This window comes from Psittacula echo (assembly GCF_963264785.1).
Source record: "Psittacula echo genome assembly, chromosome: 1".
NCBI lineage: Eukaryota > Metazoa > Chordata > Aves > Psittaciformes > Psittacidae > Psittacula > Psittacula echo.
The window spans coordinates 127,307,970-127,380,058 of NC_137735.1; the positions used below are offsets into that span (position 1 = coordinate 127,307,970).

The window sequence follows — 72,089 nt, forward strand, 5'->3', positions numbered from 1 at the left end:
ACAAACCAAGTCCTTACGTCCTTCCTCAGATATAATTTAAATTAGACTCAGTCAAGACTCCCACTGACTTCAGTAAATCTTTTGAGATTTGGCCCTATCACATTAGGACGTTGCAATCAGCTATAAAAGCAGGAACAGAACCGAATCCCACAGAGTAACATCACAGTAACATACATTATTTCCATCCAAGTAAAAAGATCTTCCAGGATTTTCTTTTCTGGCCAAATTTAAAGCTAAACACATTATTCATCTGTGCACAAGTCTGCTTTCCAAGGCAAAACTCCCTAGAAAAACAGGAAATAGTAACACTGTGATATGTAAAACTAGGTTGCCCTGCTCTTTTAATTTGTCGAAGCCACAAAATGTGTTTGCCATTAGCTTTCAAGTATGGGGTGAAATGTTTAGTGCATCTGTCTACCCATCAGTCCATCCATCCATCCATGCACACATCCATCCATGCTTCTTATTTTTCCTGAGAGGGAAAGTTCAGCACAGTTTTCAGCTCTATTTCTTAGAGTCTTTTCTTAGAGAAAGTAAGTGACATCAGAATTGAGACTATGGTTTTTTCTTACTGATGAGATTATCCCTGTGAAAGGGGAGTGAAACAGAATCAGGAACATCATGCTTGAAAGAGCATTCTGCTGGAGCCAGTCTCAGTGGTTCAGCAGGCATAGTCCTTCCTAAGCTCCTTCCTAAGGGTAGCTAAAAGTGAAGGAAAGCTACCAATTTCCAAGTGCACTGCATTAGGCTTGTCTTTGTGTGAGGAAAAAAATACATTTAAATACATGAAGTAGATATTTAAATCATTGTGCCGAATATTTTACTGCCAGTGCCAATGAGCATATGCTATATACACCCTAGCCATGTAATTGCTATTATTATTTCTTATTTTTTGAATAACACTTACAAAAGCGAACCCAAAGTCTGCAGCTGATGTATCTTACTAAATGCCATACACTCCAAAGTGTGTCCAAAAGTCTTAAGCAATTCCGCAGTTCTTCACAGAAGCAAAGTTGCAAGATAGGACCCAGCAGCAAAGCCAAAATATGTCCAAAATTTTACCCGATTTCTGTAGGAGGAACATACTCTTTCAATGGTAATTGAGATGGGCTCAAGTGTGCTATTGTACTTTGGCCTGGATTTTTCCAATCTGAAACATCATATATTGATCACATCTGTTCCTAAGGTTGAAGGACCAGAGCGTCTGAAGGACTTTGGTACCCATAGTGGATTGTGAACACTAGCACCCAAAATTGCTACTTTTCAGACCAGTGCTCAGATACACATCTCAGGCATCTAAAATCATTGACTTTTTGAAGGTCCTGAAGATTCAGCCTCTGGATATGTGCAGAAGCACTTCAGTTTTGACAGGGCTCAGCAAGCTGTTTTCTCTCATGCATGTACTACATGCATATATCTCACCAGAATTCAGAAACCAGAGTTTCTCTGCTGGTGTCTTTGATGGTCTGCTCCAGGAGGAATCAAAGCTTCTCTTTCTCAAGCACCAGCATGACACTCTTGGATGCTACTGATTCCATTTAAATCATGGTGTGGTTGGTGTGGCTCCATCACTCCTTTTTCACAGAACTGCCCCAGAGCTGCAGTTCTCTCCTTTGCCTGGAGCATTAACAACTCCTATTTCACATCTCCCATCTCCTTCTGAGAGTGGCCTAACCACTAATCTGTGAATTACTCCACTTTCCAGTTGAATCTATGCCTCTGTGAAGAAAGGAATCAACAGTTTCTGAGTCCTGGGGGAATACCCAGACAGCTCCTGACTTTGTGGGCAGGATGCTACTGGCCTTCTGGCTGTACATGAGCAATACAGGAGCCATAATAAGGCCAGTATGGGAAGGAAACCTGCCCTAGAGGCGGCTCCTGTGGTGATACTGGAGAGAAACCAATTCCCACCAGCTGCTGTTTCTCCAGACAGTGGCTGAGACTTGCTACTGGCAAGAGCAGGACAGCCAGAGGAAGTTGGGAAGAAGGACACGGCTACCAGCAGCAACTGGAAGCAACTGGAAATGGCTATAAGGAGACAGGTGGCATATCTGAGGGAGGGATGAATATGCCCACCTTCCTCCTCATCCCTCTGCCTCTTGCAGTCTCTGTGACACAGATAACTGTGGCTGGAGGTGCTGGCTAGGGAGGAAGGGCATCAGAGACCTGCATTTCAAGTCAGCATCAGTGAAAGCCACTTACTGTGGCACTGATTAAACCAAAAAGCATCTATTCTGGGAACAGATGCTGTAGCTGAGGTGACTGCCCTGCAACCTGGGCAGTACTCACCTTTCTGCCGGCATTTCTGCTGCCCTTGGACTTGACTGCACTGTTGGGAGCTAAGGGCTTGACTGGTGAGCACACTGTGAACAGACTCACTCTCAGCAGGTGTGCTCCTTAACAAAGGATGTGTCTGCCTATGATGCTGGCTCTGTGATTTACCATTTGCCAGACTGAATACCCTCATCAACAGCCTTGTGTTCTCAGTGAGCTGGGGGAGTAGGAGGATTCAGCAGAATCTTCCTTCCCCATTCTTCATAAGCAGGCAGTCTTTCCTTTCCCCATGCAAAGCAAACATTCAACTATCAGGGGAAGAATGTAACTGCCAGTACAAATTGTAAACTTCTGCAGCAAAAAGCACAGACAATTAAGTCCAGTGACTGGTTCTTTATTATGGGCTTTTCAGTCCAGGTTCATGCATGGGAGGTCTGGATTCATGCAGTGCGTGAAGCTGAGCAAAGGAGCATAGAGAACGAGGGATTAAATCAAAGAGAGGGTGGGGTGATGGAAACCGTGGGAGGGAAGAATGAGTGGGAAGAAATAAGGGAGAAAGGGAGGGGAGATAGGAAGGGTACAGACAGTTGAAGAATGGGAACGGGTTAGTGGGTGATCATGCAGATGGTGTGAATCATCCTTTGCTGATCTCTTCCACTCTGTTGACTGCTGGAGCTATTACTTCACATTGTTTCATGATGTCTTACTGAGAACTGAAGTAATTCTCATGTTTGCAGTGAGTAGAAGGTGAGTGTTAAAGACTAGAAACCAGTAGCTTTTGGAAGAGATGCAGCTCCTCACTAATCTGAAAACAGAGATGAGCTGGAAACTTCATTAAAAACTCCAAGTCCTTGCCACCTGGCAGATTTCCTACTCTTCAAAGGGGTGATTACAGTCCAGCAATGTGTTTTGCTAAATGGTGGGAAATTATTTGGTTTTAATGTGACTTTCCCAAAAGAATTCTTTCAACTGGGTTGTGTTTTTTTCCACCTCATAGTCAGTTTGAGATGTGTAAGTATCAGTGCATGATACCTGCAACTGGAGTAAGTTGCAGATCTTTTCCTGAATTAAACTCACCATCTATGAGACATCTGAGCATTTTTGTCAGAATCAGGAAGACAAGCTTTAAGAGTTTACCTTTCCTTGTGGGCTGCAGGATTTGGCTAGTCCAGTTGTAGAGAGAATATGTCTATTTTGTAGACTTTTCTGGATCTGGGCATGCATCTCTTGTACTTCATCTTCTACCACAAATATCCCCCTTGAGGTTCATTCGCCTGTCCCAGTAGTGTTGCCAAGAAGAATTAATTGCAGTAGCATCTAACAGTCTTGTTGGACACTGTGATTTTAATTTCCAAAGTGAGTACAGTAATTTTCTTCAGCTGGGCCTCGGTGCTCTTCCTGGCAGCCACCTTGTTTGAGAGGATGACTTTCCATTCTCCTCGTCTTTCAGCAGAGTCCTCTGTCACCAGCTGCTCTACTGATGGTAGTTTGAAAGTTTTGAGGCACCCACTGGTTTAGTCTAGAGGGTTTGGATGGAAGCTCTGGGAGTGAGTGGGTATCCAGAGACATCTGGCCCAGCAGAGCACATCCCTTTTGGCCACATGACCCACCCAGAGTCCCTCCAGCTGCGCTCCCCAGGATGGACCACAAATTGTACAGAAGGTGGCTTTGTTTTGCTTCTGCTGCCAGAAGCTGGGCAGCTTTTACTACCTGAGTGTATCATTTCCTACATGTTATCAATTAGAGGAGGTTGTCTAGGCCACACTTTGGCTGATGAACCACCAGTGTCACATCAGGCATTACAGAGGAAAAACCCTGTCAACTACATCACCATGCCCATATCCAAAACACTGCCGTACATTAGAAGAAGCTATATACGCTGTGAGGAGGTCATATAGATCTGGAAAAAGATCTGGAAAAAAAAACTACCATAAAATCTGTAAATGAAAGCAAGAAATATTGCTTACCCCTTTTTGAGCATACCCAGAATGCTAATGACAAAGCTCCTGAACACACAAAACCAAGATAAGCCCACCCAGGTGCTGCTGGTAAGGCACAGCAGAAACAGCCTTCACATCTTTGTGTGTTTGATTTCCTCCATGACTTTGGAATGAATAGCTCTGGAAACCAAAAAGATGTGTGATCACAGAAGCACAAGTTCATGGCATGTTTCCAAATAAAGCAGAAGAATCATCACGCTAAAGGGTTTAAATTATTTATGTCTTTTTCATCAAGTTGGTTTGTCTCAAGTTGCCTTTTATCTGTATCTCATTAAAAAGAGTAAATAACTTATAGTCCTGGCTGGATCATGTTGCATAGGCAGATCTTCCCAAAATTCTAACATCAACATGTGGAACTGCTGTAATCCAGACCTGGAACTCTTCACTAAACAAAAACAGGCCCTCACTTAGTTTCGGTTTTTAAATTTGATTGCAAACACCATACTATTTTTTTTTCTGAAATGCTGCTCAGCGTTCCAATAGGACTGGAAATCTTCAGTAATTTATCAATTATAATTTATTTATTTCCAATGTGACACAGGGAACAGTTCCATCCGTGACTGCTGTCAGAACTTTTCAAACTGGAGATGTATCAACAAAAATTGTAACACGTGTTCCTCATTGCTGTGAATTGTGTGCCTTAAGATAAAAGAGGAAGATTTATCAGGAGAATATTGCCAGATGCTGTCCAGAGATTAGCAGAGGTCCCCAGCTCTGAACTAGGCTGAGTGCTTGTTCCTTACCAAGCCAATAAAGTTCTGGCACTGTCACAAATGCTGCGTATGTATTTGAAGGTTTGAGAGGGAGACAATGGATAATAAAATATCCTAATTGAATGGGGATGGAGTTAGCTTTGAAAGCCAAAACTTTTTTTTTTGCAAATGTCCAAATTAAAGCACATCTCATTGCATATAAAAAAAAAAAATCTTGATAATTCCATTTACGTATTAAAAATGTGAGTCTTTGATAATTTGTGGAGACTGTGACTTTTAGAAAGCTGTCTCCCATTTGTCTTCCTTGTTGCTGCTGCTGCTGGAGTAAACTACAAACTCTGACTTCCAAGATAACAGCTAAGTAGCAATCGGGTAGTGACTGGTAAAAATGGTTCCTAGGAAAGGCTAGGTTTGTTCCTGTGCTGACCAGGCTGTGACCAGGTTTCTGTCTTCCACTGAACACATAGACATTCCAAGAGGAGAAAATAAATTTTCTACTCCCTGTTCCTAAAATAAAAGGCACAAGAGAGAAACCACGGAGAAACCGTAAGTAGGAATAAGAAAAGCTGTACTAGCCTGGAGGATGACCAAGTAAAAGAAAACCTCCAGAGGCAGAGATGATTTAGAGTTTATACAAAGGGCCTTCCTGGGGCTTCATAGTAAAATTACAATTCAGCCACTGTGAAAGGCTCTCCAATCTGGTGGAATTATGGGGTGAAAAAGGAACAAGAAGTCCTTGGAGGCTGCTGGATATTGGGATACGGCTTCAATTAACTGCCAGATATTGGCATATTCAGCAGTATAATGAAGAAGCATGAATACATGCAACAGAAAAAAATGAGATAGAAGAAGGAAAAAGAGAACTGTTTACTTTTCTTGGGCTTGGGGTTTTTTCATGTTTTCATTTGCTGCTTCCGTTTTACATTTGTGGAATAAGAAAAGAAAATGAGAGCTATACACAAAAATGTTCCCAATTGTCAGCAAATTTAAGGCAATTAAAATGAGGGATTCAAGATAAGCAAATCTGAGAGGTATCAAGATAAAAAACAGTTCAGATTTAATGATGGTAGTATTACGATAATCAGTAATGTGTTTTCAAATAAATAGGTGAGTACATGCAGGAATTTGGACGAATGTCTACACTGGCAGCACAGTAATCAGCGGAGAGAAAAGAAAAAGAAGTTGTTTCAAATGAGGACCTGAATAAGCACTGTTGGTACTGAAGTGGTTAAGAGCTCAGAGAATTGTGGGTTCAACATGTGTATTTGGAGATTTGAGAGAATTAATTATATTCTTACTGAAGAGGAATACAGTTGGCTTTGAAAGCCAGAAGTCAGCTCTGTAAGTGTGTGTTTCCAACCGATGTGCTAAAGCCAATTTTTCTGATTACGGAAAGAGGGACTGTTGAATTAAGTCATAAAGTTCATCTTTTGTTATAGAGAAGAGGTGGAAGCAATGGGTAACATACACAAAGTAAAGACTGATAAGCAGAAATCAGAAACTCACCAGAGGAGAGAGAGGTTGCTTATCTTTGTTTTAACTGTGGGGGTTTTTCTGGTTTTATGTGCAAGTGGAAAGGAAAAGATGTAATATTATCAGATTGATTGCTTTAGCTGAACTTAAAAAAGAGAAAAATACTAACAAATTGAGGTAGCATGGAGAAATAGATCCCACTTTAACAACATGTCCATCTCCAAACATGTTAAGCTGTTTCTCTCAGTGAGGATAAATGTACCTCATTTATTAATAGGAGCCATGACAAACAGATCGCTAGTACATAAATAAACAATGTCTGTGTCTGTAACAAAGTATATGCAGGTAGATGGGACTTTGTGGATGGAAAATATTGAGCATTATGAAAAAGAAAAGGTGAATCAGTTAATTATAGAAACGCTTATTATGAGAAAAACTACTTTGAAAGGCTGGTAACATCATCTGTAGTTTTGCAGCATTGAGGTTAGGAAAAAAAGTCACTTTGTGCAGAGCTATATAGGGGATACTTTAAAACGTTTATGGAAGGAAGCTGATGGAAAGCAAATACATGGTCAAAATCAGACGTTTGTCATTTGTGGAGACTGATAGAATCATAGAATAGTTAGGGTTGGAAAGGACCTTAAGATCATCTAGTTCCAATCCCCCCTGCCATGGGCGGGGACACCCCACACTAAACCATGTCACCCAAGGCTCTGTCCAACTCAGCCTTGAACACCGCCAAGGATGGAGCATTCACAACCTCCCTGGGCAACCCATTCCAGTGCCTCACCACCCTCTCAATAAAGAATTTCTTCCTTATATCCAATCTAAGCTTCCCCTGTTTAAGTTTGAACCCGTTACCCCTTGTCCTGTCACTACAGTCCCTGATGAATAGTCCCTCCCCAGCATCCTTGTAGGCCCCCTTCAGATACTGGAAGGCTGCTCTGAGGTCTCCACGCAGCCTTCTCTTCTCCAGGCTGAACAGCTCCAACAGTGTCAAACGCTTTGCAAAAAAACACTTTTTTTTTGTCCAGGTAGATGACATCAACTGCTCTGCCCCTGTCCATCAGTTTCGTAGCCCCATCGTAGGAGGCCACCAAATTGGTCAGGCAGGATTTCCCCTTAGTGAAGCCATGCTGGCTGTCACCAACCACCTCCTTGTTTTTCATGTGCCTTAGCATGCCTTCCAGGAGAATCTGCTCCAAGAGTTTGCCAGGCACAGAGGTGAGACTGACAGGTCTGTAATTCCCCTTTCTCTGTGTGTACATATGCAAGCAATTCAATGAAAAATTGGGTGGTTTTTATTTGCAAAGATCCAACTGGGTAATGTTAGAAATGTACAACTATGTTAAAATAAAGACATGTTGCCTCTGGGGTCACGTAATCTCAAATCCACCTACTCGCTCAGGGTGTAATAACCCAAAATATGTTCTGTTTTAACCTTGCTCTTTATCAGTCAAGACAGATTAGAGCAAGAGAAAACTTTCTAGATGGTTTGACTGTCCACGTATTGTTAGCTTAAATTGCAAATCAGCCTGTGCAAAACATCCATGAAGACCTGCACCTACAGCCATCAGATGATTGCTTATATTTTAAGGTAACTACAGTGAAAGATCATGATTACAATTATGTGATATGCATAGAAATGACCATCAAACTCCATTATGTAAAGGCACTTGTTTGAGAACTTTAAACTAGCGCCGTTAGATACCTGCTAAATTACTGAGGTACATGCTAGAATGCCCTGCCTTTACTGGATTTGTCAGCTAGGTAGCTTTCCAGAAATTACACTCTCTTAAAATAAGGTTACTCACAATGCAGCCATGGTGGAGATCCTTCCTAATGGTGGCTTTCCACAGCTACAAGCATTTTCAAATGGGGCTTTCCCTTTTACAGTTGGCATTTTAATTGTTATAATGATTTTGTTAACTGCGCAAATTGTTTTGGATACAAAAATTAAATGCTTAGCAAAATGAGTAACAGCAATACACCTAAGCTGTGAACTACAGGCTATCCACTGGCCTGTAGCCATCATTACAATGCAGGACCAGGTAGGAAGTAGCATATGACTCCTAGAAGAGCCTTTGCTCAGTCCTAATCAGGAGCTTTTAGATAAAAGAGTGTATCCTTTCTGTTCTGATATGTCCTTTCTGTAAGTGATAGAGCTTGCAGCTTGCACACTATCACAAAGGAAAAGTTTTGGTTGCCAGTAATAACACTGTGTATGTAACGCCCTTTTTAGGAGATTACACTTACAAATACACCTTTTTTTTTGTTAGTTTATACACTGAAGAGATTTAAATACCCAACTGGCCCATTTCTAAACAATCTATCAGGCCACATATAGAAACAGGTTTCATGGGCTGTCCCTAGAGTAGTTTCTTCTGGAGTCAGCTCTTCTTTCAGCTTCCTTGCTTTTCAGAGTAGTAACTTTGTGATGCAACAGATTTTGTAGAAATTTGCCTTCAACTGAAGAAAGATTCTGGGGGCAAATTCCTGTGTACCAGAATGGAAAGGGCATGCTAGTAGGGAACTGCATCACAAAGCATATAGTCAGAGAAATGGAAACAAAAATGCAGTGTCCCAGACCTCAGGACAGTCCAGATATCATCAGTGAAAGGACAAGATTGGCTCAGTGATGTGCATCCCAGAATGGCAGGACAAAAGCCCTACTGTGGCTTAGTTCTGTGAATACAGAGGACTAACACAGTAACAGCCCATACCAGAAGGGAATAGTGATGTGATAGTGGCTTACGGACAATATTAAATCTTTCAGAGCATAGGAAAATACCCTTGCAAAGCAGGGTGATTTTAAAAAGACTGCTAGAGAAGGGAAGGGAGCATGACGTGTGAGTCTTCTCAGGAAACTTGCTCAAAAAAGCATCTAGAGAGACTCATCATTACAAAGATATGCAATACCTAACATCAGTTTGTGTCAGCCACACAAGCCATGACAGAGATGATCATTTACTGATGCAGGACGACTGTTGTGTGACTCTTCACTCAATGAATTTATTATGCAGAATTATTCACACCATAGTTTGCAAAAGCAGCCTTAGTGTCAAGTAACAGTGGATCTAGCAATCTGTTTCCCAGGAAAATTGAAGGGTCACCTTAGCCTGCTGTGTCAGGTTCTAATCGTGTACGATGGTGCTTATAGTCTTCTCAATTGAAACTTTTTGGGAATTGTAACAATATTTTAAATACATAAATCCTCCTGAATAATATGTTCATACATTTTAAATATTCTGTCTGCATTTTTCTTTATTTACCTTAACTTACCTTAACTTGTTGTCTGTGGAGCTACAATAACATCAGCGGACTACAGCATTTATGATAGGATAAAGTGCAGAACACCTGTAAGATAAGACCAAATTAAATATATGGCAGTTTAGGCAAAATAGCGTCATTTTCAGCACTCTGTACAGGGCTATAGTCAGCTTACCCTCTTTTTCTGTTTTTGTTTGCAAGGTGTAACCACAGATTCACTACGTACTTCTTGTAGTTTTTAATTTGGTGCCTGATTTGCCTGATTTTCCCAAAGCGTTGGCCAGATCATTTTGAAATGTCCATAAAAATACATTTTAAGTAAATGGAACGCCAAGTTGCATTTCCGTTTTTTCTTACATGTACAAGCTGAAAGAGCCAAAGGTGAAAATTCTGCTGCAAATTCTCTTCTGTGCCCTGAGGCAATCTTACACCAGCAGGATAAGCAGTTTGCTTGATGATTCAATTTAAAGCTTTTTCTGATTGTAATGAAGTGATTGACAGTATCTTTCTGTAACAGGAGAGTTTGTTATAGGAAGTTTTAGTGAAAGGCTCTTTTGTTCTGCCTCTACTGGTTTTAAAATCACTTTGTATTAAACGTGTTTATGAGCCTTCTGGCCATTTACTTAATGAACAGCCTAAGCTGAAACTAGACATGGAACTAAGGTTCTGAATTTTGAGTCTTTTCAAAGTATGAAGTGTGCGGTTTGTCCTTTTTACAGAGAAAAGGATGAGTCAAGACATACAGTTCCAACACTGGGTTTAGTCTTAAGGTCTGGATTCTGTGACTTTCCAAAAAATGTAGTGTTCTTGCCTTGAGTTTTGATACTCTAACGTTTGTGTTGCGTTAATATTTGAGTATTTTAATTTAAATGTCCTGATAATGTCATTTTTCTGTGTATGAAAGGTTTTATATATTTATGCATTCTAGTATTTAATATGAAAACTTTCTACTTCCAGTATCTTCTTCTTTATGAAACTCATATTTAATCTTCAAATATATATATATGTATAGACTTAATTCAGCTGTTACGTAAGTGGATATCTCTGCCAGGAGCTTGAAGGGGTTTGTATCTATGCAAACCTGAATTTGATCCATTGCTTTCTTTGCAAATAAGGAATAAGGAACTACAAGAAGCTCAGTCGTTAGTCATGAACCATGTCATTATTTATACAAAATTCATTGGACCTATTTATTTGCTGCTGTTACATAAATACATCAAAGCCTTCACATGTATGAATTGCTTGGCAACTCATGCTTTTTGTGTTTTCTTGGTAATACTCTCAGGTGCTCAGATTTTTTGCTGGATGAATGGTGTTGAATCAGAACCTGAACAAAAGGGGAGAATTATATGAGCAAAGAGGAGAAGATGTCAAATTTATGAGAACTCATACGTTGCACTATATAAAAATATGCAGCTCCTTTCAAACTAGATGTTAAAGTTGAGATTAGTAGCTGGCATGACACAGAAAATCAGTGTCATCTATTAGGTCAGCAAGCCAGGGTTCTGAAAAGTCCCAGTATAATTTTTTTTATCCTGAAAACCTGACACAGGGTGGAAATTTTGTGTTTTCCTAATTTCCTTAGTATTTTCCAAATTTCCTTAGTATTTTCCAAAGTAATAAACCCCACAAAGTATTTATTATGCCTTATTGCACTCTCAAAGTCCTATTAGTGGGGCAATAGCAAGTAAAATAGAAATAACAGAGTTGAAAGTCACTAAAGGCTTGAAAGATTGTGGCCGCTGATGATACGAAGGCACAGTGGTGTCTAAGAGAAGAGAAGCAGCTGATCAGTGAATGGTTAGAATGGCTTGGCTTGCTATGACCTAGACTACTTCCTAAATATTTCTGAGAAGGCCATCAGGATTTTTTCCCCTGCGTTAATGGAAAGAAAGTTAAAAAACACTGGTAGCCTGTTAGAACAATCAAAGAGTGCCCTTATGACTTGCTATGTAACTCGTGATTGCTTGGTAATCAGACTGAAGGGGAAAATAAGGCCTATTGAAGATTCTACAGCAAATGGTTTAGTTCCCTTTATTTTTCAGTCTTCAAAGTGTTGTCTTTTCAGATTATTAGGCTTTTAGCAAATATGACAAGATGATAGTCCATGTAACAAAAAGAATAGCAGCTATCAAATACTGTGCCATAATTCATTTGAGCTAATATATAAATCAGGTAGGTAGAACTGGTAGGAAACAAGCAAATTAACTGACTAATGTTATGTACCCTGGAAAAAGACAGCATGTAAGCATTAAAGTGTTGCCCAGATTTACCTAGCATGACAGGCAATAGTTATATTCATTTGGAGGTAGAGGAGACCAGTTTATTTGAATTCTTTGAGTATTCAATTGAATACAATGGTGTGAGTAGAAATGTAAGCCAGGCCTGATGAAAGTGAGAGGATATTTTTCATGTCGTTGTCTGCATAGAAAAGAAGTCACAGTGACAGCTTTGAGGCAGATAAGCACTTTTAGCATTCATGTTTCTTGGTGTCAGCTTCTGTTGGAGGTATGCATTTCTCCTCTATATCCAGAACACAGCTAAAAATCAATCAGTAACTACAGTGGGTGAAAAAATACAGAAGTAATGTAATAGCCTATTTAAGGTAAAGGGAAGCAATCTGGGCCTAGGAATGTCTTTGGTATGTATTGTGACTCTTGCTAGGTAAAGAAAATGGAACTGGAAAAAAAGGCCAAGCACCAGGAGGCATCAGACCGGAAAAAGTAAGAAGCCAGTGTACAGAGGGTATGAGAAGTCAAACTGGGTGAGAGCTGGATGAGGTAAGCTTCTGTGCTCTCCTCAGGGCCAGGAAAAGATTCCTAAGGTTCCCAAATCTTGGCTGGCACCAAATATCTTTGACAGGTGCTGGCACTGTCCCAGGTGTACTTGTTGACACAAGAGATAGTAAGTCATTGCTGGTCTCATTAACTCAACTGGCAGAAAACAAATATAACCTTATTCATGAACCGTATAGAGGATGACATTTCACAGGACTGCATACCTGTTCTATTTGTTTTGGATTTTTCAGGTGGAAGATTAGGTAAGAAGTCTCTTCACTAAAAGAGTATCACTGCTCACTAGAGCATCCATACATCCTTTTCCTGCCTTCTTCATGTGTAGGCCCTGTAACAGACTTACTAAATAACACATGAATTTAGGCTGTAAGTAAGTCATAGCTAAATCTAGTCACATTTGCTGCTGAAGCTGGAAGGGATTGTCTGAGACTATGGAGTGCCAGAAGAAAACATCATTATGTGTTTAAGGGTACAAATACTGTCCAGCTGAACAGGATTATGTCTCAGCCTGTGCTATGAGATGCCACTTCATAAAACTACTTACCAGATGTGCCGTGTTCCTATTTTTTTGGGACCTGACAAATATGGAGGGGCTAAATTTGTCAAAGTCTCCAGTATTTACAGCTGCAGCTGAAGCCAGTGATAGTTTTCTTTTAAGCACAAAGAAAAGAAAATAATGCTAACTATCCTAAAAAATAAAAAATGCTGGTGTTTCAGAATGGCTCCTAAGACTGATGAAAACTTTTGATCCTACTTTTTTATGTGCTCCAGTGCCTCATTTGTAAAATTAGGATAACATCAGTCTTCAGAGAGGCATACGAATATGTGTTAATGCTTGTGAATTATTCTTAATCTGTTTTTATGAACATTACAAAACTAAACCCCAAGGAAATTAATGATTTGTTCAGCCTAACGGGCTTTGGAATGGCTTTTTGTGGTTAAAACAGTGGTCTGTGTAAATGCATCAATATCACATAAATGAAATTGTGTTTAAAGTTCACAAAATAGAAAGATTACACTTCTTCTGAAAGTAAGTCAGCTCTAAATACAGGTTATATATGAATTTGATCAGAACCTGAGCTCCCTGTCTAGGTGAACAGTAGTTGGAGAGAACTAGGTACTGTTTGATGGAGATGCCAGCAGAAGCAGGACAGAAACTAACAGCAGCAGAATTACTGCCAGTGTTGCTTGAAAATGTAAGAAAAGAAAATGCTTCTTGTCTGACTCCTACGGAGTCCGGCAAAATATCACCTCATGACTGTCCATTCTTTCTAGATGAAAGGGATTGAATTAACAAAATATCTGATTCCATCACTAGTCTCCCATTTTAAAGGGAACACCCACAAGATTTTGAATTTTGACTGATCTACCAGATGACAACAGGCCACCCGCTGAAAAATTAATGTAAAACAAAATATTAAATAGTTGCTCATCAAGTGGCAATACTTATTGCGTACTCTGACCAAAATAAAGGTCCTGGGTACAGAAAAGAAATGAGTTCATATAATGAATATCATAATACAGGCACAAAGTATCAGAGTTGTGCGAGAAATCTTTATTCTATGCTAGATTTACAACTCTACTGATAGTTTTCAATTCTGTGTATGTATCACGTGGAGGATCACTACTTAAACTGCAATCAACACACTATCAATCCTCCTCAGAGAACTTAATCTTCTACAGAATAAGAGATTCTACCTGAACATTTATGAACTCATAAATAAAAGATACTTCAAAGGGACAAACTAATATATTGTGTTAAAAACTATTCCTTTGTACATTTAACCATATTGAAATTAAAACCATGTCTGAGATTTGCAGAATAGGGTGGAGAATATAAACTAAAATCTTCCATTAACATTCAGAGTTCATCAAAGCATCTTCCATCTCATGAAAGAAAAAATATTTATTGGAAATATATCTATTTTCATAACACTTTCCTGTGGACATTTTTTGAGATCATTTCTGCCCAGAGAGAGTAAGGAAGTGGGAGAGAGATGCTGACAGACCCAATCTAACTGAAAACCTGAGGGTTCTTTTAATCTCCAGACAGCTTCTTCATCTCTGAGGCCTGCCCTTCCCACTGGCCAATCCCTCTGGTTTCAAGTTCATTCAGTTACTGGAACTGTCCTTCAGCATTGTGGCAAGTAGCAAAACCAGTAATAAAACTGCTTGTCACAACATACATAGACAACAATATGGTAATGGTTGACTTTCTAGCAGCTAGAAGCAAAAACCATTTATCACAGCCTCTGTATTCTGTCATGAAAGGTCATGAAGTTGCTAGTTCAACATCAGTTACTCCATGCACATAAACCATTGTTCATACCATGTTTATGATACATGCATGCCTTGTTTTTAGAGCATTTTTGACTTCCAATAAACCTTTTGAACAAACTATCGCTACCTACAAGTTCAGCTAAAGTCTGCAGAAGTACAAGCACCATATCTTTCTAATTAACCCTATAGACATAATTCAGCAATTAAATAAATACAAAGCTTCCAGAGCAGCTCTGTTTTCATTTTACTTGTCCACGGCCTTTGCAGAATGTCACATGACAGTAGACCAGTCAACACATCAGTGCCAAATGTATGGAAAATACATATCACTTTTGCATACTTTTCAATTACTTGATGTACAAAAATGGCACAGGGCAATGCAAAACTGAGTCTAGAGAGTGTATAATCTTTAGTGAAGCAGAAAGAAAAATCATTCCCATGTCTTTAATTTCTTGGAGAGACTGGAGTAAGATTTTTTCCACATTAATCAGTTCTGAATAGAAAGTAAACACAAGAAGAGTAAACAACAATATCATACTTTAACCAGATAAAATGCCCATATAGGACAGGGAAAGTTCATGAATCACTACTGGCCTAGCAACTCACTAAAATTTTGTTTCAAAATAGGATGGGAGGAATTAATGATGACCAAAACTCTGAGCCCAAATCATTAAAAGAACACACAATAGAAATTACAGACATCTATGTCCGTGGATCAACTCTGGGTTTATTTAAAGCAATGCAAACTCTGGAATAAGTAATAAAGACAGACATTTCCAGAACAATAGAAGCTCCAACTATGGAAGTTCCCAAGCCTGTTCTGTCTCCTACAAGATAGCACACATCTTAATAATGCTCTTAACTTTGATTGAAGTTAAGAAAACTCTGGCATAAGTTTAAAGTTTGAACATATGGTTGAGAGATTTACTGGCTCAGATTCTCTATTTGCAGCTGGGTAAGGCTGGACAACAGATAAACATTTTTTTTGTAATTCTAGATCTAGACAAAAGTACGAAAATTACTGAAAGGAATTAGGGCAACACTGGCTGGAGAGGAAGAAATAAATTTTCTTCCCTTTATAAGGAATGTCCTTGATACAAACTTACGCAAGGAATAATAGCTTTTGGGATTTTCTTTTTTCCCCTCACATGCAATGAAAATAAATTATCCTTTATTTTAAACAAAGAAAGAAGTGTGGTAAAATGACCTAGTAGACTGAGCACCCATTTTGGTTACGTTTAGACTAAGAGGCCAAATTTAGAGGTCCAGTCTCATGAAATGTGAATCTAAAGAAACCACGACAAATAAAAAATCTGAGTTTATGTTAATAGAGCTTACATCTTATGCATGTTCTGCCAACTCAGGTTCTTCTTTAAATTTAGTCCATTATTTAAAATTATTATATTTATATTTATTTATTATATTTATAATTGTGATAGCCACTTTGAAATAACACCAAATTCCAGAGCACAATAGATCTATGAATATTAGGACAAGGTGAAATAATTTCTGTTCAAAGAAGTGAATATGAAGTGAATATGGAAAGTGAAAATTTTTGAGTGATCAAATATGTATATCCATGGCAATCTATAGGAATTTTGATAATATGTAGTGCAATTTGAAGTATTAGCCACAACAAGATAGTTTTAAGGGCCAAATAATTCTCTGAACAGTCCAATCTTTGATTGAAGACAGAATCTTTCATATAGCTAGGCTTGCACAGGAACAATTATGGTAAAGAAAAGCCCCCCAAAAGTGACTCTGTAATGGAAAGGGCAGATTGAGGCTCCATAGTCATCCATTAAAAACCCTGTCGGATGAACAATAATTAAAACTACATGAAAAACAATTGACTACAGAAAAGCTTTTGGTATGCAGTATGTCAATCTTTGCAGTGCATGCAACATCCAGCCTTGTTATCCATTATGGAGATTTCACTAGATGTCTTGAAATGAGGGCAACCTTCAAGTTATCTTAACATTGTGATCTCCTTACCACAGGCTCTCTGGGGAATTCATGTTTTTCTTGTGTATTTTCAGACTTCCTGTGCGGGAGACTGCCAAAAAGGATTACTAATGCAAATGAGATGAGGCTACTCTTTCTTAAACACTTGAAATCCTCATTCACAATGGAGAATTTTATATTACATTTACACATTTGTATATTAACAAAATACAGATGAAGACATTTGACCCCCAAGATTTGTCTCCTTCTGAAGCTGACACAGGAAATTTTACCAGTCTGGGGCTTGCTCAGATGTCAGTTTGGATCCTGATGACTATGCTTAAGGCTGCTGTAATGCGTGCTGTTTTGAAACATGCATTCCGACAATGTGCCAAGAATGCAAGAGCATCCCTTATCCTGCGTATCTTCTCTAAGCCTGGATTTGACAGGAAAAAATTGCTCTATTAGGGAAGCATTGTGGTAGCAAAATGATTCTTACGTGATTTAGTTTAAGTACAAAGCATTCTGAAGCAAGAAATAACTTTAAAGTCTTAATTGAAAAAGAAGCTTCATTGTATAAAAAGTCAATGAGCCAAGACAAAACTAAAGCTTACTTGATCATTCTTACTCCATATCAAAGCTTGACTACTTCTACAATTTTCTCATCATTCTGTAAAACATGAACTAGAGGAAAAAAAGTTTTCTGGTGTCAGCAACAACTTTCATCACTCTGATGTTTGATTTTCTGATGAGGTTATACATGACCTCAAATAAACCACCTTCAAAACTTGAGGACTGGAAGATTCTTTTCTTTCTTTCCAGGTTTTGTCTTGTTAAGGACTGCTCTTTAGCCAGCCTCCATTACCACCGGGGGAGCAGCTTTTCTCAGTGGACTTACAAACTTTTGTAAATAAAGGTTATTATTTCCAGTGGTCTTTTGTGATGGCTGCTGTGTTTGTAAATAGTGATTGTATCTAGATAACCTTAATAAGCTTTCTGTCATGACAGGTTGTCTCAGAAGGCTCATGGAGGAACTATCCATATATTAGCACTTTCTACACAGAACAAGCAATAGCATCAGACCAAGTCTTTCAGAGGTTTCCATATTTGAAAGAGCATTCTCTTTCTCTAATTTTTATTTAATTGGCATTACAAAACTGCTTGACAAGCACTAATTAATCTACTGGTAAATTCAGCGTTACTATTCTCATACCATTAGTGGGGTAAAAGAGTAACAGGATTTCATGTCCAGCCTATCTCTAAGGAATTAGCCATTGCCAGAACTGAAGCACAGCACAAGTATCTCTCTTCTGAGTACAACTCATTCTTCTGAAGAAACTCTCTTCTGACCTGTGGAATCATGTACCTGCCAACCACTAGCCAGCAGCTCACTCTCAACTCATTCTTACCCTCCATGGGCTATGCAACCCTTCTGCTCCTTCTGCTCACAGGCAAGGCCAGTGCTTGTGTGGTCTGAATCAGGGAGTTGAGCCAGGTGAAAATGAAGAGATTTTTCAGTGTGTGTGTGTTTGGCTTAGCTTCCAGATGCACCAGGTCCCCAGTCCAACTGACCACACAGCTGCTTGAGTGCTCACACTGGCAAAAGGGAGGCAGCAGCATTGGGTTCAGGGATGCCTTTCTCAGGGAAAGCACAGTTTTAGGTTGATTTAAGCTGGCCACAAAACCACACCCATATCTTCAGAGAAATGAAGCCTTGATAGAGCCATATAGTTTAATAAATGACAGTCTAACCAGCGCAGAGCCAGTATAGATTAAGCCAAGAAAAGACTTGCCAGCTGCTTTCAGCGAGGTCAAGCAAGTGGTATGTTTATTGCACCACTAAATGTTCATTTTTAAACTTCTGATCAGCAAACTTGTAGATATCGTATATCTTGAAATCTCCCTTTTCATTTCTCTCCCAAAAGAAAAAGTTTAGTTCAAAACATCATAATGTGTACTTTTCACTGAAAGGAGATTTCTGCACATGCTGTTTACGTGGTAGTCTGTGTAGAGGCCCATTATGCATAAATCAGCGCAGAGAAATAGGGGATTGTTTTATTACACAATGAAGTTTTCCAAAAATGTCTTAATTTCTTGTCCAGGAAATGGCACCATTGTTTACTTGAAACAGATATGTTCAGTGGCCTGGAGGAATTTTGTTTAAGGAGACAGCCTAGCCATCACTGTGAGTAAGAGTGTTGCATTGTTCTTGACAATGGCAATTAGGAAGATATTTTGATCTGAAGGTAATTAGCAAAAATGGCAAAATGCTATTCCAAAGCTTGACAAATTTTCCAAATGTTGAAAGATAAAATGAGTCCAGTTCTTGGGACAATTTTCAGATTACTCAAATGTCTTGCTTAATATCAACAAGAAATCAGCTATGAAGAATCTCTGTAATTTCCATGGTATTAACTTGCAGTGTATTTCATATACAAATAAGCAGGCCTGACAAGTTGCTACATCAACAGCTTAAATCCCTGAAATTTTATTATCTTGGGATCAGATTAGCACAATGTTAGTGAACAGAAAGACTGCTCTCAGACCTTTTCCATATGACCCCTTAAATCCTCTCAATTGTTTTTTCCCAACAATAGTATCTATAATCCTTCCACATTCCAGCCTCTTCTCCTCAGGTCCACTCCTCCCATCTCATCAAGACCTCTGTGATATTCCTCACCTTCCTTCTTCCCGTTTACTTACCTGATATACACCAGTCCCTGGCCCACTGTACTTTCCATCAAACCTTCCTGGCTTCCTCTATTCTTAGTCCTGTGTTCTTACATTCCCAGGGACCCATTATACCACAGGTACAAAATTAAGTTCTCCCATTCCAAGGATAATCGATTTTCAAATCTAACTCTGTGTGAACTGCTGAAAGGGCAAGCGTAAGTCAATATAAGAAGAGAAAGATAAACCTGAAACATTTTACAATAGTATTACAATACCCAACACACACCACTCAAGGCAATTTGTCTTGAACGAGATCACATTCCCATGCTTCAACAGGTTAGCAGAACTGATCTGTTCCACCATAGCACATGATGTGTTGGCATACAGAAGCTCAAAATCTCTTCTGTACGCAGATTGTACTGTTTGCAAATGGGATGAATGAGAGGCTTGCCAGGCAGCCTGTTGCGGTTCCAGATTCTCCAGCTAATTCAGTGCTTGTCTGGACAGCTTTAAACTATACCAGCTGCTAACAGTCCCCCTCGGGATCATTTGCTAATTGCAGATTACGAGAAACAGCAGGGCATCCCTTTCTACTCTAGGGGTAATCCTTGTGCTGGGATGGAGGGGAGGAGAATTTAAGAACCAAAAATGCAAGCCTCAGCTGAGAATTGCCTGCATGGTAGGGACAACTAATAAGTTGGTGAATGCTTGAGCGATTTCTGATGCTTTTGTGGTCTTTCATGCAGGGAATCTATCTTTCGCCATACTAATATCAGCCTATTAATTCATCAGTGTGGGTATTACACACCAGAATGGCTTCATTGTAATTTGTTCAAGTGGTTGGTATCTGCGTTTTCGCTAATCCAGGTCTGTGCTGCCCTATCAAATTGATGTGTTTGTGATGCCACTTGTACTGAACTCACTTGTCTGATCCATCTCACTTGAGAAAGCCTTTATCTCATGTTTTTCCCACACCAGAGATTTGATTGTCAGGTCCTTGGTGTTACATCAGCGCAAAGAACATGAAGCTGTAGTCTGTATGCCTAGGACACAATTTCAAATGATGCAGTTTTAATAGCAACAGAGATCCTTAAAATGTTTAATCATCCTTAGTGACTTCTTTGTACTTCTCACCAGAAGATTTTGAAGCTTTAGTTACAATGTGGATCACCCATTATTTCTTACTAATCTTTGGAAAATGCAGAAATCCCGCACGAAAGATGACAAAACCCTGAGTCATATTTCAAATTCCAAGATCGCTTCTGTGAATGGCTCTCCAAATCACAAAAGCTCCCAGAAGATCTTTTTACTGCAGTTACCTGTCTTAACTGTGTGTCTGTAAAGCGCCAGTTTGACGGTGCTACCTATTGCATGAATAAGAATTTCTTCACCTGTCACTAGAGGGCAATACAGCTGCTCACATCATTACACCGCCCGGCAATACTCCCAGGCAACTCTGCCTAAATCCAGCGATGCGAATTTCACGTCAACATTTGCGTTATTTCCTCTACCCATGCTCAGGTGCTGGCTTTAATAGTCACTTGTTGAACACTTTTGAACAGATGATCCAGAATGTCACTAGTAGGAGAATGTCACTGAGGGGAGAACAATTGATGCTGTTCACAGCAATAGGATTTCTCAGTTTGTCACGCTTCCTCGTACGGGTCATTGTCCACACTGCAGCGCTGAGAACAATAACTGCAATTAGATTCAGACACGTAGTCCCTGGTTTTGAACTACTGATGCCAAAGGGAGATTTATTGCTGACTTAATTTCATACAGGATTTGTTCTTTGGTACTGACTTTCACCCACAACTGCATATACCAGAATATTATTTATATTGGATTAAACTGACTTTCTGAGAAGTGATTCAAGAGCAACATGGATCTCTGAGTTTTGTGCAAGCTGGGGGGGGGGGAGGGGTTTGGGAGAGAAGGAGAGAGGTTGATCTGTCACATGTAACTCAAATATTGCCAAACAGGCTAACTTGTCTTAACCTGCAAGCACCTGGCATGGAAACTGTCATTTTGAACATTCCTAAATACAGTAATGCTCTCATTTAACCATGGCTGTGTTGGCTATGTTTAATGGTGGTGTAATTTCCAAAGGAGATAATGTTGTGTGATTACCTAGTATCAAAGGTGATTTCAGTTGTTTCACTGAGATTAAGCTTTTACAGCCCCCTCTGATTTTTTACCATGTTGCCCAACCCTACCCTGTCTTGGAGTCAGAGTTCTCTGATTTCATGTGATTATCTTGGGAGAGTTTCCAAGTATGTATATGTTGGATTACCATCTGAGTGTATTTTCTTCCCTGCTTACTCAAGTGGTGCCTCCAGATAATCTTTCAAGGAGCCTATAAATATATATATATATTCAAGCCTTGCAAATTCAAATGGAAAGCTCACATACTTGACTACTTCCTCTTGTTTCTCTGCAGACATGTTTGCAGTATAACCCCACGGTTTTTCTCCCATTCCATGCAGAAAATACAAGTAGTTCTAACTAACTAGTAACTTTTATATATATATATATATATATATAAAGAAGGTAAAAGACATCCATATTTATGTCTTGCAAGAATTTTCTTTTGTACAGAAGGTCTCGTTAAATCCGAAGAGCTAGAATACGGTGGAGTAAGAGTATGGGAGGAAAGGATCTGGGGAGGAAAGGCTTTGGGGCTGTCTCCTCCCCCCAGATGCAATGCATGAAGGGACACTATTCAGCGGAAGGCTAATAATACATATCTCTTTTAACCAAGTAGCCTTGTACGTGGCATACATCCCTTGTCATATGTGATATGGAAGTCCCTCCCATGAACTAAAAATACTTGAGGAGTCTGAACATAGATATATTACCACCATTTTTATACGTACATGCTTCTGGTACATTGGGATATTACAGACACTTGCATTAAAATACAGTTCGGTTCTTTTTCCCTAAAGCTTTGGTTTTTTGTTTGTTTTTTTTTTTTTTTTTTTTTAAAGTGCCATTTAATTTGGTTGTAACTTTTTATTTAACAAGTCCGTTTTATTAAATACAGCATCCTCTCTTTGAAATGCAGGACTTGTAATTTGGTAATTTGGGGTTGGCTCATATGTCCATTTCCTTCAATATCCTCTTTCTGACACTGCCCAGTATAGCAAACTTCAGAAGAAGGCAGATGAAATCCTGCTGCTGGTTAGAATGAAAACTGCCATTTTTCTTTCTCAAAATTATGCAGAATATAATAGTTGTATTCTAACACTCAGCTATATCCCCATTCATATTTTAAAGTAAATGTAGATGCTCTCCTAATTTTTGTTGCTGGAGGCCAGCTTCACCTTTTTTCCCCTCTCTTAGTTCTTTCCAAACTTAAAGACAATAAAAGGTGATGAAAAAGTCTTTGTGGTGAATCCCAAGTCTAGGATATCCCCAAGGCATTGTGGTTAGTGCAAACCCAAGAAAAGCATTTAATTCTGTAGATAGAATCCAGCCCTTTCAGTAAGTGAATACACACCTATTAAAAACTCATCTTTTTAAAAAACCCAACAATCCCAGGTAGACATTTTGTTAGATTTGGGCAGATAAATTCTCTCGAGTCCCTCTGCACACAGCAGGGTTTGTCTCTGGGCCCCAGGACAACATACACACTGAGGGAAAGCAGTGAACAGCATGGACAGGACAGTTAAAATGGAAAAAAAAGGTTGTGTGTTTTTTTTCCTAACAACCCTCCTTCTGAATCGAAACAGCCATCAAAACTCAGAATGGGAACTTTAAAGCCCCTCGCCTCCTTCTTTCTTTTTGCTTCCTTCCAGAACCCCTCCCGCCCTCCGGGAAGCAGAATGAGGTGAAGCCATGAGGGACTCTTCACACCGCGCCTCCTCAGGACATGGCCCAGCAGCCGGGCCAGCCGGTGGGCCCGCGGCGGCTCCGAGCCGCCGCCAGACGTGTACTCGGAGCTCTTTCCCTCCCCTCAACCTACAAGGAGGGACGCGAAGAGGAGCAGGAAGAGAAGGAGGGTCGGTTTCACCCCGAAGGGCTGCCGCCTTCAGCGGCGAGGTGATGGGAGAACCGCACCGCCCGCCCGCCGCGCTGACACGAGCCGCGCGGCTCACAGGTGAGAGCCGTTGGCGAGGCGGGAGGAGGGAGGGGTGTGTGCCCCCACACCCGACCCCTGGGCGGGCCGGGGGACCTGAGTGGATGGAGTCCGCGTCAGTCAGGGGCAGGGCGAGGCCGGCGACGGGGGATAGCGGCCCCCGCCCGGCGGTGTGGCTCCAGTTGCGGAGGCGCGGCGGCACCATGCGGGCGGCTGCCGGGGTAGGAGGGGAGAGGCACCTGCTCTCTGTGAGGGGAGGCGGGCTGAGGCGGGAGTACTCCCTCCGCGGGCTTGTCGCTGCCTCGGTGCTGCTGCCGGTGTAGCGGCATGCCCGCCGGTCCCCTCGGCTGTTCGGTTCATGTGCTTCTTTCTAGGACGTGGTGGGTATCCTCTGCCTGGTGTCGGTGGCGGCCGCGCTGGATTTCAAGTACCACCACGCCGAGGAGCTGGAGGCGTACCTGAAGACGGTTCACGCCGCCTACCCCTCCCTCACTCACCTGCACAGCATCGGGCGCTCTGTGGAAGGTAGGCGAAGGGGCAGTGTAGGGGAGAAAGCTTTCTGCTTTATTTAATCTGGGACAAACATGGGTAGAAGTGGCTGCGGTGGCGTTTCGTGGGCACTTGCTGGCAGTAGGGCTGCTTTAATCCCAAGTGCTGGGTGGCTCTCTGCTTGCATCTCTGAAGTTTCCTCTTCCTCTCACTTAAGCGTGAATAACGAACTCGGATGACACATAGGGCGCTTCAGCTAGGGTAGAAGTGCCTCAACACCTTTTTGTTTGAGAATTGGAAACCTCCCGAGTGGCAATTTCAGAAACAGGGCTCCCTTTTAAAGAGCTTAGGATGTTGTGGTACCGCGTTTGCCAAGTGCCCGTTCTAGGTGGAGCTATAATAGGAGTGTGTGTCTTCTAACATGTGGCTATGTTAAAAATAACCTCTCTTTTGGCTCTATTATTCCAGTAAATCAGGACTGGCTAGAAAAAGGATTTCAAATTCCATACTGATATAAGGTCTTATACCTTAAATGAATAATGGGATTTCAGTCTCAAACCCCACAGGCAAATACACTGAAATCAGTAATTGGCTTTCTGGCCTTATATAGCTATCTGAATTTATTTCCCTATAATACTTTCTCACAATAAATTTATAGGAAAAAAAAGAACTTGTTTAAGATACTAGAAAGTTTAGTGTTTGCTGCCATATAAATAGTATGCATCTATCTAGCTTTAAGAAAAAAAAATAAAGTAGATTTCGGGAAAGTAAATTGCTTTGATAAGAGGTATAAAACTAGGCAGAGACATTAATTCTTTAGAAACATGATCTGTTCTTCTAGTCCCATTTCATACCACTGGAAGGAGACAGTGTAGCATCTATTATCAAATCTATGCATGTGTCTAAAAAAATCTGCTGCCTTCTAGGTAGATAACAGTAAAAAATGATAGTAGCTTCTTTTCATGCCTCCTTCCTTGCGTTACTATGTATGTCTCTGCATTTTTCTTACGTATGCTTGTATTTGTCTGGGACGTAACTCTTAGTTGACGAGAGGGTTCTGTTTCAGTGAGGCATCAAACAGCTGTTGTCGCTAGCAATGTGTGATCTTGTCTCTGTGTGTGGCTACACTTGTGTTAGGAAGTGTCACTGTGGGAATACTCCAAGTAGACAAGGAAGCCATGTTCTTCCTGGTTTCACCAAAGGCAGGATCATATTGAATTGTGTTAATCATTCACACAGAGGAGGTTAGTCCCTTTAAGTGCAAACTACCACTTATCCACATCCTCATTTTCCTACCTTGAGGGGACTTAGCTAATCTTGTAATGATAGGACTAGATTATGACGTTTTCAGCAGGAACTTTGCTAGCTTATCTCCATGCAGGTAGGAGAAAAACCCCTTTCATCCAACCTGAAATTGAAATTTTGGCTTTTACATATCTAGACATCTGGAAGTTGATAACATGAAGTGTTCAACTTGTCTGAGTTCCATCAGCCTGAAAACTGGAAATGCATCATCTCTTGATTGTAACTCAGCAGTGTACTGAAACTGCATTCATATTTTGATTATATTACCTTCTGCTCTGCCAAACTATGTGAGAAAAGAGAATTGTGTGGGCTCTGCCTTCTGCCAGCTATATGTCACGATCTGTGAAAAGGGATTATTTATGCTTTCTGCATGTCCTGTGTGCCTGCAGTATTCCTCTGAACAGGATAATGGGCAGTGGGAACTTTCTTGGTGCCCTATAAAGCAGAGTGGCAGTGAAAAATGTTCAGTGCTTTTCTTTTTCCTAAATGTTAGGAGATTTCTACCTCTGTTAAGAAACATGCCTTTAGAGTACCCTGAAATGTGGTAGAGGATGGTACTAAATCAGGCTCTTTGTTTTGTTGCTCATACTAAAAGTGTGTGGAAACAGAAGTGTTATAATTTTGGTGGAAATGAAGATTCATGTTTGGTAAGCAGGCTGAAGTTCTATTCCTTTTTTTCTATGTTAAGCTGACACAAACAGGAATATATGTATGCACTTGCACTTACTGGTATGGGGTTACTAGTGTCCCTCTACCAGTTAGCTAAACCATGACAGCAAAATGTACTTATTGATGATAAACTAATTTAAATCTCTTTTTACAAAGGCACATAGTGACAGGACAAGGGGGGAATGGCTTTAAGCTGTCAGAGAAGAGATTTAGACTAAGCAAGATGACCTGTTCTAGCTTCTCCTCAGATGTATAGTTTGGTCATCCTGGTGGCCCTCTGCTGGACTTCATCCTGTGTGGTGGTATCTCTGTTGCCCAGGAAACCCATAGCTGAACATGGTACTCTAGATGTAGCTTTACCGATGTTAAGTGGAAGTGAATAATAATTTCCCTCAAGATGCTGGCTTTTCTTCTTGCTGATGCTGAAGCATGCAGGTTGCCTTTTGTGATGTCAGCGCACATTACTGACTCACATTTATCTTGTCTACCTGAACATTACTCCCACACCCTGCAACCCTGAGGTTGCAAAACTGCAGCCTAGCCAGTCTGCAGCTTGAACAAGCGTGGAGGTTATTTTTTTGGTTGATAATCCCAATATGGTGTTCTTCCATTTCAAGTGCAGGACTTGCATTTGCCTCTGTCAAACTCCGTGAGTTTTCTGCTGAGAGATTCCTTCAGCTTGTCAAGGCCCTTCTGAATGGCAGTCCTGGCCCCAATGATGTTAAACAGTATCAGCTTCAGTATTGCCCCTTGAGGAATGTTGCTAATAAATTGCTGTCACTTGAACCACAAATTGCTCAGTCCAGCCAGCTTCTGACCCTAACTGTAGGCTACTTCTCTAATCCGTATGTTCCCAGCTTGTGTACGAAGATACAGTGAGGGTGACAGAGTAATGGAACAGGCTGGTTAGGTAGGTTGTGGAGTCTCCGTCCATGGAGATATTTAAAAGCCATCTGGACATAGTCCTGGGCAATCTGCTGTAAGTGGCCTTGCTTGAACAGGGTAATTGGATCAGGTGACCTCCAGAGTTCCCTTCCAACTGATTCAGGTTCTGTTGAAAGCCTTGCTAAGGTCAAGACTAAAGAAATACAGTACTTTCTTCTCTTCCACTAAGCTAGTCCTTTCTGCATGAAAGATAAGCAGTCAAGTATAATTTGTCATGCATAAATTTGAGGCAAGACTTTCAAAGCATGATCAATATATGTAGACTATAAAAGCAGTGTACACAACAGAGCCACTACCAAGAGTCTCAATGAAAAACAAAATATGCGCAATCTGTTTTGTAGTGGTTTACATTACCATATACAAATTCACTAGCCCTCTGCCAGATTACTAGGAAGAATGTGTTCTAGACTGGCAATAGCCAGTTCAGTCTCCAGGTCTGTACATTTGGAAGCCATGATGTTTAATTATGTATGTCTTCTGCTAAGCTATTATCCTTAACTAAGGGGAGAAGGTAGCTTAAAAAGACAAAACCTAGCTGACAAAACTGAGTGTTATCTGTTTGGCTTTATTTAGTAGGTAGCCTCAAATACCTCAGGATTTTTGTAGGGTGATTTGTATGTTTGTGAGAAACCGGATATGGTCTTATAAGCAGGTAGGCAGAGATGTGTGATGGCCCAGAAATCTTAATTCTTTTATATTGTTTTAGGTGGGTTGTTGAATAAGCTCATAAAAGATCTTTGGCATGAGCTCTGTTTTTGAATGTACACAGTATCCAACCTCAGTATAGTATGTGCTCTCAATAATAATAGAGGAGGCTGCAGAGCTGTGTCAGTCAGGAGGGAATGGACCTAGTGTAATCATATTGACCTGTCCTGTCTAATGGCACCCTAGTGAAAAACGGACTACTCTTCAGCAAGCAAATCTTAGTATATGCTATCAAAAAGGAAATATTTGATATCTAAGTATGATCTGTGGCTTTTAACCATTCAAGATGCGGTGCTTTTATTCCTCTTTGAAAGGAATACGAGCATGGTGGGAGGCAGACTTAAAGATCTAATAAATAGACATTTAGGCAAGCAACTTTGAAAGAGCTAAGTGGCTTTTGTAGTAGATACGCACTCTTTTAACAACTCTTTTCGGGTACACTTATGGATTCAGATAAAGTGACTATAGCTTGGTTTAGATCTGGATTTCTGGGGACCAGGCTGTATTTTTAGAATTCCAGTCAAATTGGAACAGTTGTAAACAACATCCTTAAGCCAGATCCTGCTCACTGAGCAGAAAGTTGTTTATGGTTGAAGTACCTGTCCTTTACCTAGGGAAGAGCTTCAAAGTTGACTTTATAGATTAACATCTCTGTGGCAGATTCTATCATTAGAGAGACAGAAAACTAAACTGACTGGTTCTTAATGTGGTTTCATTAGACATTTTCAGAAACAGCTTCTTGCAAGAGAGCTCTCATGAAAGCTTTTAGGTGAGAACTTTGTGGTTTAATAATTCTGTTCTGCTGCTTGCTATTCAATTGCTCTGTTGCCCTTGACCTGGCACATTCCATCCATTATTCTTAAGCACTTCGCTAACTTTTCACTAGTTCACCAAACACCATATGTCCACGTCCACTTCCCCTCTCCCCCCCCTTATAACTATTCAGCTGTCCCTACTCTATGAACAGGTTGAAGTATGCAGGGAGTGTGTGTGTGTTCAGTTTTGGTTTTAAAGTTCATGCACAGATTTCCACGTCTGGATGCATAGAGGATATGATATACTATGTGGAAGGAGTACTTGGCAGGGCTCCCAGCAGGGCAGGTTTCTCAGTGTGTTAGAGCTCATTATGTCCGCTTCCTATCTGCATTCATGAGTTTCCCTTCTCAGTAAACAGAAGTGAATGGTGCATGCCCAGGCTTCTGTCTGATAAGCTGCTGTGACTTCAGTAAATGGAGGGTGCAGTAGGGACTAGGATTCGGGCAGCTCAGTAGGAAGTGTGTGTCTGCCTGTTAATAGAGAACTTAGGCAGTTAACCTGTCCCTGACATCATCCTGCACAAATATCATTGGAACATGTGCCCAGTACATGCTGCAGATTAAGTTATTTCCTGACTTTTCTGATACAATGTGATTGATACTTTTAGGTGTTTACAGGCAGCTATTGAACAGGGGAGTGCTACCTTAAGGGATATTGCACTTCTGTGAAAATATTTAATAGTAAATACTATACTTTTCTACTCTGGATATTGATACTCTGTGAATGTAGCTGGAAAATGATGCTTACCTGGAACTTATTTTCAGGAACTGTTTTTCAGACACTTGGTGTGATACAGTATAGAAGGAGCCTGGGTTACTAGCATCAATAGTAAAGTGCACTGTAAATTTTATTGACTTTACATTAGAAATGCTTATATTCTGGATGTTTTTACTTTGTTTAAAGTACTAGAAAACAAGTTTTACTGCTGGAGGAAACAAAACTGAAATGCATATCCATAAAGTGTTTGTACTCTACTGTAATTCTTCTTATCAGGTTAATTTCAGGGGTCCTGGCACTCTACAGAAATAGAATGAGAAGGTTATACATAGCCCACTGTACTCTGAAGTAAGCTTCTCAGTGTTAGTCATTATTAAATGTTTGTACAAACTAAAAATGAGTACCAGTGTATATAGAAATAAGGAAGAACGAAGGTTATAAAGAACTCTTTTTGTCTTGAAATAAACAAATTTCTAGAGGAAAACCCACAGGGAATGTGATGTCTTTAAAGAAAATACTGCAATTATTTTTTTCTTGGCTACATGATATGAGGTATATTTGAGTAGACGAAAATTACCTTCTGTTTGTTCCACTTGCACGGCTGCTGCAGATGGCTTTCCTCCTGTCTCCAATCCTTGATAATGTCTCCCATTCCTCCTCATCTCTCATCCCATGAATTTCTTTAGCAGTGTGGATCACAGGCTTATCATGAAAGCATGGCATATGTAGATAATATAAAGCATTGAGATTTTCAGTGTTCATTTTTAGGAACAAGGATGAATAAGAGATTTCCCACTGAGGGCTTCATGTAAATCATACTAAAGTCACCTGGCTCAAGTCCAGAGTTTCATTTAAAAATGGGCATTCTAAAACTTACTGTGATAGTTGGCTTTACCCATTCTTGCCTGCCTCTCCTGAAATTTCCTCCCCACACTTTATGTGCCAATTGCTCTCTTTGGTCCCTTTCTTCATTACCATCTTTGTTTTAGTTTTAGTCAGTTCTTGCAGCATATAGTCTTTTTGTCTGCACTGAAGCTAAAAAGTCTTTAAATGTTGAAACATAATTTCGTATTTCATCTGACTGCATCCTCTAGCAATTTAGTTATCAGAATTAGTTCAAGTGGGACTACTGTGTAGCTGAAGAATAAATATAGTCCTACTGCATCAGTTCAAAAGTTCATGCCAATACACAGGTAAGTCACATGCAAGCTGGCTTCTGATGGACAAATACAAAGACTTCTGTCTTATAACATGATTTAACATTGGTTTGTTGTTTTTTTTTTTTTATCAGCATGGCTATGCAAATAAGTACAAATAACTTATAAAATATGTAGCTTGGTCAGTGTCAGTTGTATAAAAGACTGATAAGACATTACTCTTTGAGGTGCAGTCCACTGAGCATGTTGCTATTCTCTTGCAGTGAAAATAAAATAATTTGCTTAAATATTCACTTTATGCTTGCTCTGAATTGGTTGATCATTATTTTGACTTCTATGCTATCTCCTACCCCTAAAAATAATAATGGACATATGTATGTGTTGTGCAGTTTTTACATACATATGCACATGCAACTTAAATACAGTTCTTCGAAGAATCTTGTGGGAAGGCTTTTCAAACAGCTCTTTGAAGGGAATCTATCCTAGCAACATAGATCAAACACTTCTATTACAAGAACTGTTTTCTACTACTGGAATCTTTATGTCATAACTTTGAAATGGAGAGGTCTGATGTATTTAGAAATAGTTCACTGTTCTTATGAGCAGCATTTGTTTAAAACCAGCATTGTGAGAAAAATCTCTGCTCTCTTGCTTCCTCTCTGTCCCTTGCTTCGTAGTTGTCTAGTTGCAGCATATATTTGTCAAGCTTTTTTTTCAGAGCAGTAGAGGTCTTAAGCCTGAAGCCATCCTGTTTTCCTTCAGCAAGACTTTACAGCTTTCTATGTTTGTTTAGAAGTAGACAGAATTGACAACTGGATATTGTAATTAACACCAGTGAAGTTAGCAGTGCTGGGGAGCTTGTGTAACAGAATCAGCAATTGCAGCTGGTGGTGCAACTCGATTCTTGCCTAGCTGGTGATGAGAAAGTAAATATATAGAAGACTGTTCTGTTACCTAAAACCAAACAAAAAACCTATTCCAAACACTCAGACATGGAGCTCAGGATACTCAGAATGCTGCACAATAGAAAGATTAATCACTGGGGTCTTTTTCCTCCCCTTACTTCATATAGGATGCTGCTTCTTGGAGCATTGTACATAAACTTTTAGCCATGTGAATAAGAGGTGTGATCTTGAAACATGGCTTGTGATCCTTCTTATAGCTCATAACTGTGCTGACAATTTGACTCTAACTTATGATCTGCTGATTGCAGGGGGAAAATCAAACCTGTATGCTCACTTTGAGTTGCTTTCTATATGCAATTCAGTGTTGATTTACACTGGTCCTAAATAAGTATTTACTTCCTCAGACTGCTGTTTTTTCAGATGCTGGGGGTAGCACAGGAAGAGAAAGATTCTCTAAAAAAGAAAAAGAAAACAACCATTAATCAAGAGATGGCCTTCAGTCTTTGGGTTGTGCTACAGGGCTTATATTTCCTTAGGTATAGGGGAAATTGGGTGAATAACAATGTCATTGATCAGTGATATGGGTTGAATTGCCCTTTCAGTACAATATTGCTCATGTAAAAACAAATTCTGATTGCAAACTTAAAAAGAAATAAAATTCATCCTGTGCCTGAATCACCCAGAAACTCAATCCGTTTTCATTCTTCTCTTACTTCAGGAGAGCACAGTAACACATTCCTCCTAACCCACTAAAGAATGAGTCTTTCTAGTAAAGTTCTTCCAGTAGCTTTCTAGTCACTTTCACTCACAAAAGAGCAGTGTGCCTTTTGCACCCCTTCTGGACAGCCTTTCTATCTAGGACCACTGACTGTAGATCCTTGCAGCCACCTGATTCTCAAGATGGCCTAATTATAGCTTTACTGTATGTAGCTATGGTATGGGATACTGTGTTCAGCTGGTTCACATAAGTACAAATGGAGACCTCCTTATAATGCATTAATTAGTTGATAGGCAAGATGTGACTTCTTACCCTGAAGCATTTGTTCCTTAGGCAGTTGTTCTGTGCATGATTTTGCATAGAAGAGAAATCTAGCTGGGTTTGGTTTGGCTTTTTTTTTTTTTTTTTTTTTTTTTTTAGGCTTTTTCTTTGAATGAGAATTGGATGTGCACATGACTGCTAGTCTTGCTTTCTGAACTCTTATGAATTAGGTAGCTACTGGAGATGAAAACAAAATGTATAGGGCTGGCTGTAGTTCTCTTCCCCTTCCAGCTGAGATATTACTCTCCCTATAAGCCCTTCCACCTCTGGCACAGTGACTCTTGTAATCTATGTAGTGGCTCGAATGTGAGGAAGAGGTCAGAGGATGCTTCAAAGCAGATGATTCTGCACTTTGATATCTAGGGCTTACTTATATTTATGGGAAAGGTCAAACTATGGCAGATGGAGTTATTAAACTGAATTACCATAGCTGCTGTGTAACATGCTGAGCTCACAGGGGATTTAGGATAATTGAGTTACATTTCCTGTTTGTTCATAGCCAATGTGTTCTACATCCATTGGTCTTGCAGTTATCTGCATTTAAATATCTTGAGCAGATCTGAAAAAGTAACATTTGTCCTGAATAAAATAAAAACCAAACTATGCTCTCAAGAGATACAGTCCTACTGCATCAGTTCAGAAGTCCAGTCTGGTCCAGTATTCTTTTTTCCTAGAACAGCTGGAGGAAATTCAAGGAATAGGATAGGCACAAAATGCTACTTCCCAAGCAATGTGCAACCTGGCTGTTTCTGACAAAGTTTCATAATTGTGGTGGACCTAAAGTAGGGTCAGTACTGGTTTGGTACATCATTGCATTAGGCTGATCTCAAAATCCAAGAGAAAACAAAGGCCACCAGAGCATGTTTTTTGCAGAGACAAAGGACTAAGCTACTGTTTGTAGGTAATAACACTGTCTGAATTTTAGTTATTTGTAAACTATGTGTTTGCCTGTTGCCTATCTTAAAAGGCAGTTGCTAATGTTTCAAAGGAGACATTTTGTTACCCATTTTAGAAGAGAATCTGGAAGAAACTGGTCAAACTGATGTAGCTTGTCAACTAAACCAGAAAGATGATGTAAGGATTGGATTCTCTTGTAAAGTGAGCAGCTTCTTAACATTTCTAACTTGCTTGCTTTACAAGTAATCACTCTGCTCGTGATGATCCAGTGGCACTACTGTGAATGGGTAACATTTATTTCTTTTATGGGTACAGAAGCTTTCCTGAAAATTACTTGATGTGTAGCAGTTTCACACCTTTCTCAGAAAATAAAGGACACATTTTTAGAACTAGGTTTAAAACCCCCATGGTAATAGAAACAAGAGTTAGTGAAAAGGAAAAATAGACTATTTGATTTCTGGGAGTGAATATGAAACCAGTTAGTATAAATATTGGGAAAAGCCTTTTCAGGCTTATTCTGTGTGCCTGGTATTCTCTCCTCAGTGAGCAATACCAGATAAGATTAGTGTGTATTTTAAAAACAGTATTCCCTTCTGAGTTGTTCTTATTTGGATTTGTAAAATTTATTTTTATTTCTTGATTTGTGTTCAAATAAGCCAGAAGGTGCTATTGTAGAGACTGCTCTGGATTGGCAGGTTTTAATGTTTTTATGTATAAAGTGTGCTCAGCTTGATTATGAGAACTTGGAATGGAACAGTTCAAGTCATGTATACATAGAAAAGAAAGGGTTGTTCTCACAAGATACAAGTCCTGTGAAAGTGTCTAAAGCCATAATGTATGTCCCAATTGACCAAAGATTTGTAAACCTTTAGAATCTTTAGAAAGATAAGCAAGCACATAAACCATGAACTGTTTTGACTCACTTCCTGTCTCAAGTGCTTTGGTTACAAATAAGCGCTTTCTAGGGGGGTTTTGAGAGTAATTTGGTTATTTCTTCAATTCTGCTTATAAGGTAGTGACTCTAAATTGGATTGGCTGGTATAGCCTTTGGGTGTAGATAGGTTCTTATTAAATTGTGGGAAATAGTTTGGTTCTTTGTTTTGGTTTGTTTGGTTTTTTGTTGGTTTTTTTTTTTTTTCCCTTTAGAGAGAGGTAGCCTTGTGCTTGTGATAAGGGATACATGAGAAGGGATCAGAAGTATTAAGTTCAGCAGTGGCCCCACCATAGTTACTATGTCAGTGGTTGTATTGACTGAGATTGAACTGTCTGTATTAGCACTCCAGAAGTTGACAAGTGGAAATACAGAGCATAGGATAGACCTAATGCTATGAAATAAAACTAAAAATGCTACACAGGTACTGTACCAATTGGTCTCTGTTGCTGTTTTCCTCAGACAAGCATTTGATTATGATTCATGCTTATCAATAATCCTAATAACAACAGTGTGGTTAGAGTAGCTCTTGCTAAGTATAATCTCTTCTACAGTCTCTTCATTAAGCAGATTCCTGGAGTACAAAACCAGTCCTAAAACCTTTGATCCCCTCCCTAAATAGGAAGTGCTGTCAGTTGAGGAGGGAAGGCATGGTAGGCCTGCAGTCTAATGTTACCATGGGCTTCTTTGGTTTGTTCTGCTTAACTATGCAGCATGCTGAATATTGTCAGATATGCCTGGTCAACATGTGATTGATCTGTATTTCTCTAATCTTTCACAGTACCTTAATCTTTCTTGATGTCCTAGCTTTTCTTGGGATATCAATCTTGTTCATTAGTAATGCGAAGCCAGGCCAAGTTTCTCTGTCTCAGTGGACCATGAGAACATGGTATACTGAAGGTGAGGATAAACTCTCACAAAAGGAGCTGATGTACTACAGTTGTTCATACAGATGTATATCTAATCCCAGCTTCAGGTATGTAGTTTATCCTGAGTATAAACCAGACATCTCAAGTATCTGTTTTCTGAGCAGAAACAGCTGCTGGTTTTTGGCTGACAACTTACAGAATTTGTATCCCCAAAGGGTACGTATATATTACTTATCATAATCTGGAGGCTGCTTTACTTAACAGTCTGGCTAGATTAAACTTGTGCATTTGCTCATGTTTGTGAGGCCTCTTCTGCAATGCTACTATGTCAGTCATTCTGATTAAAGATTTCTGGTTATATAAAGTGTTGGTAACTCAAATTCTGTTAGAATATGAACCAAGCCATGTGCGCTGTTGGGCAGTCCCCTTGCAGAGGGCAAGTTCCAAAATAGCTTTAGATTTTCTGGCTTAAATTGGTGATGGCAAATCACAGTACCACAGGGCAAGGATGCTGTGGGTGCTTGCTTAGCAAAAGGGAATTGCTCCTGAAGTCCTTCATTAGTTGTGGTAGCGTTTTGCTGAAAGATAGCATTGTCCCACTGTTATCACGGAGAAATGAACACTTTGCCTTCATATTGAAGCTTGGAAGTACAATACTGCCTGAGCTTTGCAGGGCATACAAGAACAGATGATATAAAAAAGTAAAAGCCAAAAAAAGGCTTTTGTTAGCACTGAAACGGACTTACCATGAATATGATTTAAAAGAAGTGATAAAGCAGGATTGATTTTTTTTTTTTTTTTTTTTTTTTCCTGGAAGATGAAGACCTTTATGTAGTAACAAGCATAGTTTGACTTAGACTTAGAACATAGGTATCTGCAGGGAAGATACACTGGCATAGTTCCACAATAAAAAGACACTGTAAAGATGCCTTAATATCTTGCATGGCAACAATTAACCTAGATTTACACTAGTATTACAGGTAGCCAATGAGGATGGCCATCCCAAGACATAGCAGAATATGTTGCCAAACGCAGTCAGCGTAATGTTTCTGACATCAGTATGCATTGTTGCAGTGGATTAAAGAGTGCATGAGAGATTGTGGGAATTGTGGTGTATCTACAGAAGAATTTATCAAGGAGTGGCTCTCATGCCACCCTGTCTCTCCACAACGTTTTGTATAAGTAATGTAGATGCTAGTTATTTGCATTGTTTCTTTCTTCTGTCAAACCATAATTACATACTGGATGCTCTTGCAGTGGAAGCTGTTATAAAAATCATCTGGTTTATTTCACTACTGTTACTTGGTGTTCTCACCATGGAATCTAGGCTGAAGATCTCCTGCTTGTAAAGAAATCGAGCTGGATTGACACAAGCTATGCCTACGGCATATCCACTACCTTCTTATGTTCTCATAGAATAAAAACTTGCCTGTCTGGTCCCCCTTCTTATTTTGCAGTACTTTGATTATAAGCTTTGGGGCTCAGAAATTTATGTTTTAAGTTTGAGTGGAGCACACTGGAATGAAGCCCTGGTAGGATGAGTTCCCAGCACTCAGTAGCCAATACCAACCTGAAGAATAATGATAAAGCTTTTAAGTTGTTTGCACTTTCTATTTCTTTGCCTTTTTTTTTTTTTTTTTTGCTACTAAGGGGTCCTTCCATACAGTTTAGGGCCACATCTTTCTGGGTCATATACAAACCACCCTGGTAATATGCTACTTGGCCTGCAGAGTTTGTTGGCAAACAGGGGATAAATAAGAATAAAAAGTAGTAAGCTTTAAGAAAGATGATAGGAAATACAAAGATGTAAATTGTTGTGGCTTGTGTCAAATCTCATAAGTATATTTTTTTGAGGTCATTACTTTGATTTGGTATAATGTCATGTCATGGTTTTTGGGGTTTTTTTTGTTTGTTTGTTTTTTTCATAACCTAGCTTTGTGTGTTATAGGTAACATAAATGGGATCCCAGTAGACTGATATCTGAGGCTTGCATTTAGATATCTATCCAAACCCTCAATTTTCTAGCCAGTGTCGGAGGAAGTTTTGTATGAGCATGTTCACTGCTGCAGTGTTCAAATAGATACTCAGTCAGATCTGGAGCTGGAGTAAACTGGTTTAATGCTGTTTCCCACAGCCTTCTGGACAAAGTGGCAAGATATAGATTGGATACATGGCCTATAAGACAGGTAGGAAACTAGATAAACAGCCACACTCATAGTGTGGTGATCAATAGTTTTTGTTCAGGCTGCAGCCTGTCGTAAGTGGGGTCCTCCTGGAATTAATACTGGACCTTACCCTGTTGAACATCTACCTAAATGATCTAGACAATGGAAATTTTTTACAGTGGGAGAAAGAATTCATTGGAACAACTTCCCAGGCATGTGGTAGTGTCCACATCACTGGAGGTTTTCAAGATGCAATTGGACAGAGTGCTTAATAATCCATCTAAGCTTTCTTTCCCATCAAAAGGTGGACCAGATCTTTTGAGGTCCCTTCCAACCTGAGCTGTTCTACAATTCTGTGATTGTTTCTATGGTTAAGTTGTTCTGGCACCTTACATTCTAATGAGAGGCAATCTTTCTTCCTTTTCCCTCTGTCCTGTGCCTTTCTAGGAAGGGACTGCCTCAACATGGATCAGCATTGCTGCAGTTCCTACCCATGAGCAGCATATGGCTGGCCCAGGGGGACTGTAGTCAGCCTCTTGCTTTTTCTGTGTCAAAGTAGACCTCCATGCAAGTTTTTGAATGAGTAGCCTATCCTGAGTGGTACTGACAGTGGGTCTGATGCATTGCCCAGTCATTTCACTTCATTTCCTAGCCATACCTTTCTTTGATAAGTTTGTTTGTTTGTTAGAAACACACATTTATCTTGATTACTTGAACTACAGTTTGCTAATTAGTTGAAGCAAGTTTTGGTTTGGCAGTGAGAAATGTCTTTTTGGTATACATTCAGTTGATTCAAAGAATGGGAGGCAGCTTAGCTGTTCATTCCAGGTACAAAAAGAAAGTTATCTAGGCTTTACTGATTAAAGGAAACTGTCTAAAAGCTGAATCTTCTTATATGCATTAAATCACTGCTGTATGGAAAGAAATTTTATGTCATCTCTTGTAGGTACACTATCCAGTACTGCAGGCTGAGCAGACCCAGGAATTTATTTTAATTGTTAATGGTAGGTTTTAATAATCCTCACAAGCTGGAAATGCCAGGAAATAATTGGTGTCTCAGTTCATGGGAGTGTTTATCATGTAGATGGCCCTGGCCCTCACACAAACTATAAACAGTTTAAACACTCATGCTGAAAAGACTGATTTAAATCAGCACTTAATGCTAGTCTATACTTAGCTCTTCCTTCAGTTTCCCATGAGTGCAATTTCAAGTGGTAGCAGCAGGAATGAGCACTGCTGATGGCAAAGCATTGGAAATCTCTTTTTAAATTTCAAATCAGAATACAATATTACTTGCAGAAAGTCTTAAATGATGGAACTATAGCATTTTAGCTGTATTTAAACTTTTGTTGCTTTAGTGTATATACAGTACAAAATTGGTGCTAGTACCACTGTAGGTAAGTGGATGAAGATTATGGCACTGTTCTACATTGGTTCATGAGATGGTCCAGGAAGTCTGTGTGGAAGGGATGTGTTATTGATAGTAGTTGAATTTGAAATAGCCCTTATGATTTGCTAATTTTTATGTCCTGTTTTTTAGTAAGATAAGGTGCTTCATGTTTTCAGAACTGCTGTATTGTTTGGCTGCTGTGATTAGATAATAACTAGGTGTGGAAAGGTAACATAAATGTAGATATTGGTTAGCTTAGTGCAGCATCAGGACATTAAACCATCTCATGTTCCAGGTCAGTGTTTTGTGGTTGTATAGGAAATCCTCAATGATTTGAGGAAGCTAATGCTTTTGATGGGCGCTTATTTCACGTGTTCTGAAAGGTTGTTTTACATATAACTCACTGAACCCATTAGCTCTGAGATTCTGGAGCCCTGTCTGTGCTCTTGGTACTCGTGCTGATTTATAACCTTATGGAAGGCTTTTTTCCTTTAGGAAACTGTGCTTCACAATTTAGCTGTTTCCACTTCCACCTAGGAGAGAGCTGGGACACTGTCAAGTCTTCAATATAGGTCCTTTGCTACCTTAATTTTATCATTTCACTGCTGGCTTTTAGACACTGGATGTGCTGTTTGGCATTACAGCTTCGTCTGCTGAATCCCTAGCTAGGGAAGCTGGACACTGTAGGTTTGCAGTAGCCAGTCTTGGGCTGTTGGTGGAAAGGCTGCAATTGCAATTGTAAGCAGGTATGTTCCTCTTGGTGCAGTACTCCATATGGCAACTGACAAGTTGGGAACTAAGGAGGGATGTCTGAGATTTCCTTCCAGCAGAGAGGGAAGGAGAGCTGGGCACAGTGGCTTAGAGGAGTGCATAAGGGCACCAGGAAAAGAAGAAAGTTCTAAAACTAGGGAATCCTGAGACCACTTCTTGAATGTGTCTGCTCTCAGTGCTCTCTTGCTGCTTTTTCAACCTAAGTCTGAGACTGATTCAACCTGTTTAGTGAAAATTTAGTCTCCAGTTTTACCTGTCTTGCACTTGTTTCAGTGCATCTTGTAGTGTACCTTCTGTCCTCAATGGTTTTCTCCCATTCCTGAAGGCACTGCAGTTGCCAAAGTATTTTTGTTTTCCTTTCTAGCTATGTGACTGGCTCTCTGCAGCTATACCATGAGGATCATGGCTCCCACCTCCAGGAAATTGTTTTGCTGTAGAGTTTTACTGCAGATTTGCACATTTCCACGAAAGTTTAGGAAATAGTACTTTTTATAGTACTGCATGTAATGTAGCACATGCATTCATCTTTTCTGTGAGTAACAATGATGAGATGGCTTCTGGGTCTCAGCAAGGCCTGTGTGAGAGCTGGAGACAGGAAATGTACATGCAAGGCCTGGGTGTTAGCAATCGATAGGCTGTGACTGATATTACCAAGGAACTGGTCCAGTTTCATTACTGCCATCTACTGAAATGAGAGCTTTCCACCTTATTGAGCAGACTAGTGGGAAGCACAGTTTTGCAGATGAGATCTGAAATGCTACAATATCATAAAAAATAATGATCAAAACCGCCTCCACCCCCATTAAATAAGGACTTCCAAAATGTGTTTTGTTACTTATGGTTCAGCTTCCTGTGCAGCTTCTATTGTCCTAACTAATACTCTTCTGTAGCTATTTTTTCCCTACAGATATTTTTTGTTTTAATGTATCTGATACATCTCTGACCAGTACCTCTTATTTTCCAAGCAGTAACTCACAAATGTGTTTAGCTTTAGCTTTTTTTTTGTGTTGTCTTTAATGCAAAAAAAAGATGTTCCTTCTCTGATAATAAAAATTTGGAAACCCTTATGATATTTCTGGGGGGAAGACTGATTTTTAAATGCTTCTTAGTTGCTTGGTGACTTTGCTTGACCAGATCTTGCTTGCTAAACTTGATTTGAAGAAAGTTCACTACAAAAAAAAAAAAAAACACAACCCAACCTATTTTCTAGCACTGGTTAAATGCTTTTGAAAGGGTTCAGTACACACTTTTGGTCAGAAGGCAAAATGTATTTATTCCTATAATTAATACAGCAAGTACTCATAGAATAAAAACCCACAAAGTTTGCCTTGATGTGCTATATATAGGACTGGCTGGGTAGCACTGAAATATGAGAATTTGTACAGTGGCCTTAATGACCAACTCTTCTTACTATATTTTTTTTCTCTAAGGCTTGTATGATTTTGCACTTGTTTAAAAAAACTCTTTTCCCCTTCCCCTCTTAAAGGTAGAGACCTGTGGGTCCTTGTTCTGGGAAGGTTTCCAACCCAACATAAGATTGGCATTCCAGAGTTCAAGTATGTTGCTAATATGCATGGGGATGAGGTACGTTTCAACTTTTACAATGTTGTTTATACCAAATACACTTACCACAGGTTTACAGTGAATTTCTCTCAGGTGTGTGCTACTTATTATTAAGGGGTGTCATACCTCAAAGAGGACCCACTGTATGTATTTCTTGTGGAATTTCAAGAATAAAGTTCTCATGTATTGGTGGAGGGGCTTTAGGAGACCTTACATCATGGTAAAGAATCCTACAATCCTACACCTGAGATCTCTCAAGTAGAGACCATTGTCTTCTTCATGTGAATTAACCCAGAGGTTTAAATTTTCCTGGTAGTAAGTCAGATGCAATAGTTTGCTGGTACATTATTATTGCCTAGGCATAAAGTATGACTGATAAACTTTTCAAATGCATCCCATGATTGAATAATAACTGTTGTGAAGCACCAAGTGATTTATTTTAGGAAGAAAATTTCTCTTGGAAGCCTTAAGCTAGGAATACCTAGATTCACCTGAGAACACAGTAAGTACAAACCAAAAAGCAATTTCAGGATTAAGTTGCTCTGGAAAGAATACCTACTGAATAACATAAAGGAGAAAATGGTGATTATGAGCCTTCCTGGTGTAGCATGTGAATCTGGAACAGAAATACTCAGATCTTCACTCTTCTCTAATCTTTTCTTGCTTTCTATTTCCCTTATTCTTTAGCTTCACCTGCTTATATTAGTCATGTTCAGGATAAGTTTAAACTACACTATTTCTATGCAGTCTTTCATGTGAAATAATTCAAAAGAAATGGCAAAAATTTTATATATGCTGGACTGAATTCCCAAAACTAATGAAAACAGATGTAGTAGGAAGTGTATCCTGTGTAAAGCACAGCACATAAGCTACTGCTATTAACAATACCGTATGCGAGCATTTGCACGCCTACAGGCACTTGAGACATTATGTGCCAAGAATTTTCCCCAAGTTAGACTAGTTTCACCTTGTTTGACAGTGGGCTATGCTCAAAGGGCTGCTGGGAGCCTGACTGCTTTGGAATTTAACTGTGTGGGAGGAAGCTGATTCATGGTTTTAAATGGGTATATGTGTTACTGGATGCCCCAGCTACAGTTTGCAACTCCTAAAACCTGATATGTTGCCAGCAGGGTGTTTGGGAACTGAGGCTCCACATGATAGTCCCTGCAGACTGCTAAAGGGAATTGCAAACCTATAGCTGCAGATGACTCAGATTTGGTAGGAAAGAGATGGAGGGCAGGAAGCAATCTCATCCTGGCTCTCAAATCCAACAGAAGGCCATTCCTCCTGCTGAAGCTTCCACAATGCAGCACTCCTACCATTATTGCTACCCAGCTGGATATGCACAAGGAACTTTGACCATGGAGACATGAACTGTTTGCATATCCATGGGGCCAGGGATTGCTGGAGATCAGGCAGCCTGGATCACTGCGTAGTATCTAAATTTTCATAATGACTTTGTGAAGAAAGGAGGCAAAACTTGTTTTTAAGTATTTGGTACTGTCTGAGTTTGAGCAGGGTTGATCCTTGAGCTGCTGAGGTACCATGTAGCACTAAGTGCCATGCTGCATTCTAGCTTGTTCATCAGACCAAGCATGCGCCCAGGGAAGTTTCTGGAAATAGAGCTATTCTTCCTTTTCAGGCTCTCACGATGATCTTTGCTTTATGCTTTTTGTGCATGGATATAATGCACAATTGGTACTTGTTTTTGCTATCTGCCCATAAAAGTATTTCAGATGGCAGGAAAAGAATTCCTCATACAGCAAAACATTGAAGAACTTCAATATTTTTTCCCCATAATCTATGATTCTTCTGGCCTAGTCTCTAGGGAAAGGTTCAGCTATTCCTATAATAAGCAGATAAGTTTTGCACTAACTGTATGACAAGCTTCAACTTGTGTTCCACAGTCTTTTATAACTTTAAAATTGTGGAATTATGGCTTCATTGATCTAGTTGGGTCTTTTGTGCTTCACTGATAATTTCCATAAATGGTACAGAGCGAGGAAAGTTTTGTTCCCAAGTGTTTGGTGGTAATGCCCTTCTAGCCTGTCATGATCACACAGATGACCCTTTATGACTTTGACTCAGCTGGCTGCCTGCTCCTTAAACCTAACAGTTGGGTGGAGGAGCCTGAATTGCATGTGTGCAGGCTGTTCACACAGGCTGCTGGAAGAAAACCTAGGTTATCTGGAGAGCTGCCCAGCAGGGAAGTTCCAATAAAATAATGTGAGTACATAATACTAGGAAGAGTATTTTTTTTCCAAGAACTGGAAAGATTTTTTTTTTTTTTTTTTTTAAGCAGGTTAACTTTTTTTTTAATACTGTAAGGCATGACCAGCCAATGCTTACATGGTTTTATTTTGTGATCATCGTTGCCAAATAGAGTGAACATTTGCTCCACATCCCTGGAGGTGCAACATAAGGCTTTTCCTATACTTTGTGTGCCTGTATAAAGTTGGACGCTGGTTTTAGCAGTACTTTTTTTTAACACAAGACAGATTAGAACTGATTAGAGACAGTTGTCACTTGCAGCTATGTGAGACTTGCATTAAAATGGCACTAATAGGTGCATGCGTTTTGAGCAGTCTGTGAAATACTAATGAAGTCTGCACTGAGGAAGATGAGGGAGAGTTTGCCTGCTGTTCTGCGGCAGCTCTCACTCTGAATTGGGGCAGCATCTCCTGTCCCAGGCTTGTACTCCTGAAAGACCTCGTCTTCCTCAGTGTGTACACTCATACTTTGCTGAGGAAGAACTCATTCCACTTAACATCAGCCACAACCAAGCTCCCAAATGGTCCTAAATCATACATAGAGCAGAATTACCATGTTTTGACCAGCTTTGCCAGTAACTTAAGTTCAATCTCTATAGCTGAACCATAGGATCTAATTAGAAGGCTGTTCCTAACCCATGGATATGGCAGCTGAGAAACCCTTTAAGGAAAGGCATATCTGAACAAAGAGTAAACTACCTGTGTGTTTCTGTGTTCCCTTTAATGTATTAAGTATATGGCTTCCTTAAATTTCTGCAGCTGTAGTGTAACTGTACCATCACAAGATAAACTCTGATGGTAATGCTGTGATACCAACCCTTTCCTCCTAAATCACCCATTTCTGATGACTTTTTTAGTGTAATAGTATTTTGCCTCTTTCATGATGTATAGCTGAGCCTGTGCTGATAGGCTTGAGTCAGCCTACATGAAAGTATGTGTTTATCTTGCTGGCTTATCTTGTGATTTAAGTTAAAACAACTAGACCCTCTTTTCCATGTCATCATAGACATAGTCATATCCATAAAAGGGCTTCCTGAGATATGACTTATTACGGCTTGGCTGACAGAGGACTGCTAGGGTAGGTTTATTTGTGATCAATGTAATTGGAGCTTTAAAAAAAATAAACTAAGATGTCTTATGTAGTATTCTTCCTTGATTTCTGAAAAATGGATAGAAGCTGCATTTATGCTATCAAAATGCTACTATAAAAGAAGGGTGTTTGTTTTGGTTTGTGTGGTTTTTTTTATCACCAGGTTGGGCAAAAAGTGTTGTGTCCACATACTATATAATCTGCTATATGGGATTTTCAGCACAAATTCCTCTATTCTTTGTACTGTGTAATAAAGCATGGAAGTGGTATGGCAGGGAAACAAATATGTGCTCTAGAAAAGAGACTAAAAAAAGGAAAATATTTCTTGTCTAGTGAACTATCTTCTACCCGGCTTCAGTATCAGCTGATGTGATGTAAAGAAGGTCAGAAGCACCAGAGATTTCAAAATTCAAAGCAACCCAATCTACTTGCTAAAAACACTCATGCTGCTGGGTGCTGCTGAGATCTCTTTCACCAAGTGCCTCACCCCAGTTGCCTTTTTCCTTATCTTTACTCCCACTCGGAAGAGTGGGAAAAGAAAAAGGGATCCATTTCTCAGCCAGGTGAGGCCTGTGCTGAGAAGCCTGTGGAATTTGTGCAGGTGGCAACATCTTATGCCAGTTACTAGTTCAAAAGCAAGAGATATGTTGCCTCAGTAATAAACCAACAAACTGCAATTCCTTGTCATCTATGTGGTAGTTATATTTTCATAGTGATTGCTGCTGTAGAAATACATGGATATGTGCTAAACTGTATTTGCACAGTTGCTTTAACACTGATGGTTTCTAGTAAAGAAGGACAAACAATGGGGTGTGTCACAGCGAAGCACATACAAGTGTTAAATGCCACACTTAAAAAATAACATCTTGTAAGTGGTAAACCAGGATGGCCTACTGGTTTCTTTGCTGTAACTCCACTTCCTTAGGTGGGGTTGTGCCTGGTATGTTGTGCTAGGTCTGTACAGCAGTCAGGGCCAGAGCAAGGAAACTGGTCCTACCTGATGGTTTGGATCTTTATTTCAACATACTTCAACGTAAAAACCAGGCCATGGCTAACGAAAGCATTTTAATAATAAAAATGGGCAGAGTCTATCTACCCATAGTCCCCTGGTATTAGGCTTCTATCATGTGGTAACAAATGCTTTAAGAACAGAGGTGCTGCAGTGAAGTGTTCACAGAGCAGGTGCAATTGGAGCTAACCTTAAATCTTTTAGCTGGCTGCTGTCAGGGCTTCTTGAGTAAGTCCTCAGTACTGAGCAGGGTGCTGACCCAGCTGTGCCAGAAGCAATAGTCAGACAGTTTAAGGTGTAAGGAACAGCAGTCACACCCTTTTCTACAGTGTTGATCCATGCCCTGACACATGCTGCTTTGTTTGGGGCTTCCCTGAGGATCACTGAAAGCCTTTCCTGCTCATTCCCTTGGGGGCACGCAAGGAAACTGTCAACTGAAAGTGCACAGAGAAAATTGATGTTCAACTCTATCCCCAGATGTGGGAGAAAGTGTTTTCCTTGGCTTTTGTGTCACCTGTCATCTGAGCTATAGCAAAACAATACACTTGGGCATTACCTTTGGGATACTGTAATTAAAACCAAATATTCATCACGTCTTCTCAGAGCCTCAGAGCACATAAAGGCTGTCTCCTGCCTTATTACACTTATTACACTTATTACTGCCTTATTACACTACAGGCAAGTTAAGATGTCTGTCCTTGACTTTGTTGTCAGCAACTTATTTACAGTGTGCCTAGATCCTTTATTTGAAGCTCTGAAATAAAGTCTTGTAACTCTCTAGTACCAGGGTAAAGCTTGGCTGAAATCTTGATCAAAACTTGAGCTATGCTTCCCTAGGAGCAAAAGCTTTCCCTTTCTCTCCCCTCAAACACCTCCAGATGTGCACGCTCAAGAAATGCAGGGTACTCTGGCCTGAAACAAAACCTCTCCTCTGTAACTCCACCAAAACACAGTGGTAATAAATACACTCTTTCCCCACCAGGGATGATTAAAGTAACAACTTGCTGTGATAGAGATTAGCTGAATTGTCTGATGATTCTATGTATGAAGTACTTGAGTACAACAATAGGTATGAAAGACATCCTATAAAGTAGGGTTAGATTTTAAAATGCTATATAGTGTATGTAAGTCTGGGTTTAACTTTTATGTACAAAGAATGTCACCTGTGAAAAACTGGACAATGTTCATAAAGAGTGGAACATGATCTTTTCCACCACCTTCTTTTGTTGCTTTTCTTTATCTTTTTTTCCTCCCTTCCTGTTTCTCTATCCTTTCACTTCTGGATTTCTTTTTGCCAGGCACTGAAGTGTAGAAGGAGCAGAGGCACTTTCCCAGTTTCTCCAGAGAGCAGTCCAGTTTTGTCTGTAGTTCAGCAGTCTCTGTGGTAGGGCCACTCTTGCTGCTTCTAGGTCGGCTAGTTTTATCTTTCATCTTCCCTTCTGTTTTCCCCCCTGCTCTGCTCCGTTTGCTTCCCAAGATGTCTTATCAGAGCTGGAACTGAGCTGCCTGTGCAAGACAGGTTCTGTAGCATCTCTTCCTACAATTAATGGAGTAAATTCATCAAACTTGCAGAGCAGTCTGCTTTAGCATACTCAGGTGCTGTTTTGAAAGCTACTGGCAATGGAGGAAATTAGGTACTTCCCCCTCCCCCCCCTTTTCAAAGCCCATTTTCTGTAATGTCTAGAAAAAGAGCCACTTAGTTATTGGCACAGTACATGCACTTGAGTAAACACAGCTTCCCCTAGCAGAATACTGGATGGTGGCTTGCAGGAGGCAGCACGAGCTGACAAGCAAGGTTAGAAAACTTAGGAACAAATCTGCTGGAGGGCAGGTGGGAAGAAATCCTCCTTTTTTTCCTATGCAAACAGCATGGTACAATTCCTGAAACACCAACTCGGAGACCACGGCTGCCTTTGAGTGTGGCACAGCAGTGTGATCTACAACTTCATTTCTCCTGCAGTAAAGGGTAATTGCCAGCTAAGTGGCAAGACACAGTTTGGTCCCAGCCTGAACAGCAGTTACACCTAGCCCTCCCTATCCCAACCCAGCTCCTGCAGGACAGTGTCTCTGTTCCTATTTATCTTAATGTCCAGAGCAGGATTTGCCACTTAAAACGTACTGATGTGAAAATTCAACAAGACAGTGCAGTGAAGCTATGGAGGAATATTCCTTTTCCCTTGCTCGATTTCACCTACCTTTTACTCTTAGCCTGTTCCAGTCTCAAAACCAAGGAGATGTTTACCCTTGACATCAGTAATGCTGCTCCATGAACCTCACTTTATAAAAATGAATTGTTGCAATATTTTCACTTGGTGGTACAAGAGTCATTCTCAAAGATAGTGAGATGCTGTAGCTTTGATTTAGAGCCTGCAGTGATTTACCAGGCTTTGTTCTTGAAGATAAAGTAGGGAGAAATTATCTCCAAGCACATCTAGTTGCAAGTCTTGATTTGTTCCCATTACAGCTAGGGCTTAGGAACCCTGCAGCCCCCTTGAGGTGTGGGTCACAGTGCTACAGAAAGCGCTCCTAGGAAGTATGGTCTAGTAAATGCTGTACTAGTGGTTTTTGGGGTGTAGAATAGGAGTGTTCTTAACTCACTCGAGCTGGAATTTCCCATTGTTTTGCTTGAAATGTGCTAGAGTAGCCTAAAGGGAGATGTCCTGCCAGTTTTCACAACCTATGCAAGCTTATATGAACAAAAATAAGTAGCTATTTCACTGCCACTGTCTTTCCTTGATCCAAGTCTGCATCCAAATGTGTTTCCATCTCTTTTTCTAAGGATTTACATACACTTGTTTGTTTTCCCCAATGCCTGTGTTCATGGTACTAAAATAAAGTAGTGCAACAGAAGCTGTAACAGAAGTAATTATGAGGCCTCTCTTGATCCTGTATTAAAGTTGGCTTCCCATAAAAGGGATCCACAAGGAAAAATCCTATTCTGTAGCACCCTGGAAATCATGGAACATGTCTCCTTCCTTCCTTCTGAACCATCCCTGCCAAGTGGTGATGCAGAGCACAGGCGCTTATGTTCAGGACTCAGGTTGCCTTGGGCATCAGCGCAGAGCTGTGACTCTGGAGTGTTTCTGAGCCCACAAAGCCTTTAAGAAGCAGCCTATGCAGGTTTAGTTTTTGATAAGGCTGTGCCTTACTCATGCAGGATTTAAGCAGTGCAGCTGACATAGTCAGTTTCTAATAACAGAAGGAGCTCTGTTTGATATGGGTTTAAAACCCATGCAAAAACCCTCCAGTGACTCCTTCATCTATTAAATTACTTTAAATATACGAAAATACAAAGCAGAGTTGACCAGAATGCTCTTGTATGCCTTGTATGTCTGTGTAATCCAGTAAGAAAAAGCTGTAAGTGCAAAGTAGTAGGTCTTTTTTTACTTCTTTTTCTTCCATAGCAGACTTAAAATGGAATCTGTGTTTCTTTATACAGACTGTTGGGAGAGAAATCCTGCTCCATTTGATAGACTTCCTGGTGACCAGCTATAGGCAGGACCCAGTTATTACCCGGTTACTCAATAATACCCGGATTCATATCATGCCAACAATGAATCCTGATGGATTTGAAGCTACAAAAGTGCCTGACTGTTATTATACGCGAGGAAGGTAAGGGTGGCTTAGGAGGGTGGGAGCAGGTAAAGGAAATGGGTGGGAGTAATAACCAGAGATAGCCAGAGGCTGAATCATGGTCAGTGGAGTGGATAGACCAGGGGATGTGTTAGGGCTAATTTTGGCCTGGTCTGTTCTGAAGATACACTGTTACAGCATAGAGTCTTTGGAAGACTGAGTCAGACTGGTGTTTATATGTGGTGCAGCTAAAGAAAATTGGTCAGAATGGTGTGATGACCTAACCTTTTAGGCAGGAGACCCAGATAGCGAATAGAAGCACAACTACCTATTTAGACCTTTAGGGTGCTACAAAAAAAAGAGGGAGAACTCCACCTACAGCACCCTATTTCAACTGGAGAACTCTGCAACCCTTCTTAATGTGAAAAAGATGTGTCTCAGCTTGTCGAATGGACTTATAAAAATATGTTTAAAGATCACATTGAATGCAGATGTAGTAAGAGGGAAGAGTTACACAAGGAGAGGTAGCTCTAATAGGCACTGTGCTAATAATAGTGCTCTGGAAAAAACATGCAGAACAAAACATAACCTAGCATTGCATCCTGTGCTGCTTCTGCATTCTTTAATGTAACTATTGTAGAGACCAAAGAGGGAAGGAAAAGTTTAACAAGCTAGTGGAGGGAAAAGGAGGAGAGAGTGAGAGATTGGGAAGAAATGCCAAAAGGACAAAGGTGGAATATTCCTCCCAAGTGGCCAGCCCCTCCTTCCATAATCCATAGATCCTCTTTTTCCACATGAGTTTGCCCAGCAGTTCCTTGTTCAACCATGCTGGTCTCCTGGCTCCCTTACCTGATTTCCTACCCATTGGGACGCTCTGATCTTGAGCTTGGAAGAAGTGGTCCTTGAATGCTGACCAACTATCTTGAGCCCCTTTACCACCTAGTACCCTTTCCCATGAGACTTCCCTTAGCAATTGATTGAAGAGGCCAAAGTCGGCCCTTCGGAAATCCAGAATTGTGGCCTTGCTAAGTATTCTATTCCTCGCACACAGGATCCTAAACTCCACCATCTCATGGTCACTGCAGCCAAGGTTGCCATTGACCATCACCACTTCAACCAGACCCTCCCTGTTGGTGAGCACTAGATCCAGCAGCGCTCCTCTCCTAGTTGGTTATAGCCCCAGAAGGAGTCAGGATAAAGGAGGAGTTTGCTTTGGTAGATGAGGATTGGGTTAGGGATCAGTTAAGCAATCTGGACATCTATAAATCGATGGGTCCGGATGGAATACACCCACGGGTGCTGAGGGAGCTGGCGGAGGTCATTGCTAGGCCACTCGCCATCATCTTTGGTAAGTCGTGGGAAACAGGAGAGGTGCCTGAGGATTGGAGGATGGCAAATGTCACGCCAGTCTATAAGAAGGGCAAGAAGGAGGACCCGGGTAATTATAGACCGGTCAGCCTTACCTCCATCCCTGGAAAGGTGATGGAACAATTTACTCTTGACACCATCTCTAGACATATCAAGGATGAGGGGGTCATTAAGAGTAGCCAACATGGTTTTACCAAGGGGAAGTCATGTTTGACCAACCTTATACCTTCTATGAGGAAGTAACTAGGTGGATGGATGATGGTAGAGCGGTAGATGTGGTTTTTCTTGATTTCAGTAAGGCATTTGATACTGTTTCCCACAGCATCCTCATAGATAAGGTAAGGAAGTGTGGGCTTGATGAACAGGTAGTGAGGTGGATCAAGAACTGGTTGAAAGGAAGAAGGCAGAGAGTTGTGGTCAATGGGGCAGAATCTAGCTGGAGGTCTGTGACTAGTGGAGTCCCTCAGGGGTCGGTGCTGGGACCAGTGCTGTTTAGTATTTTCATCAACGACCTGGATGAGTGAACTGAATGTACCCTCAGCAAGTTCTCTGATGACACTAAACTGGGAGGAGTGGCTGACACGCCAGAAGGCTGTGTTGCCATTCAGTGAGACCTGGACAGGCTGGAGAGTTGGGCAGGGAGAAACTTGATGAAATTCAACAAGGGCAAGTGTAGAGTCCTGCATCTGGGGAGGAACAACCCCATGTACCAGTACAGGTTGGGGGTTGACCTGCTGGAAAGTAGTGAAGGGGAAAGGGACCTGGGGGTCCTGGTGGATGGGAGGATGACCATGAGCCAGGAATGTGCCCTTGTGGCCAAGAAGGCCAATGGCATCCTGGGGTGTATTAGAAGGGGGGTGGTCAGTAGGTCGAGAGAGGTCCTCCTTCCCCTCTACTCTGCCCTGGTGAGACCGCATCTGGAATATTGTGTCCAGTTCTGGGCCCCTCAGTTCAAGAAGGACAGGGACCTGCTGGAGAGAGTCCAGCGCAGGGCAACTAAGATGATTAAGGGAGTGGAGCATCTCCCTTATGAGGAAAGGCTGAGGGAGCTGGGTCTCTTTAGCTTGGAGAAGAGGGGACTGAGGGGTGACCTCATCAGTGTTTACAAATATGTAAAGGGTGAGTGTCAGGATGATGGAGCTAGGCTTTTCTCAGTGATGTCCAGTGATAGGACAAGGGGTAATGGGTGTAAACTGGAGCATAAGAGGTTCCATGTGAACATCAGGAAAAACTTCTTTACTGTGAGAGTGACAGAGCACTGGAACAGGTTGCCCAGGGGGGTTGTGGAGTCTCCTACACTGGAGATATTCAAGGCCTGGCTGTACAAGTTCCTGTGTGATGTACTCTAGGTTACCCTGCTCTTGCAGGGGGGTTGGACTAGATGATCTTTTGAGGTCCCTTCCAACCCTTGGGATTCTGTGATTCTATAAAAACAAACTCATGAGCCAGAAGTTCTCTTAGGCCATGGCAACACCAGAAGCAGGTGAAAATGTAATTTAGGTAATTTTGTTCTCCAGGTTACTGGTGTAGGCCCTCGTTTTTTTTAGGAAATACATTTATTCCTCAGCAAATAGACAGGACTTTTATGGAGGGTGATCTTTTTTTATCCCCTCACTGCCAAATAAACAGAGTTTAACTAACTTGGGTTTGAAAATTAAAAGAGCTGGCACTAAATATTCTCTCTACTCTTGTACTGACCTATTTGAGTGAAAAAGGAAGTATTTGCAAGGTTGGTGCTTCAGGTACAGGGAGAAGAGTACACATCCTGTGTTTGAGTCAGATTTTTTTCTCTCTGTCTAGAGTGACAGCAGTACAAGGGACACAGCCAGCCAGTAGTTACCTTGGTCTTCTATACAGGTGGAAAGAACACATACAGAAGGACAATTATCCCCCTTACTTGGCTTAGGTTTTTCTAATGCATGTATGTGTAGGTGTGTGTATCCTATATGCATTAAATATTATTCATTGTTTCCACCTGAAATACAACAGAATTGTTTTATTGTGTCCTATGAAATTCCAGTGCTGCCAGAAAACAAACTAAAGTCCATCTTCATGGTGCTTGAGGAGGCTTACAATGATCATCTTCCCTGTTTCCTGAAGACACTAGCACACCACAGATGTGAAGTACTGGGAGGCTGGCAACATGAAAGTGTCTATATGAAAAGCAGTAATGGGAATGTCTTCTCTTTCTAAGGTACAATAAGAATGGAGAAGATCTGAACAGAAATTTTCCTGATGCCTTTGAACGTAACAACGTCAGCATTCAGCCAGAGACTCAAGCAGTCATGAACTGGATAAAAAATGAGACGTTTGTTCTTTCAGCAAACTTGCACGGGGGTGCCCTGGTTGCCAGTTACACCTTTGATAATGGCAACTCAGGTAAGCTAGTAACAACCTCTGCTCTCCACAGCTGATGGGGTTAGGAACGTTAGCTGTACAAAAGCAAAATTTGTAAGGATTTTGGTAAGGTTTTACCAGCTTTTGAGCTGAGGTGGGCAGACTTTGAGAAACACTGCCTGATATGGCTACCTAGAGATGGTTATCCTGTATGTAAGCCAGGACTGTGTGTTGTACCAGTAACAAGAGTGACATGATGGCTCTCTTCATCCTGCAGCTACAGGCTCTTTGGAAGGCTATAGCAGGTCTCCAGATGATGATGTCTTTATCCATTTGGCAAAAACCTATTCTTTCAACCATGCCAGCATGTACAAAGGGACTGGGTGTGACAACAGACAAACCTTTCCAGATGGCATTACCAACGGGTATTCCTGGTACCAGCTGGAAGGTAAGGGTGTCTGTGTTTGTTTTTCAGCTGCTTCAGATATGATGTTCTCACTTTCTCCTGCCATCTTTGATGATGAAAGGGCTGTGATTGTGCCAGAATAGAGGGGATATGGGGAGTAAGACAACACATTCATACGGACTCTCTGAGCAGGACCTGGCTGTTGGCAAACTCTCCCAGTCAGCAGTTGCACAAGTGCATGAGGCAGTCTCTGTTGCCTGGCTGCTTCTGTGCTCTTTCTAAGGCATAGCTGCATAGATTACCTTTTGGCACCAAGGTTTTGTTATTTCAGAAAGAAAACCAATATTCTGTTCAGGTATCATCCTTATTTTTACTGTTTGATCACTGAAATAAATGTTTTCATTACTGTTTATGCATAGCCAAATAGAATATCCTGTGTACTGTGACAGAACGTGTTGCTTTCACAACCTGAATTCAAAGCCTTACAAGGCTCGTAGGATGGCTTTGGCAGTGGCAAAGTCTATGGCAGGCTGTGAATTTATCTCCCCCTATCTGTGAGCGCTGGAAAGACTTTATGTTAAAACCCCACCCTTCCTCAGATATGATTGTCATCATTCCTAAACAGCACTGTGCTTTAGAAAACAACACTCAATATGTGCTTTAGAAAACAACACTCAATTGAAGCAATGAAGTTGGTTTTCCACAGGAGGCAGTAAATAAAAGTGTGGCATTGAGGAATAAATTTATCTGATTTACTTTTCTTACAGGTGTGATGTAAGTAAAAACATCTTAACTCTCCTATTTTTCTTCTAGCCTGAACTTGGTGCTTCTTTTCGGCTGAACACTGTTTTATTTCACTTTTAAGGTGGAATGCAAGATTATAACTACGTCTGGGGACAGTGCTTTGAAATCACACTGGAGCTGTCATGCTGTAAATATCCTCCAGCAGACCAGCTGGAAAAGTTCTGGAGAGACAACAAAGCTGCTCTGATTGAATATATAAAGCAAGTACATCTAGGTGGGTGTACACGTGGGGAAGGGAGCTAAAGCTGAGGCCAGGCCAGTGGGCAAACTTTGGAGCAATTGCTTCTGAATAGCAAGTGCTATACGGTCAGGCATGGGTAAGGGAGGAGAACATACAGGTATATTAGGTGTAGGGCACTACTACAGCAGTGCAGGGGGCTTAGAACGCGCTGGGGCAGGAGCAAGGGACAGGCCCTGGGGCTGTTCTTCCATACACCCCTCCAGGGAGCCTGCTTTTCTAAGCAGCCTAGAGACAGCCATTTCTTTCAGAGGTCTCTAAATGCGTGTGTGTGCACGGATGTTTCATGGGTCTTTGCTGCTTGGATTTTGTATTTTTTTAAGGCTTTTCTAGGTGTGACTTTGGCTTCACAGTTGGAAGAGAGCTGCTGCTCAGTGAAACAGTGGTGCTTTGCAATGAGTTGAAGGGTTTGCACCAGTCTGTTGCTTATCTTGCATTCTGCTGCCTGGAATGTCTGACTGCTGGTTTATCTTTGCTTAATGCCAGTGCTGCCTTGAAGGAGGTGTGTGAGAATTGAGAGAAACTACTACACAGGCAGACATTGTTGGTGTTCTGCCATTGGGAAGTTCCGGATAAAAGGCTGGTATTTTTTTAATTTGGAGGGGAAGAAAAGGGGGAGAGGTAGCAAAAAAAAAACAAAACAAAACCCAAACCAGTACTGAAGATTGAAGCCCTTCAGTAAAAGACACATGCAAGAAGTATATATGGTGCTTTCAGCAGCTGAGATATAGAATCACTGATTACATTGCTGCTTTCTAACTTAATGTGAGTGTAAGCTATGAACACCACCACTGGATTTTCTATTCTCATTCCCTTCAGTAAGATAGGAGTGACTGCTGATATTATTGGATGAGCTCGAGATCGGTGAGGTAGCCTTTGAGTGCATCCAGCAACAGAATAGTCTGATGTTCCTGGAGAAGGAGGCTCACTACAGTTAGAGGTTGTGATCTTTCTCTTCCTTTTCGATAGGCATCAAGGGTCAAGTCACTGATAAGAGCGGGAATCCTATTCCCAATGCCATTGTGGAAGCTCAAGGAAGGCCTCATGTCTGCCCTTACAGAACAAATGAACAAGGGGAGTACTTTCTTCTCCTTCTGCCTGGGACGTATGTGATCAATGTAAGTGCAGCCTTACTGAATTATGGTTTCTAACGGTGATGTGCTCCTGAGCACGGCAAAACTGCATCCATGCAGATGAACGAGCTGAACTTGCTCAAGACACGTGTACAGCAGCTGTAAAGACTCTGTAGCAGATTTGAAAGAAAGTATCTTAAAATATGAGTCAGCAGAAGGGGATTTTTTGATACAGTAAGATCTTGAGTCCCCGGAATGTCTGGAGATAAGCACTTGTCTGACCTGGATGGTGGAGCAGGCTGGGATGAGTGTCTGGACCACAGTGATGCCAGCTTGAGGTGTCTGAAACAAACCCCAGAGCTCTTGAAGGGTGAGGAGGGTGAGGCTGGGACCCACACAGCCCTGGGTTGACACCACCCTCCATGGCAGTTACTCCCCAGGGTTGAAATGGCTCTTCTGCAGCAGCTTTCAGATGCTGGTGTTCAGAAAACATCAAAGCAAAATCGACTCTGCCTGCCAAGGGCTTATGCTTAAGTGACATTGCCTCTCTTGCACAGCATGCAGTGCCCCCATTATAAATACACATTCTGTTTCTATTCAGTTTTGGAGAGTTTGGTCTTTTTGCTGTAAATACTCTTTCCTCATTCTGTGTTCTCTAGCTTATGTTTAGAACACTTTTCTCTATGCGTCAAGAGTGTAAACAAACACATCACACAATGGTTTGTTTCCCAGCTGAACTCAACATTTCACACCAATAAGAAAGCTTTCATGTTTGCTCCTAGGCTACTGTACCGGGATTTAAATCCATCCTGAAGACAGTGGAAATACGCAACAACACTGGTAACTTCAGTGCTCTGAAACACGACTTCACTTTCCCAGAAGTCTCTATGAGGTCAAGTGCTGCTTCTTGTCCCAAAACTCCCCTCTACCAGGAGCTCCAGTGGGCTTCAGCTGCGGTAAAACCAACTCTCCATGTCATCTTGGTTTTAATGACGGTTCTGCTTGTAATCTTCCAATAGCTGGGAATGACATGAGGTGGCAAGGCAACATCTTCCCGCAAAAATGTGGTTGAAATTCAGACATGGAGTTGTATATGCAAAAGAATGTATGTTTTAATGAACCAAACTCTCAGATTTACAGGCATGTTTTTTGCATTTTGTAAAATACTGGCTCGACAATCAAATGTTTTACTTTAATTACAATAGACTATCATATTTTCTACGTGTTTTACTCTAAAGACACCCTGTACAGCCTGTGGAGATAACTGTAGAATTGTGATGCAGAAATACAGCCTGAAGTTTGAAAGAAGTCACGGATTGTCTGCAAATGTTTCACACAAGCTCAGGTTCCTGTGTGAGCCGGCAGCTGATGTGTCACACAACTGAACTGAACGCCAGGAGCCCAACCCTCATTTCTCATAATAAAGCCACTGCAGTCAGTGAAAAATGGTATTTTCCCATATGCTCTTTCTTACCTGGACAGAAATAAGGTGAAGCCCAGTAACAGAGACATGGTCTGAGACAGGAACATGGAAATGAAGTGTATGTTGAAGGGCCATGCTGCTGGAAGCTTGATGGTAAACTGTGCTACCATGCAACAGAGAATAACTCGGATCCCTGAAAATGGTGTTCCTCCATGCCACAGGTATTGAAAACAATGTGGGAACAGCCAGTGACAGCTTTATACCGTTGCTGGTCTCTGTTTTTTACTGAATTTGATATGGAACAGAGCCACATACCAGTCAGAATTTTTTAATCTGAGTAGTTTCAGCAATGGCTTTAGGTGGCATGAGTGTTCCACAGCCCTGTTACTACGCTGTCTGTACCACCAGCTCTATCAGCCGTGCTGGGAGCTGTAGTGCACTGAGCGCGGCACAAAACCCAAGCCCTGTGCAGAGCCTGGCTCCAGTGACAGCCGATGCCCTTCAGTGCCCTGCCTGGGCTGGGCTGCAGGCACAATTACTGGATTCCTTTCACCTGGGCAGCTGCAAGTCATCTTCAGGGCCCTTTGAAGCTGTCCAACAAAAACATGTATCAAGAAAAGCCAGTTGGTACCATCTCCTCCTGTGTTTACTTGAAAACTCTATCTGCCAGCAATTTTCTTCAGCAATTTCAGAAGTGACCAGGAGAGCTTACCTTTGGGAACATCAATCTTTTCCTGTACATGGTAAATAAAAAACCCACAGGAATTCAGTTAATCTCTTAATGCCTTTTCAAATATACCACCTTTGCTGAGGTGGTTGCACCTGCCTGTCACACTAAGCCCTTCTCGCTCAGGCACTTCAGCATTAACCACTCAGCTGTGCAGGATGCGTGCAGTGCAGGAAGCTGTAAATGCACCTCAGAAACCAAAACAGCAGTGCTGGGCTGGAATGAGATACTTGCTTTTGAGTGTCTTCATCATATCCATTTGAATTCACTACCTTTTCTCCCCCTCTTAACTGCTACAAACTGTTTACCAGTCAGTGGTCAGTAATTCTCCACTAATCCCACCACTGATACTTGGTTCTGGGTCTGTCACAACAGGAAGAGAGAGCACTTGAGTTTAAAATCCTTCACATTAAATAAATCCGTGAGAAGCCAGTGGCCCAGCAGCTGAATGAGGGCAGAAAGAGCCGGTGCACTGGCTCATGGAATTAATCTGTGTGAAACCAAGTACCAGAACTTCAACAATCAAGTCATTGACACGAGAAAAGCACCGAGGAGAATATAAACAAATCTTTATTTAAAGCTTTCAAATGGAACATAGTATTTAGTTTCCTTAGAAAAGGAAAAAGTGAGAACCAAAAGACAAAACACAATTACACATGAAAATTTTTATAAATGGATCTATACTCTGTGCAATCTGAGTGGAGTTACTGACCGTGGTAGTAAGGTGCACTGGGTAACTAGAAGTTACGTGCTGTGGAAAGCTCTTGTATGTTCATCTAGGATTGGCAGAATGGTGCAGTTATTTAAACTCACTACAAACCAGGCCATTTAAGAGTCATTCCAGCTGCATGCAGTCACACAACAAAGCAAGACTCTGCTTTTGGAAAAGCTATTTGGTATTTTAGGGGTTATGTTGTTGATGGCAAAACCAAGAATTTTCCTTTAAACTCAGGCTGTGAAGCTAAAGCAGCATCTACTTAGAGAGACAATGTCTTTTTAAGGATCACCAACAAATTGTATGTGTAGAATATATATATATATACACACACACAAGAGGCAACCACTTAGAGCTTGCAGTGCATTTGTGCTAAACTAATGAAAAACCAGATGTTAGTTAAAAATTGTTGCTTTTCATGCTCGCTAAGTGTGATCCATTGTTAAAGACACCTTAAGCCCAGGTTTTGGGGTGGGTGGTTTGTTTATTGCCTTACACTGCTTGTGCAACCTTTAAATGACAAGTAACTGGAGGAAGGACTTTGCCTTGGGTACGGATGAGCAGGAGCTGTTCAGTCATCCCCCAGAGCAGAAATGCATCAGCACCGGGAGAGGTGATGCTCCAGGGAAGTGCTGGCCCACGGGAGCTGGATGTACAATGCAAGGCGTGAGCCCTGAGAGTAAACACACTACATAATGTGCTTCACTAAGAACATGCAAAGCCTGCATCCACATGCTGGCATTGCAGATGACCATGAGAGCAGCCTACAGAGCTACAGGTACGACTCTGCCTTTCTCCAAGTCCTGTTCATGTGTCCAGTGCTCTTTCCCACAGGGAAATATCACAACAGCAAATATCCCTTTTTAGGCCAAGTGTTGCACAATAAAATGTTAACATGCTGAATAAATTTAAAATTACAAACTCTACTGCTAAAGTTATGCCCTAATGCAGCAGCAGCTTTAGATTAAGGCAGGCAAGAAAAATTCTTCACCCCTACATTAATCCTATTTCTTCATTTCAGTTTCATTATGCTTTGATAATTTTCTAATCTCTCTCTTTTTTGTGAGAACACAATTTTCTGAAACCATTATTCTTGCTGATGCCTTCTGCAAGAGTGAGGAATTGTTTTTCCCTCAGATTACTCTTTGAGGGGACAAAAATCTGCCTCAAGTCTTGCACATGGCCTCATACCCATGGACAAACACTTGGGAGACAGCGACATTTCGACAGATTAACAGCAAACTGAATCCGGCACAAAAAGCTACCACACTGAGAACAGACCTAACGCTCTGCAGCAATGTCCTTTCTGCAGCACTTTTACCCCTTACAAATCAACCCGCCACGGGAAGCAGCCCCCTGCATGGCATGGGACAGCACAGTACACGCTTCTTCCAGCATGCTCATCAGCAACACTAAAACCCCATGCAAGGGGGTGCTGCTGCTACCCAGATTCTTTGCTGCTGCAGTTCTTTGCAGCCTCAATGTCCCATGTAACTGGCCATCCAGCTACTTCTGCTTCAGCTGTGCAAGGTTTTTAAGGCCCAAAAGCAGCAGGTGTCGTAACTAATACATCTTAAGACTCAGTATTAAGGGTTCTCAAGTATTTTAATGTTCAACACCACTTCCAGCCTTTTGAGAAAAGCCTTACACTGAAATGAAGCCATTTTACCATCTGCCTCATGTACTTCACCTCACACTTCACCTCCTTGGGTCAGGAGTTAAATTTCAATACTAATAAAAAGCTACCTACTGAAAAAGTCACATTTAATCAAAAGGTGGGTTTATTATACTTTACAAAAAAGAATAAATGTGAGTTCTTGTAGCATTTGTACATAACTACCATTTAAGTGCATGAAGGAACTGACCAAGACAGTTACTGTTTGTCAGCCTTTGGCCACCCCTTCAGCTTTCTTGGTCACAAGTCTGAAGGCAAAAGCAATTACCACTTGCTGCAAATTAACCTTGAAGCCTCTCACCACCTCTGCTGGTACGAGTCAGCTTCTTGGCTGTACTCTGATATGCAAACACATTCCAGAGGGAAACAAATACCATCAAACTGTTTCTTTCCACCACGCTAATGCTACACCAGCCTCCATCTCTAGTCAATAAATGTTGCTCAGGTTCAACACAGAAGTCGTTCGAAGGGAAGGAAAAAAAAACAACAAAGCAATAAATCTTCCTATGCCCCTCTTTATCTGAATATAATCTCTTTATATTTCTCCTTATCTTGTTGCTAGAGTATCTTAAATAATTTTCCTGTGGCTGTGATTTACTAAGTATGCATATTTACCTATCTACACACGTACCAGTACACCGAGTCAATAAATTAAAGCTCAAAACACTGTGAGCACAATATTTACAAACGGCAATAAATTAAGGATTTAAATGTGTGTGACATTAAATAAGGATCTCAAAGACCCCACCAAGTAACAACAACTGCCAACTTCCATAGGAAAACTTTGCCAAATCCTGTGCTGCTACCTGAGGCCAAAAGTGTGTGTGCAGGCCAGAGCAACACAAGGAGCACAGGGCTACGTGATGCTCACCCAATGCATTCCAAGCACAGGCCCATGGATTTCAGCCTTTCAGACCGATGACGTGGGACCACAGCACTTGGGTGACAGCACCACAAACCCCAGGCACTGGAATAGAGACCGATATGTGTCACTCCAGATCTGCAAGGCAAGCTGGGGGAGAACACATAACAAAACAATCAAACCCCAAAGTCTTAGTAGAAGTATTAAGAATAGTATTAAGCCAGAAAATGACTTTCAAAACAAAGACTTGCTCTGATCCAGTGCTTTGTCCATAGACACAGAAATCAAAACTGCCTACTGCTTCAGCATTACATGAAGTGGAGCGTACTTCCAGGGCTATTTTAGCAATTTTAAACTGTGGAAGGGAGAAATTAATCATGCTATATGCTCTCAGTTTATCCTTTGCCAAAACAGAAATTGTTACCAAGACATGAAATTGCTCCTGAAGAAAACTCCCAAACCTGAGTAAACAGCAAGGACCATAACTTTGACCACACATGCCCTTTTGAGAGCTGTTTTTTTAAACAGGGAGCTCACTTAAGGGAATTCACTGGAGGAGAATGCTAGAAGTGGGACGGTACAATTCACAGAATCACACAGAAGTTTGAGCTGCAAGGGACCTTAAAGATCATCTCATTCCAACCCCCTCGCCCTGGGCAGGGACACCTTCCGCTAGACCAGGTTGCTCCAAGCCCCATTCAACCTGATCTTGAACACCGCCAGGGATGAGGCAGCCACAGCTTCTCTGGTCAGCCTGTGCCAGTGCCTCACAGGGATGAAAATGTTCCCAGTATCTAATCTAAATCTACCCTCTTTCAGTTTAAAGCCATTCCTTCCCCTTTGTCCTATCCCTACATGCCCTTGCAAAAAAACCCTCTCCAGAATCAAGAGGACTGAAGCAAATGAACACCTAAAGATGAACCAAGCTAAATCAGAAAACTCTTAAATTTCAATCATCAATCTTTTTCTAACCAGTACTAAATCATTGCTTTCCTCCTTTCTTCCATTTTCTCTTCATCCTTCATTAAGAAATTCATCCCAGCAGGAACCAGGGAAAAGGAGCTGCTCCCTAAAGCAGCACAGTGATTAACTAAAGGTACCACCCTTACAAAAAGCAGAGGACAGGAGACAATATAACAGTTGAAGCTGTTGAAAAATAGCAGGCAGTGTGAATTAAGGCAGGTAGCCACCTATTCGAAACATCCCTACCTGAAAAATGTAAGTATCTGCCCAAAGGACTGCACTGTCATCTTGGGCTCATTATCAAACCCCATGAACCCCAGCAAAGGTTTCCGCTGATCAAAGAACTTCACAACTGATCTGGCAATTCAGCCTCTGCCTATGAAGGTATTTCTTTCCAGTCCAGTACCAGTCCCAGGTTTACTGAGTGAGTGTTTCTGTGTGGCTTTATGGCCTTTTCCTAGCACTCCCTTGTCTTGTGGGCATTTGCAGCCCTGGTTTACAGACACTTCCCACTAGAGAGACTATTTCAGCTTGGACATGAAGCTAACTCTAGCAGTAGAAGTACGCCTTTGCTCTGACACACCCATGGATCTGAACTGCTGAAGGAAGCCATGTAACCTCACCTTGCAGGTCAGTACCACATCACAAGTCCTGCAGTTAAGGCTACATCCCCATTCCTGGCATCCCCTGACTACTCATTTCCCCTTCTCTATTGGGCAGATGATCAGCAACTACCTGTAAAATTAAAAGCTGCTAAACCCATACAAGTTCTCTTGCAATCTGGTTTTCCCAACGAAAAAGTACAACTCACTGGTACAGCAAGTCTCCATCTGAAGAATGGCTCAGATGAGTAACTATTATATAAATATACTCATGCTATCTACTCTGAAGGTACAGAACTGAGCTGATCAGACTCCTTAATAAAGGAACTGAGATGTCTCACAACATTTTTGATAACGTACAGCGAGGAGATTAGAGCTAAAAGCAGTTCAGGACAGCTCCAATGAGAGTCATTTTGAGTTGGTCAAACACTTTGCAACACACTCCCAAAATCCTCACAAGAGATAAAACCTGTGCAAACTGGCGAGATTACTGAATTTAACCTGCCTGTGAACAAGCCTGTTTCTGCAGGGGCACTTTTTTTTCCCTTACTATCTTTATGCACACAAATGCAGTGATCACACTGCAATGCTCTACTGCTAAAGTCAAAAACAGTGCAGAAAAAGAATACAACTGTCCCCTAATACTGCCTCACTTGACGTGCCATAGCATCACCTTCATTTACCTTCCCTGTCCAAGTCTTTTCTCATACTGCTAAAGTAAGAACTGGGGCAGTGCAGATCTCCAAACCTCCAGAGCATTTCAAAAGCCACTTTCTCAGGACATTTAAGAGGTAACTGTAAGACTGAACTTGGATCAATGACTCCTCAGAATATACACAGCCCTGACATTTACAACAGATATGACCCATGTCTATTCCCAAAACCGTATCTTTTTCTATCAGATCTTCCTAGTAAGATCTCCCTTGTAACTTGACTATTTGGAGGAATCTAAGTTTCAGGAATGAGGGAGACAAAATTCTATTTATTTTACTGACCTATTTAGAGAGTTGTGACTGAGCCTGGTGTCTTCACCAGGCACAGATAATCTAGAGACTTCTATCTTAAGAGGAGGAACTCACAAACAAACACTTCAACATGCCTCTCCCCTTATAATCACTGAATTGGAGGTTTAATGTATTTAACCCAGTAGAACAAATTTCACTAACTAGTATGGAACACAAAACACTTGGAGAAGCATGTAGTTCACAGGAATTCGTTATTTCTACTGAGGCATTTAAAATCTTAAACTTAGGAATATTAGGCTAACCTCTTAGCAACTTCAGTGCATTTATTTCGGCAATCACTTTTCATAGCAAATGTAAAGACAACCTTTAATATTAATTTCCAATATGCATACAAAAATAGTTTCTTACTCTCTTAACCAGTTTATGAAGTTCTTTTGCTGCTTTCCAGTGAACATCCTTCTAACTGAAATAAGTCAGCACAATCATCTGGATAGGCTGCCTGCACACTGGACAGGGCTTGTTCCTCTTCTTCAGTTTTCTGGCACACGTGAAACATGACATGAGGTGTCCTGTTTTGCCATGCACTATGCAGCCATTTTTGGGTCTGCTCTGACATATGACGCAAGGCTCTATGCTGGTAACTGGCAGGCTGGATTCCATGCTCTCCTCTTTGTCTTGCCTTTCTGTCTTCTCAGGTTCCTTACAGTCCTCCTGGCTGCTACAAAACATGCTGCTCGATGTTGACGGCTGGGAGTAATCTTCACTTTCCTGGGACTCAGAAATTTGCACTGCTTTGTCCTCACTCTCTTCCACAGCTGGCTCTTTATCTTCAGTCATTTTCACCTTCTTGCAGTCAGGAACATCAAAACCTTCAGACTCTAGAGGGAAGGAACTTTCTAATTTGCTCTTTTCCAGTTTATCACTCTTTTCTTCTGGAAGCCAGTCCTCACGAAGAGCCCAGCATCTGTGGCAATGGCGTGGAAGTGGAGGATTCATTTCGCTGCATTCGGGACACTTCCAGTAATCCTTTAGTGAATTAAAGGTTGGAATAGCTTAAGCTACTTGGAATACTTACAACTGAAGTATTCAGAGGTTATAAACAATTTATTACTGCCAAAATAATAGCTCAAGATATCTAGTGACTTGTTCATACTTCAAAAATTCCACTTAGTGTTTGGCCTCATTTTACCTTTCTAGATTAAAATAATCTTGATTTTAAAACGACTCTCAGACTTTCTTTATGCAGTAGACTGCTGAAATAAGAAGAGGTAGAGCAATAACAACTTATCATTCCTTATGTAAAAAAGTGAAGAAACCAGTTCACGGAAGTCTTAGGAGAACCTCATGAAAAATTTATTTCTGACTAAATGGTCACTATTTCCATTATTTTCAACAATGGGCTTCTTAAATGGAAACTGCAAGATCGAAATGTCATTTGCCCAGCAGGATGCTAAACTGGTGATGTGCAAAACGGCCAGGCGAGGGCACTGTGATACAGCAGTAGTAGAGACTACAGCCATTTAAAAAGGGAAAAAAAACCCCATCACCCTCTCAGAGGTTACTCCATCCCTACACTGAAAATAAGCCATGGTCTCTTTAAAAACACACTTTATTTTTTAAGGAGAAAGACCCTTCTCAAAAGCAATGCACGCCATAGGGGGAACAAAACCAAATCAAACCAGAAGGTATTTAGAAGAGTCAAAACTCTTTGTTTTAGTCCTGAATAACATCAGTGATATCAAAAGCTTAAAAAATCCAATCCTAATTCCTAAGAATAACACAGAGCTGTATTTTTCCATCCCGAGGCAGTGATGGTTTTAGATGGTGGCTTGCTCCATGTTGTACACACACAGGAAAGCCCCTCAGTCCCACAGACCATCAAGGGGCTGGAATGCTTCAGACAGCTTTGGATAACAGCTTTATTCACACTTTGACTGTGAAAAGCAAATATAGGCATACACTGCATTTTAAGCCTAGTGTGTGCTTTTTTCACATACATCTACATACTCTGCCGCAAACCTGGGAACTGCATCCCACGTTTCAAGAAGGGTCTTACACAACTTAGGAAAAGACTCAAAATCTTTTAAATTTTACAGTACTGTTCTGAAAACAGATTTCCCTTCATATCTGTATGTTACCGAGTCATTCATTCAGGTTAGACAATAAAACCAGATCTTACGATTTCTAGGAAGAGGTTTTTAAATACATGTCTTAAGTTTGGTTTTGGTTTTTTTTTTTCCCATTTTGCACAAAAAGTCATATTTAGGCTCCATCTAATTTCCTCCCATTAAGACAGTGAAACCATAAGTTAGTGTGATTACTTTTTCAATGGATTAGGAAGCTTACTAAGAAAAAAAAAAGTATATATATCTCTCTCTCTCTCAAGGATCCTTAATAATCCCATAATCAGTAATTAAAATAGTGTCTTGGAATCTTCAATCATAGAAATCAAATTAATTCTAAAACCAGTAACTGGCAGCAATAGAATTCATCTATACTCCCTGATTTACTGTCAGTTCACCAACTTATGATGCTTTGCCAGTCAAGGTTTTACTCACAGCTAGAGAAATCTCTGGATCTTCATCAAATGAATCAGCATCGCTATCTTCATCCTGGTAAACAGTCAGCTGATATACCTGGTTTAAATAACAACAAAAAAAAGTACTGATGTAACTGGTTTGGGGCATTCAATTTAAAATCTGACAGATTTGTAGTGTGACAGATTTTCTGATAGACTTTTAATCAACTGTAGTACACACATATGTTAATTTATATTAGCAGGTAACTCCACAGGATCTGATGACTGGTTTGAGGGAAGAAAATTTCTCTTCACACTTGTAACACAGTTTGAAGAAAAACACAGACTATACAGACAGTACCGCTGTCTAGAGCAGAGGGGATCCTTCCCTCTGCTCAGCACTGGCGAGGCCACACCTGGGGTGCTGTGGCCAGCTCTGGGCTCTCCCGCACATCAGATACAGAGCTACTGGAGAGATTCCAGTCAAGGGCCACATACTTAGGTATCAAAGGAGCTCTCACATGAGGAAAGGCTCAGAGAGCTGTGACTGCTCAGCCTGAAGAAACCCCAGTGCAGCTCCACAGCGCCAATACCTGGTGTACCTCAGCAGAGTCAGTCCCATTCAGCCTCTCAAGCATCACAGTCATGTACATCCCAGGCAAACTCTGCCTCTGGTATTTATCCAATCTTGCCATGGGAGGATTCACCTTTTTGATGTAACAAAAAACTAACCCAGAACAAAGAAAATTATTTCCCACTTCATTCTTGATAGCTAGATCTCATGAAAATGATGGTAATCACAATTTTACTGTCATCTTGCTCCCCAATGAAAATTTCTAGAATAGTATTTGAACATCTCTATATGAAACATTTATATTTATGGAGGCAAATAATTCAGAAATACCCCTTTGCAAATACTTACTAGGAAATTTCTCATTTCGTATCAGAAGTTTTATCAAAGCTCAACACATGCTTCTGCAATTAAGATGCAGAAACAGACTCAAGTACACACACTGCCATCAACTCCACCAGCCAGTGAATGAAGTTAAATCAACAGACTTCTCCAGGCTGTTGAGAGTCTACTTCAGAGCCCGGGGAAAGTCTCAGCACTGTCCTGGTTACTGCCTGGTGGGTGTAACCAAATGCACAGGCATGTAGTTTAATTTAACAAACTACAGGGTGCAGTTAAAGACATAGCACACAGAGTCCTGAAATACACCTGAAGAGTTACTGCTTCTTGTTGGGATCTCAACAAGAAGTATTCCTGTAAGCCTCCCCCTCTCTCCAACCCCTGCCAGTCAAAAAAAACAAAACCAAAACAAAAACTCAAACAAAACAAATTTGTACCTCATCATCTTCATCTGTGAGCTCCAGCCCTTCTTCATTATGGCTATAATCTTCTGAATAAATAGACTCAACTTCAAACTCTACACTGAACTGGTCTGAAACAGAACTGTGGTCAAACCAGTCAGAGTTTTCACTTAAGGAACTGGCATCAAGATCCTGAAAAAAGAGAGAGCACATATTCAGCCTTACACTGCATATCCATAACCAGTACTGTTAACATGGCTCCTATGATAAAACTGAACTACTCAGTTTAATTAGTTGCGGAAGGAAGGAGACCACTGCTGCTAGACAGAACATCTTTTCATAGAATCATAGAATAGTCAGGGTTGGAAAGGACCTTAAGATCATCCAGTTCCAACCCCCCTGCCATGGGCAGGGACACCTCACACTAAACCATGCCACCCAAGGCTCTGTCCAACCTGGCCTTGAACACCACCAGGGATGGAGCATTCACAACCTCCCTGGGCAACCCATTCCAGTGCCTCACCACCCTAACAGTAAAGAGTTTCTTCATTATACCCAATCTAAACTTCCCCTGTTTAAGTTTGAACCCATTACCCCTTGTCCTATCACTACAGTCCCTAATGAATAGTCCATCCCCAGCATCCACATAGCCCCCTTCAGATACTGGAAGGCTGCTATGAGGTCTCCACGCAGCCTTCTCTGTTTTATAAGCCAAATTGTACATAGGTAAAGATAAAGCTAGATCTGAGAGCCTTTTGTCAGCTCTGTAATAAGAAGCTGTAGTCATCCCAGAGCCAGCTTAAAGGCTGCAGCTACTGTTTCACAAAGGCTCTCCTAAAAAGTGAAAGAACAGATGCAAGAAGATGCTGTCTTTTGGCTGTGTGTCATTAAATTCTCTATTCTTCTCAACTTCAAGACAGCAGCTAAACAACTGTAAAAGAGCAAGAGTGAAGACACAGTATTAGTTCTATCAATTCAGAATACAGTTTATGACCAAGAATCCTGTTAGTTCAGCTCTTCATGACTTAATCTAACCACAGACAATTTACTTCAGTGTTTGCTGAAAACAACAATAAAAACCAGTAAAGGCTTGGAAAATGAACACAGCTCATCAAGGCAGTTACCAACACTACTAGGACTACCAACTATTCTGAATCACAGAATGTCTGTGACTGCTTTTATTCTCTCAGCATTGTAAGCAATATTTATTTTACAACATAAAATCTATCTGGCATGTTTTCAATACTCTGCCAAGCAGGAAGAATCTGATTTTTTAAACTAAAAATACTAAAAGTTATTATTCAACTTTGTCAGCAGATCTATATAAGACTCCACTCTACCCACACATCAACTTTTCTTTCAACCCCTTTTCTCTCCCTAGACACTGCTGAAGGCACTACTGCTTTTAATTAAAACCACTATGTTTGAAGATGCATTATCTGCACTTCCAGTATCTGCATAATCTGTACCACAAAGAAGGTATTTTGACTTACAGGGATGAAGAGTGAATCCGTGGAATTGCTGCTATTGCTTCTTTCACGGCACAGGCCACTGACTACACACCATGAGAGACTTTCATCAAATGTCAACGAAATGCTGTCCGACTTGTGTCGTTTTCTTCTGTTGTTGTGTAGATCATCTGAAGAATCTTCTTCTGGGCATATCCAAGAATTTTTATTAGTCAAAAAGCATCTATGCTGTGCGCAGTTTTTACTATTTAAAATATCTTAAAATACAAATTTACTTAGATAGGAATTTAAGAAAAATAAAGTCATTCAGTAGAATGTTATGGGGTGGAAAAAAGTAAAGGCACCAAAAATTTAGTAACAGTAAAGAATGTGAGAAAAGTGACATTCCTGAAACCAGTTTTTCAGGGACTGGCTTTTCCTGCTTGTCCCATCAGCACAGCTTGTAAATGGCACTTTCCAGATGCAGGAAGTAACAATTACGTAATTAAGTTTGGAAGCATTTTTACTCCATTTTGCATGTGACACATTAAACCCATCCTAATTTTAATATAGTTAGGATCTTAATTGTCCCAGCTCCCTTTACAGTCAGTAGACAGAAAGGCACTTTCAGAGGGCTTCTGAGTCCATCCCAGAATTTGCAGGGAGGCAGAGCGACTAGCTCCCAGGTCACATGCATACAAAGGGCCTCCGGTTGTGCAAGGTAAATTCAGGTCTAAGTTTAGGCACCTTAACAGATGTATCAGTTAACAGCTGCACTGTAATTTTATCTACTCAACAGGATTTTTGTAACAAACCATTATGACTTTCACCACACACTAGCAAGGAAATGTTCAAGGCATACTACGGTAAACAGAACTGAGAGCACTGCTTTAAGCTGTGCTTATTAAAGATGCTTGGTTTGAAGGCCAAAAGACAATCCTTTTTAAATACATCATGTTTTGAAATGACCACCTACAGCATCAGGAGTAGGGGGACAGAACTTTAGGGGTGGGTAAGTCAAACTTCAGCTCCACTGACTTTCAGAGTGTTTGTAAGAAACAATTTTACTAAAAAAGGCACTGCAAAGTCAGTATGTAAGTGCAGCCGAGTGAACCCCGCCACAAAGGGGCCTCACAACTTGGCTCAAGAGACTTGGGTAAGAGCCTGCTGCGCCCTCCAGGGGCCTTCTGCACCCACCCCTTATTGGCCAGCTTCTCCCTTGCTTTGCAAAACACACCCTGACAATCCACGAGTCTTCAAGTGTTGAACCTTTCATTGTAAAAGAAAAGAGAACGAAACACTTGTACATACTTTGAGACTTCTCTTACTTTCCCTTGGTGCTTCTTGGCTCAGCCCCTCTCTTTTCTTTTTCCGCCCTGAGAGCCCCACCAAATTTGGTGCCCCCAGGCCCAAGGGTTGCTCCTGTCCATCGTTGTCCTCATTTAGTTGTCATGGCTCCATGCCGTACTGATATTGTACCACCACAAGGTTTCTATACACTATGTAAGCGGCTCCAAAGGAGCCGCTACCATCCCAATTTAACAAGAATAGTGGTTTAAAAGGAAGATTTCCTATAAATTAGAAAAAAAGTGTATATAAAAACACTATATTAAAAGAACCTTTAAGGTTGCAACAAACCGATAAATGGATGCAAAGAGTTAATAATCAAACCTACAATAAGTAAGCACAACACAGGACCTTATGTGCTCTGGGTGATGCTTAAATATTACAGGTTATGATGCTTAACTGAAGCTTTCCATCCCTTCATCAGCTTTTGTTACAACATTAAAACGTTCTTTTAATGTAGTGCAAACCGCTCAGCAACACAGCACAGTGTTTGGACTGTAACAGTGGCCTACAATGAACATAAAAAATACTACACAACAGCTGAGGAACTGAAAAATGTTCCAGAGGAACTATAAAAGGGGAGATTCTACGCAGCAACAATTATCACTGCCTGGGTAATTACACCCACCAAATTATGAGGTAGCAGAAGTGATGGAACAAACTAACGTAAGCAATTCCACAGAATAGTGCTTAAGTAGAACTGTAGAGCGCACTTCTATTGAGAAACTTGAAGTTATTCAAGTTTATGCTGACCAGCTTTTGTATTTGCTAATTATGGGAAGAAACAGTCCACATTTTTGAACTGTATTTGCCAGTGATTCTTGAATAACCACAGTAAATGGAAAGAGGAGAAAAATACGATGCTTAAGTCACCAGATGGTTTAGAAAGTGCTTCATGAATAGTCAGGTACCTAAACATATCCAAAATCGTTCCATGTTACTACCAGACCTTTGATGTCTGCCACCAACTGAAATCCAATGAAAACTGGTTTTAGAGAGCAAACAAAATGTAAAGTTTTGTGGCTGTCTACAGAGGGAACTGAATGAATTCAATGACATCAGTCCTTATAAAGAAGTGTTCTTATCATGAAGACAACACAACTGATTAAGTCCTGCTGATGTGGACAAGTTTAACAGATCTGTAGAACAATTTATTCCATCATCTTACTAACAGTTCTAGAGATCCAAAGTGTAATGTGACACTGGAGCAATGCAAGGAATCCTGTATTTTCTTCTAGATGGAACATTTTGGTTTAGATAAACAAAGAAACATGAATAATATTTGTCAGTATCTTTCAAAGCCAGGAAGGCAACAGAATGTACTTCTTTTTCCTACATGGCCATGCTACTGAAAGCTCTGCACCATGGAACTGCACGTACCAGATTCACTGTGTGTCCTCCTCCGAGAAGATGTAGTTGGTCGGGAAGTCATATTTGATGAAGTCTGCTTCTCTTCCAACTCTTGCACAGATTCCTGGTTAACAGAAATACTGAGTAAGCCTGAGCACGAATAGGAGGTTAAAAGGCTGGAATCAACTAACTGCATCTAAACCATTGACACCATCATGCAAAACTAAGTAAGATTTTACACTCTGAACGTTTATTAATTAAAAAAAAAAAAAAAATCACCTTAAGAATATTTTCTTCTAGCTGAAGCCTTGCATCATCCTCAGGTGTGTCAGCAAGCGTAGAGTCTGAAATCAAATCAAACCAAAAACCATATTATAACACAGCAGAAAGTCAATTTCAGGCTCAAAAACATTAGAATAAAAGCAAGGGAAAAATAAATGTTAACTGCACACAGCATTTACAAAGCAGAACTTACAATCCATTTGCCATCATGCAACAATGGAAAAAACAACCCTATTCTTTTGCTTTTCAGCTGTGTGCAGCACTTGGCCTGTAACATAACTAAAGTGGGAAAGCGTGAAGGAAAAAGAAATCTCAGCCATAAAGTAGCTCAATTTTATTAGAAATGCCTTCAAAGGAAGGCTGTGCATTAGCTGGGATTCTGCAGATACAAAAGAATATTACGCAGGAAATATTTTACACTTCTTTGGAGAAGTATACTTTACTAGCTATAGTCTTATGGGAACACTGAATTAAAAAGACACTAAAGGAAAATTAACTCTTGTTAATGATATATGCTTACTACCAGACAGACCCTGAATGATCTTTCAGGACAAGAATTTGAGAAGTAATTTCAGTTTGCAAGCATAACAGTAAGAGATAATAAAGAAAGCACATTTCCCATCTTCAGCAGCTGAACTGCTTTTAGGCAGTATCAGAAACAAAGGATGTCTTAACATGGATTTAGAAGCCAATTTACAGAATGGTTTCCATTGTTTAACTTTGAGTTCACTCCCTGTTAGTCAAAAATTACAGCTATATTGAACTTTTTTGCACTGCAGGAAACATGACTGTATGTAACAACTCTCCACTTCTGGAGTGGCTATCCACAAAGTCATCACAAAACTACTTTTTAAAGTACACAGATCTTTTAAAACAGGACTCTGTAGCTGAGGGTGACCA

The 72,089-nt window shown here is 40.7% G+C and overlaps 2 protein-coding genes across 9 annotated transcripts in view; one reads left to right on the plus strand and one right to left on the minus strand.

Annotated features, from left to right (window-relative positions):
• Positions 1–23,604: 23,604 nt before the first annotated feature.
• On the plus strand, positions 23,605–56,054 carry CPM (carboxypeptidase M; the record flags this gene model as incomplete). Of its 2 annotated transcripts, none has more annotated exons than XM_080613541.1 (9): positions 23,605–23,748; positions 23,875–24,025; positions 40,757–40,854; positions 48,642–48,814; positions 52,338–52,522; positions 52,758–52,928; positions 53,752–53,904; positions 54,898–55,046; positions 55,784–56,054. In XM_080613541.1, 9 exons carry the CDS (start codon positions 23,605–23,607, stop codon positions 56,018–56,020), a joined length of 1,461 nt encoding a protein of 486 aa, XP_080469667.1. In that variant the 3' UTR covers positions 56,021–56,054. The 2 variants fall into 2 exon arrangements, with proteins under 2 accessions (XP_080469667.1, XP_080469668.1); XM_080613542.1 differs by having other exon boundaries at positions 23,704–23,721.
• Positions 56,055–57,710: 1,656 nt separating this feature from the next.
• MDM2 (MDM2 proto-oncogene) overlaps positions 57,711–72,089 on the minus strand; it is an 18,341-nt gene continuing 3,962 nt past the window's right edge. For 5 of the 7 annotated variants that reach the window (XM_080622245.1, XM_080622247.1, XM_080622246.1 and 2 more), the window contains 6 exons: positions 71,187–71,251; positions 70,938–71,031; positions 68,256–68,416; positions 66,799–66,954; positions 65,492–65,569; positions 57,711–63,959 (listed from right to left, as the gene is read on the minus strand). In XM_080622245.1, coding sequence (XP_080478371.1) covers positions 63,393–63,959; positions 65,492–65,569; positions 66,799–66,954; positions 68,256–68,416; positions 70,938–71,031; positions 71,187–71,251 — 1,121 coding nt within the window. In that variant the 3' untranslated portion in view covers positions 57,711–63,392. The remainder of the gene's footprint in view (positions 63,960–65,491; positions 65,570–66,798; positions 66,955–68,255; positions 68,417–70,937; positions 71,032–71,186; positions 71,252–72,089) is intronic. The other 2 variants (XR_013957276.1, XM_080622248.1) reach the window with 2 other exon arrangements.